Raw genomic sequence first — 72,089 nt, 5'->3', positions numbered from 1 at the left:
CCACTCCACTAAAAGGATGACTTTGCCACAGTCCATTCTTCAATCCATTCTCTCTCTGAGACAATAAAGTGCACATCAGAGTATTCTCTTTCAACAACGGCACTTTACTATTCTTCTTTTCAGTATCTGTCTTCACTCCCACTACACGGGCACCGCTTCTGGTCCCAATGGGGTTCCCTCAAGACTCCACTTCCACATATAATTTAATGGCCAACTGCTTTCCTTGAATCTGGGCTCCATTAGATACCACTAGGTCCCTTATTCTTGCGTCTGACGTCATGCTACACAAAACCACTGAAATAGTCCTTAAGCCTATCCGTTCCACCCACAGGGATTAGCTTACACTTCAGAAATGCTATGTGCAACAGCACTCATCCGTTCTTGCTTTAGGCCTGTGTGGCGCCCTGGACAAGCCAGGACGTCACAGGTACTGCAATAACACACCCCACACCCCGGTTAGGAATATCTAAGTCCGACACAAATCCTTGTTGCCTCCCTCCAGGGGCTGATGTCCACACCAGTTGGGGTGGAGCAAGGTGGTTGGCTCCTCCCACCGAGGAGTTCACAGTCCTGGAGGCGGGAAAGAAGGGGAGATAGTGAAAAGGAGTTCAGAGTGTGAGTTAGGGAAGTAGTAGTGGAGGAACTGACTGGCCGTGTCTGGGTACGTGGCCCGGGCACCTGACAGCAAGGTTGGCAGACGGTGGTGACCGTCTGCAGGAGAGGCCGTAAGGACCGGGGACGGGCGGTGGCCCGCCGGTACCTGATCGGGGAGCGAAGAAAAGCCAGCACCATCCGGCAGGGACTACGGACCCCGACCAGGCTAGGAGTCACCATTAAACCAGTCAAATCCGTCAGCGACGGGAACCTCCGGGGTTTCCCAGCAGTACAGACCCGACTGAAGGCAACCGTCCAAACCGTGAGGGAGAGAAAGCTACCGCCAGAGCTAGAGCTCCCAGGGGCTCCCTTAGCCAACATACCGCTGGGGAGCGGGTTACTAGTGGGAAGCCATCGGGGCCGAGAACATAACACCGGTGTAGGGAGAGACAGTTACCGCCAACCTACCGGGAGTGACCGTCGCAGCCGTCTGTGGGACTCGTCCATCCAGCCGTTTTTTTTACCATAGACTCCGTGTGCGTTACTGGCTGAGTAAGTACCACCATGCCATCTGGCACTGCGCTGCCCCGCGACCCTGCACCTGGCCAGGCCCCGCAATCCACCAAACAGATAACAACTCCGGGCCCCGGGACTACCAAAATCCCCCTACCCACGGAGGGGAGAGAAACATCTCAGCTGCTCCCTGTCATCGCTCCCGGGATCCCCGTACAGAGCAGCGGTGGTGCCCCAACCTCACCACACGCCGTGGGTGGCGTCACAAATCGACATCCCAAACACCAACAAAACACCCCTTTCACTCACGGGCGAGGAGCGCCGCTCGAGTCCCCGGATCTGGCCCACCGCTCGAGCCACCGAGCAGCAGCAGCAGCGCCGGACCCGAGTGTGGTGAGCGCAGCGCCCCGCCGCCCACGACACCTGGACCTACCCTTCTCAGACATGGACCCACTGACCTTCGGTCTCGCAAGGGATTTCTTAGGGTTTTCGTATCCAGGAAAGAATGGACGCGTTCCCGACCGACCAGACTAAACCCCACTTCTGGGGACGCAGTTCCACAGTCCTCTAAAGAACAGGACCCCGCATGTTTAGGATCAAAGGGGTGACCCTTAGGATCGCTACTCAGTACAATAAATTGCCTCTTATTTCTATTGCCTATTGGGGACTCTCCTAACCTCCTTCTATGTCCTGTCCTATATATACACTATGCTATCCTCGTCCTTTCCCTTAACCCACTGTTTGGTTAAGTGCCATCACAAACCCACACTGCCACCTGGTGGCCATTTATAAAATATACATACAATTTACTACAGCAGATAAACCCATTCAGTGTGCCGGTTACTTCTGCTGTGAGGGAGGCATAGCCTTAACCCCCCCTACACATTGACAGCTACTTCAGAATTTTTAGCATACATACAGTAATATTCTATTGCCACCGTCATAAAGTAAACTTTATCAATTTAACATGATAGAAATGCCACCACTGTGTAGTAAGGAAATCCAGCTAAACCCAAGCAGTTAATGGATTTGGAAAGTGGAAACAAAGCTCAAAGTAGATGGATTGGGACAATGTGCGCAACAGAAAGCTCAAATCAATTACTTATCATCATAACTAAACATCAATTACTGTGCCTTTAGCTACAGTAGTTTGCCCTAGCCTCTCAAGGTTGATATGAAAACCATTAAGGAATTGTGAAGTACCTTTAAAGGATGATTTTCAGAGAAGCCATTTTTAGAGATCAATACAAATTAAGGTTTACAGAACAGAGTATCAGTTGTACCACATCAAGTAAATGTATCAATATAAAACAAGATCATGAAGTGTGCTAAAAGCTATTATTATGTTTACCGACGTCCCATCTTTTATTAATATATTTCACAGTTACCGGTTAATCATAGATGAACTGTAATGTACTCTCAAAGCTGCGTTCTCTGTTTCATAGCCTCCTTAGTGCTTGACTTGAGATATATAAGCTATAATTATGAGGCTGTTCATATACAAGATCATTAGAACAATAGGAAAGGAATATTTGTTACGTCTACCAGGTTATGTATCAGCCATTTCTAGATGGAGGTAAAAGCTAAATCAGAAAGACAAAGAACAAATCATTACTGAGTCCATGAAAACAAGGCTGAAAAAAAACATCCCTGTGTAAAGTATTTCCTAAATAGGGCAACATATTAAAACTGTACCCCCAATGCAGGAGCCCCTCATAATTATATTTCTAAATCAAGACATTTTGTCCTCAGTAGAAGCACAGTCTGGCCATGCTCTGTGTTGCCTCTCAGATTGTGAATTATTTGAGAAAACAATAGCATATATAACACATTTTATATCTATTGTGTGTCTATGATATTATATTCCCAAAACCTATTCCTCCCTATACTGCCGCACACTCCGTTTCGCTGAATGTGCATGTGCTTTCAATACAGAGAATGGATAGGCCCCTGCTGGACAGTTTTAGCCCACACTAATCATCTGGGAGGACAAAATGATCACACATTGAAATATTCAATAATTTCCCAACATGATTTGTTGGGGAAGAGTCAAGAGAACATAATACACATTACATGGTTAGCTGGTATTGTTAAAATTAGGGTCTTCACATAGAATGCCTATTATGTCTTTATTATGTTATTATCTTTATCATAATACAATAAAAACAGTGGTTTTGTGCTTTTCCTATCTCTCAGATAATGCTTTTCTTAACCCTTTAGAATCAGGTTTCTCATGCTAAGGCTGTGTGCGCTGCACACGTTGCGTTTTTTCCTGCGTTTTGGCTCCGTTTAAAACTTCACCGTGTCATTGTCAAAATGCATGCGTTGTGCTTCCCCAGCAAAGTCTATGAGAAGTCTGCAAATTCCGTGCGCACGTTGCTTTTTTAAACACAGCATTTTGGATGCCAAATATTTGACAAAATCGATGCGTTTAAAAAAACAGCATGTCACTTCTTTTGTGCGTTTTGGTTGCATTTTCCACCTATTGAAATGAATGAGGTGTGTTAAAATGCAACCAAAATGTTTAACTGTGCGATTGCACTGTATTTTTGTTGCATTCTGCATGCTTTTTGACAAACAAAACGCAGGTCTTTCGGTCTCTTTCTCTGTCGGTGTCAATCTCTCTCTGCCAATGTCGGTGTTTCTCTCTCTGTCTGTCTGTTGGTCGGTCTTGGTCTGTCTCTGTCTGTTGGTCGGTCTCTCTCTGTCGGTGTTGTCTCTCTCTGTTGATGTCGGTGTCTCTCTCTCTGTCTGTCGGTCGGTCTCTCTCTCTCTGTTGGTTAGTCGGACGGTCTCTCTCTCTCTCTCTGTCAGTCTCTCCCTCTCTCTTTCATACTCACTGATCACCGGCGCTAAGCTGTCACAAAGCTCTTGCGGCTTCTCCTGCTTTTGAAAATGCCGGCTGCTCATTATTCCATCTCATATTCACTGCTTTCCCCTGCCCACTGGGGCCTATGATTAGTTGCATTCAGACGAGGCCCCACGCTGAGTGACAGCTGTCTCACTGCAACCAATCACAGTCACCGGTGGGCGGGTCTATATCGTGCAGTAAAATGAATAAATAATTTTTAAAAAAAATGACGTGCAGTCCACCCCAATTTTGATACCAGCCAGGGTAAAGCCACACAGCTGACAGCTGGTATTCTCAGGATGGGGAGCCACACGTTATGGGGAGCCCCCCAGCCTAAAAATATCAGCCAGCAGCTGCCCGGAATTGCCGCATCCATTAGATGCGACAGTCGCGGGACTTTACCCGGCTCACCTCAAATTGCCCTAGTCCAGTGGCAATCGGGGTAATAAGGAGTTAATGGCAGCCCATAGCTGCCACTAAGTCCTATGTCAATCAAGGCAGGCGTCTATAAGACACCCCCATGATTAATCTGTAAGTTAAAGAAAATAAACACATACACCCAAAAAATCCTTTATTTGGAATAAAAGAAAAAAACACCCTCTTTCACCAGTTTATTAATCCCCAAACAGCCCTCTAGGTCCGACGTAATCCACACGAGGTCCCACGATGCATCCAGCTCTGCTACTTCGGAAACTGACAGGAGCAGCTGTAGAACACAACAGCTCTCTGTCAGCTCCATACAGCAATTGAAGTGAGTCGTGCTATCAACGATAACGTCACTCAGGTTACCCGCAGCCACCGCTGAATCCTCCAACTGTGACAGCAAGTCGCCCAAGTGATTGAAGTGAGCCACGCGATCAGTGGTGCCCTCACTCAGATGATTTGCTGTCTCGGGTGGAGGACTCCAGCTGGCCGCGGGTAACCTGAGTGATAGCACTGCTGATCGTGCAGCTCACGTCAGTCACTCAGGGGATTTGCGGTCACCGTTGAGTCCTTCACTGATCACCGCAAATCATGCTGCAGCACACAGACAGAGCAGCACATTGACAATGAAGTCGGGTGAAGTTCATCCAAGTTCATTCTGATCGCGCAGCTCTGTCTCGTAGCCAGCCATACTCTATGGGGCCGTAGCAGAGCTGAGTGGGACTGCACTGTCAAAAATGCATCCAAAATTAATTCAAAACACATTCAAAATGCATCCAAAATCCATGCGTTTTGGATGCATTTTTTTGTCAAAGGCAGTGATAACAGTTGTCCAAACGCTTCAGTTTATTTGTCAAGCCAAAACGCAGCATGCGCACATACCCTAACACTTTGCTGAAACTGTCCTCAATAAAGTCTCTAATGATCTAGTAACAGCTAAATCTAATGCTGCTACTCTTCTGATTCTCCTGGATCTCTCTTCAACATTCAGCAATGTGGATCACCACTTCTTCCTCACAATGTTCTTTATTCTCCTCCTATCTTTGTGACTCCTTTTCCCTTTACTGTTGGATGTTCCTCAAGGTTCAAACCTAGGCCCCCTCCTCTTCTCTCTATACACTGCCCCTATTGGATAAATCATGAGTAGAATTGGTTTTCTGTACCATTTCTATGCTGATGACTCCCAATTATCCACATCGTCTCCTGACATCACCTCCATTACTGCAAAATATCAGTGATTGTCCAGTGTCGTTAACATCATTTCCTCCTTCTATATAACACTGAATATGTCAAGAACTGACCTTTTTGTGTTTCCCCCCTCTACTAACCTTTCTAAACCCAATATTATCATTTCTGTGTTTGGTGTTATGATAACTCCCAAGCAACATGCTGACTATCTTGGGGTTATATTTAACTCAGATCTTTATTCCACTCCCTACATCTGATCACTTCTTTGCTCAAGTCACCTAAACCTCAAAAAGATCTATAGAATTTGACTTTTTCTTACCTTTGACTGTGCAAAAACTCTTTGTCATGAGCTACGGTGCTCTGCTCTCCAGCGGAGCCAATGTTCTGTATTATGCTCCAGGTCTTGGGTTGGTGCGGGGAGGGGCCTGTGTTCAGGTGCCTTGTTCCGGGTGAGTGCTCAGCTTTATTAGAAAACAACTTCACCCAGAATGCTGCCAGTCGTAGTTCCTGCTCTGCAGTGAGTTCTCTGTCTCCCGTGAGTTTTGTTGTTCTGATCTTGCCTCCCTACCCAAGACCTTTGTTACTCTTTTCTGCCTGTGCCCCTGACTCTGACATTATCCCCCTGACTTCTGACCTCCAACTTGTACCCTGACCTTAGCTCTGCTCGCTCCCTGTGTACCTTAGCAGCCTTCCTGGCTTATGACCATCGGCGTGTTTCACTTCCCTGTCTTTAGTAGCTTCTAGTGGCACCTAGTGGCATATTATCACACTCATACTCTTTCATTCTTGTTTAGACTTAAATATTGCAGAAATTCATTTTGTTAAATAAATATAATGATTTTAAGACATTGCAACTCAATATTGAACCAATAAGAAAGAGAAACAACAGTCATAAAACTGTAATAAAATGACATTTTTTATTACATATAAAACAGGATTTTACAAGTAGCATTTTTTTTCGTTAATCCAAGTGAAAAGATAAGCCATTGTGTCAGTGTTATCTCAGAGTACCATTCCAAATATTCTAGGGAAAGAATTCTTGATTTTCCTTCTTAATGAATCATTTAGACTATTGCAACTCAAGATTATTTGGTCTCCCTCTTACTAAACTATACACCCTCAAATCTATCTTGAAGCAGCAGACAGGATCATATTCTTGTCTAACTGCTATACTGATGCTTCTACACTGTTCCAGTCATTGCACTGGTTGCCCATCTGCTGAGTCCAATATGAACTTATCATTCTCACCCACAAAGCTCTCTACAGTTCTGCATCCCCCAGCATCTCCTCCTTTATCTCTGTCTATCATCCTACCCATGCCCCCTGTTCTGCTAATGAAGTAAGGCTAAGATCCTAAATAATCCAAACCTCCCACTCCTGTCTTGAAGACTTCTTGCATGCTGCACCAATTTTCTGGAATACACTATCCAGGACAATTCAATTAATTACTAATAGTCATATTTTTAAGCGTGCCCTAAAAAAAGTAATTCTTTAGACTGGTCCATCACCTCACTTATCTAACTATTCACCGTTTTACCCTTACAAAATATTTCTCGAAATCTGGTCCCTCATAGCATCTCCATGCACCCTCCATACACTTATTAGTACTTTGTATCTGCACTTTTTGCCATTTACCTTTTGTGTCTCCCCTATTCCTTCATAGATTGTAAGTAAGCTTGCGAGCAGGGCCCTCACTCCTCTTAGTATCTGTTGAATTTTGTTACTCTGTAATGTCTTTATTCTCTGTTCTTGTCCCCTGTAAATTGTAAAGTGCTGCGGAATATGTTGGCGCTACTGAAATAAAAAATAATATTGTTATTTGTTGTTAAGGTATGTGCACACAGCAATTTTATTCATTTTTTTGGCGGTAGTCTGATAGTACCTGAAAAATCCCTTAAAGATCACTTGAAAGACTCTAAAGTGAAAATGAATCTCTCATGAATCACGGTTAGTGAGAAAATTTCCAACATCCACTTAGATCGAATTCCCCTGTTTGAAAAGAATTGTTCCTCTTGGATCCAAAATGAAAATTCAACTACTCTCTGTGCCATAGTCAATAGGTTAGTTGACATGAGTCTTCTCTTTGGAGGTTGGGTTTGAAGACTCTTTCCTTCTTAATTCTGATCACCCCCATCACAGTACTCATTGAGGAAGAAACCAGAGAACTTGGAGGCAACCAAATACAGGGAGAACATGCAAAGTCCTTGCTGATGTTGTCATTGGTGGGATCTGAACCCAGGACTCTTGGGCTGCAAGACTGCAGTGCTAATGACTGAGCCACGGTGCCACCTGATATAAATAAAAGTTTTTTTAATTAATGCTACCAATAGATTGCACACATTATATTTAATCTCACCTCTAGTTTGAAAGCTGTTATTGAAACAGAAAGACTCTTCCTCTTAATCTCTATTGGAAAACCACTTTGCAGTTCACATGTTCAGTGTTTTGAGCATTTTTTTCTTACACTTAAAATTTTGACAAATGCCTGGTGGACAGAAAGAAAGTGATGGATGTCACTTCTTTGAAGCAACTCCTGATGGAATCAGCTCAAAACTAGGCACTGTCCATTCAAAAGGCTGAAAAAAATACTTCAAGATATAAACTCTTCCAAAACGCTTGAAAAGCTCTTCAAACCTACTTCAGGAAATATAAGAAACTTCTTCAAAAGTTCACCCAAGAAAGAATGTTTCCTAAAGCTGTTTTCCAATAGAACTCTGATAGTTTTCATTGTCTGAAAAAATTGTGTGTACATAACACTTAAGGGGGCTTTACACACTGCAACATCGCTAGCAATTGCTAGCGATGTCACGTGCGATAGCACCTGCCCCCGTCGTTGTAACGATATGTGGTGCTCGCTGCCGAAGCAAACATTATCGCTATGGCAGCGTCACACGCACATACCTTGACAGCGACGTTGCTATGACTGCCGAACGAGGTGAGTTCGGCGTCATAGCGACGTCACTGAAGCGTCACTAAGCGGCCGGCCAATAGAAGCGGAGGGGCGGAGATGAGCCAGACGTAACATCCCGCCCACCTCCTTCCTTCCGCATTGCCGGTGGAGGCAGGTAAGGAGATATTCATCGTTCCTGCAGTGTCACACATAGCGATGTGTGATGTCGCAGGGACGATGAACAACATTGTACCGGTGGTTGCAGCAATATTAAGGAAATGAGCAACTTGTCAATGATCACCATTTTTGTACAATGTTGTGCTCGTTGATCGTCGCTCATTTGTGTCACACACTGCGATGTCGGTAACGGCGCCGGATGTGCATCACTAACGACTTGACCCCAACGATATATCGTTACCAATATCGCAGCGTGTAAAGTACCCTTTAGAGTTCAATTTGAACATTATGGTATCCCTTTACCAAGGGTGAGAAATCTCTATCAGCTATATGATATTTTCCTTTGTCTTACTAAATATCAATTGGCAGGTGCACGTGTCTCAGCTTTTCCAAGGCTGCATGAAAAAAGTTAATCAAAATATAACATTTGAGCTTCACTTTCACTTAAACTGTTCTGGAAAAGGTAAACTGCAGTGTGGTTAGCTGCTACATGCAATGCTTACCCCTTCATGACATATAACGCACATGTACGTCATTTGTCTGCCTCGGTTGTTAACCTGTTATATGCCACTTTCAATATCTGATAGCGGCATTTAACACACACCAGCAGGCTGGCATGTCATTCCACGTGCTCATCAGCGCCCGTGACGAGATCGCAGGGTGCCGATGGATTGCCAAGAGAGCCAACAGTCTGCTGATGACAATTGTGCCTGTCATTACATTCCTGTAACCTCCCATAATCCCCGCTTACCTATTAAAGGTAACCGGTCAGGTGCAATTTGCACCCAGAGCCATGAGTAGTTCTGGGTACATATTGCCAATCTCTGCCTCACTGTCCCTGTATACACTAGCATAGATAAAGAGATCTTTAGAAAAAGTATTTCTAAAGATCTTATGCTAATGAGCACGGGAACTAGACCCAAGGGCATTATATCCCTCGACTTGCCGTCCTCTTACACCCACAGGGACGTACTAACTTGCTATTCATTGCATCGTCACCAGCGGTGCTGCATGTACCTGTGTTCGCTGTGACCGCGCTTCTGAATGCAATTCCGGTCGTACGCAGTATGAAGCCTGGTGTACACGTCCCAGCTTGAGAGAGGCCTACTGTAAATGACTGGTAGTGTAGGGGACTCAGAAGTGCAGTCACAGCGAACACAGGTATGTCCGGACCAGCACCAATGGTGATGCTGAATTGAATAGCATGTACTACCATGCTAACAGGTGGGACTAGTCGATGGATATAATAACGCCCTCGGGACTAGTCCCCTCACTCATTAGCATAAGATAAAAGATCTTTAGACATACTTTTTTTAAAGATTCCTTTACCTATAATAGTGTATACAGGGTCGGTTAGGCAGGGATTAGTAATATGCACCCAGAACTGCTCATGGTTCTGGATGCTTATTGCATCTGACAGGTTCCCTTTAATAACTTGTATTTTGATGTCTCACAAGATATGAAATGAAGAAGCATCGCACACCGGTGAGTGCCTCCTGGATATTTTTTCTTCCATTCAACATTGCAACGTTGCATTAAGACGTGATCAAAATATAGCATCTACCCAAAAATTGATATCAATAAAAACGTCAGAAGAGGGTGCAAAATGTAACCCCTGAAGCAGCCCCATATCCCAAAAAATTAGAATGTTACGGGTCTTCGAATAAAGCCCAAAACAAATAACAAAATTTGTTTGCAAATTTCTGAATTTTTTTTTACCACTTAAAAAAAACTATACATGTTTGGTATTTTCGTACTCATACTAACATGAATAATCATATTGTCAAGTCAGTTTAATCATACAGTAAATCTGGTAAATAAAAAAAAAATCGATTGTCGAATTTCACTTTTTTTGCAATTTTAAAGCACTTTCAATTTCTTTCACAGTTTCAAATACAATATTGGCAGAATGAATTATGTCATTCAAAAGTACAACTCGTCCTGCAAAAAACAAGCCGTTGTAGGGCTATGGGGATGGAAAAATAAAAAGTTATGACCCTTGAAAGGAGGGGAGAAAAAAAATAAAGTGAATGAATGAAAAATCGCCCAGGGGTTAGAGTGATCCAAAACTAATATTGATATTAATCCTAAATTTCTATGTATGTATTGTAATAACGTAATCATTTTTCTAATACACTTTAATTATAAAGTCCCTACCATTTCCTCTCTAATCTATTTCACTGTTTATTAAATATTTTTACCTATTTCCGTTCTGATGACGTATCATTTGAGAATCCCCAGTGCATGCTAGAATACTCAAACAGGATGTCATCAGGAGACAGTCTTTGCCACAGTCTCTGACAAAGCCTCTGTCCCAACCTGAAACAAAGTGTCATCATTGACCTCTGTTTCAGGAGTTGGCTTAGTCCCCGCACTACTGAGCATGAGATTTTCATTTCCGACATATGCTCAGTGTGAGCTCCCTTGTCATTGTGCAGTATTCTCTTCAACGCACAGTGACAGTGCGATCACACACTGGCTTTATTTAGAAGTGATGAGCTGACAAGAGAGTGCACTGTCAATGCACATTGTACAGGAGAAAACGCAGCAAGCAAAGACCAGTGCCACCTCCGATAGGGATGTCATTGATAAGTCATCAATAGGTATGTCTTGAACAACCCCTTTAAAGCTGTATTTTGCTATTAACAAATAAGGCCTGTATTATTCTTTTCTAAAACTGGATTTATATGAGGTCTATGATACTCATAACTTGAGTTATTAGATCCTTTGACCAGTTTGGACAATTTTAGACTATTCTAACACAACAATTACCAACTCAAAATATACACAACTGAAATGACAGAATTATTTTTTGTTGCAGTTAGTGGCAGAGCTGATTTTCATGATAGGTTCACTTGAAAGGTAAAGTTAAAGGGACTCTATCAGCATAGGATGACAGTTCACACCAAGTACAGGTGTTTTTGCATCATGGCAGTCTAATCATTTAAATTCACCTTCCCACCGGCTTATTTTCCTTCAATCTCCACCCTCCCCTCTTCTGTGATTGACAGCTCTGGCCTCATAGAGCCAGAGAAGGAAGGAGATAGATGGAAAACCAGCAGATGGGAAGGTGTATTTAAATTATTAGTCCCGCCATGATGCACAACAACCCACACTTGGTGTGAACAGTCATCCTGTGCTGATAGAGTCCCTTTAAAACAAAGCAAAGGTTTACCTAAGGTTCCACAAAGAAATTCCATGTGTCAGCTTCCCAACTGTTCTTTATCCTGCGCCTTCTATCATTGGACGAGGGGACACAACAGCCTTTCACAGATTTCTATGATGATTAGACAGATTGATGTCACACACATGTTAGGGATGATCACATTTCAGACTCCCTTACTTTATACTATAGAATTTCTTGCCTTATCAAGAAGAATATTACAGAAATTGTCAATTTCCCCAAAATTCATTATATAAAATGACTTACATGCTTTAATTTTCAAAGATTTCCTACTTGTTCTTCACCTATCAGCCATGGTCCCATGTTCAGCAGCTTCACTTCTAGCCCTGTGCCAACATAAAAGACGCTTTCATGTGTCGCCACCTTCTCAGAGTTGAATATACAGGGGCTACCTTAGTGCTCATTTCAACAACTAAGCACGTCCTTTTTACGCAACAGCTGTGATAGTAAAGGATTCTATGTTACTTATGGAAAGGAGACAATCAGCCAGTTCCCTGCACAATTAACTGTGGATATGCCGACACACAACATGTTTTTCTTTGAAAAATAGCTCTAAGGCCCGTTTCACACGTCAGTGACAAACACTGACATTCTTCACTGACGTTCTTCACTGACGTGTAAAACACGCACATGTCCCTCCGTGTTCCGTGGGTTGTCCATGTGCAATCCATGATCCGTGATCCCGTGATTGCATATGGACATTACTCACCTGCCTTCACTGCTGCTGTCCATGGTGCTGATCTCCTCGGGTCTCCAGCGCCTGCCCACCGCTCTCAGCACCTACTTCCGGGTCAGCTGTTCCTGCTTTCATGAATATTAATGAGCCAGGCAGGAGCTGCCGAAAGCGGAGCAGGCACAGCAAATCGCAGGCAAGGTAAGTTGAACATTTTTAATATTTAATATGTCCGTGATTTTCTTGTACGTGTTTCACTGATCACACACGGATCACACCATAGTGTGGTCCGTGGGTCATCAGTGATGCCAGACAGAAACTGACATGTCTCCGTGCAGAATCACGGCCAAGGGTGTACGCTGCATGGAGACACGTTCAGTGAAAAAACACTGATATGTGAGCAGACCCATTGATTATAATGGGTCTGCGTATGTCAGTGATTCTGGTACGTATAAAAAAAAGCACAAACGTACCAGAATCACTGACGTGTGAAAGGGGCCTAACTCTGTGAAATGGAGATAATCTGTGAACAGTAATTTTCATGTAAGGCCAGAGATTTTCAATGGGATTAGGATGTAATGTGAAAAAATGTGGAAACATTGACAGGGTACGAATACTTTTTCAAGACACGGTGTATATATATATTCCATTGTTTCTAATGAGTAAACTACTATTTGTGAATGAAATGTTACTGCTGGATTCCCAAACAAAATATAGAATACATGAATCCATCAGTTACCTACACAGCAAAACACACCGCTAGCCAATCAGAGGCAAGTAGCTGACATCGGCAAGCCAGGCATTGGTGACACATACCAGGAAGAAGCCCAGGATGGGGTGACATATATACCAGTATAGAGGACATATATACAAAGAAGGGGATAATGATAAGTGACACATATACCTGGAAGAGGGACATATATACCAGGATGATGGACATATATACCAGGAAGGGGCCCTGGATGGGAAACATATATTCAAGGATGGGGGACATATAGTGGGTGAATTAAGTATTGAACATGTCACCAATTTTGTTAGTAAATATATTTTTTTTAATGGTGCTATTTCCATGCATTTCTCACCAAATGTTAGTAACAACCCATCCAATCCACACAGGCAAAGAAATTAAACTTTAGATTTCCATAAATTAAGTTATGTGCATGAATGAGAAATGACACAGGGAAAAAGTATTGAATACTTGAGGAAAGATAGATGTAAGAAGCCATAGAAAGTTTTGAGATCATTAATTAACCCCTTCACGACTGGCCGATTTTTCTCTTTCCGTTTTTTTTTCGCCATTCTTCTTCTGAGAGATGTAACTTTTTTATTTTTCAGTTAATATGGTCATGTGAGGGCTCATTTTTTGCGTAACGAGTTGTACTTTTAAATTAAACCATACGTTTTACCATAGAGTGTACTGGAAAATGGCAAAACAATTCCAAATGCAGAAAAATTACAAAAAAAGTCCGATAGCACTATTGTTTTTGAGATATTTTGTTCACTGTGTTCACTATATGGTAAAACTGATGTATAGGTGTGATGCCTCAGGCCAGTAGGTAGTTCGTAGATACCAAACATGTATAGGTTTACTTTTATATAAGGGGTTAAAAAAATATTGGAAGTTTGTCCGAAAAAAGTGGTGCACGTTTTACGCCATATTCTGTGACCCGTAGCGTTCTCATTTTTTGGGATCTATGGCTCAGTGATGGCTTATTTTTTGTGTCTCGAGCTGACCTTTTTAATGGTACAATTTTTGCGCAGATGCTACGATTTGATCGCCTGTTATTGCATTTTGCGCAAACATTGTGGCGACAAAAAAATTGTGGAATTTTGGAAAAAAAATGAATTTTTTTGCCGCTACGCTGTTTACTGATAAGATTAATTGATTTTATATTTTGATAGATCGGGCATTTCTGAACGCGGCTTTACCAAATTTGTGTATATTTTTTATTTTTTTAACCCTTTATTTTTCAATGGGGCGAAAGGGGGGTGATTTGAACTTAGGTTTTTTTGTTTTTTTTTAATTTTTTAAAACTTTTTTTGTACTTTTTTTTATTTTACTAGCCCCCCTAGGGGGCTATAGCAATCAGCAATCCAATTGCTCTGCACTATCTGCTGATCACAGCTATACAGCTGTAAACAGCAGATGCGCTCACTTTCTGATTCACTCGGCTCCCGGCCGAGTGAAACTGAAAGTAGTTCATGTCTAGCACAGGAGTCATCACATGACCCTGTGCTACCATGACAACCACCAAAAGTCACGTGATCACATCACATGACTTCCGGTATCGGGCTGTAAGTAAACGTTTACCGCGATCGCGATTATAATGGCGCTGTCACATATTGACAGCGCCATTTCAGGGATTAAACTGCACAATGAAGTTATTTTCAAAAGACGGTCAAATATATATACGGACACTCCCATACACATAGGTAATTAGCCCAAGAAAAAATAGAGATGTATTTTTTCAAAATAAGAGTACACAGTCCAATTGACATACAAATTGATTTTTTATTTAATGACAGCATAAACAAGAACACCACACTATTAAAAGAGATGCACACAGAATGAAATAAAACTGGGACCAGCGGCATATAAAAGTTGGCATCAAATTTCAATATCACCGTTCCAAACTGACAACTGTTTAAAATATCAAATCAAGTAATGCAGGACAAAATCACCTACTCCTAACAAAGTGCATATAGTGCCTAATTGCATATGCATCCCAATGAGGTAGATAGGTAAATGAAAACAGCATCACTATGAGAAAAAGTTGCCACGGTCCCATAGGCAACCCGACGCGCGTTTCGCACCCGGCTTCGACGGCGTCGAAGCCGGGTGCGAAACGCGCGTCGGGTTGCCTATGGGACCGTGGCACCTTCATATCCTCCGTACAGGTAATCTCTTGCTGTATTTCCATCTTACCACTAAGGGGCGTAGCATGTTGAGTGTCATTGGTTGAGAGTGCGTACATAGCCATGCACTTGGTCCGCATATGGGGTATGGTGATCTGCCTATAATCCAGAAAGTTGTTATGTATGGTTAGATGGCCCACGTGTTCATTTTGACATGTGTAGCATAGTGCATATAACTCCTTGTGGTTACTAGCTTACAGCACTAGTAGGAGGTGGCAGTTATTGATTGTCTAAAGTCCCTACATGACAAATAGTTTTTCTCATAGTGATGCTGTTTTCATTTACCTATCTACCTCATTGGGATGCATATGCAATTAGGCACTATATGCACTTTGTTAGGAGTAGGTGATTTTGTCCTGCATTACTTGATTTGATATTTTAAACAGTTGTCAGTTTGGAACGGTGATATTGAAATTTGATGCCAACTTTTATATGCCGCTGGTCCCAGTTTTATTTCATTCTGTGTGCATCTCTTTTAATAGTGTGGTGTTCTTGTTTATGCTGTCATTAAATAAAAAATCAATTTGTATGTGAATTGGACTGTGTACTCTTATTTTGAAAAAATACATCTCTATTTTTTCTTGGGCTAATTAAACTGCACAAGCAGATAACAATTCTGCTCATGCCTAGCAGGCACACATCTCAGCTGTGAAAATCAGCTGAGATGTGTGCCGATCGCGGCATGCTGCCGGCGGCAGACCGCGGGCAGTAATACTATGACCGCTAGGACGTAATATTACTGCTCACGGTCGTTAAGGGGTTAAAGAGAGATCCTGCCATTTAGTAACAAATAATATTATCTGGTTCAACTGATGGCCTATAAAAAGGTGTTTCGTTACCAAAGTGCGAAACAAGAAACATTTCATAATAGGTAAAATTAGTCGGCTCTCTCAAGACCTTTACAACATTATTGTTGCAAACCAAACTGATGACATTGGTTACAGAATTTCTAAACTATGGAAAGTTCCAGCGAGCACTGTTGGGGTCATAATCTGGAAGTGATAAGAACATTTCACCAAACACCGGTCACAACCAAAATGCTCCCCACAATATTTCAGACAGGGGAGTGAAAAGAATTATAACAAAAGTTGTCAAAGATACAAGGACCACCTGTGGAGAGGTACAAAAAGACCTGGAATCAACAAGTACAATTGTTTTAAAGAAAACAATAAGAAAACACTCAACCTCCATGACCTGTATGCATGATCACCATGCAAGACTCCATTATTGAACAAAAAACATGTTGAAGCACGTTTAAAGTTTGCTCAACAACATTTAGACAAGCCTATGAAATACTGCGAGACTATAGTCTGGTCAGATGAGACCAAAATTGAACATCATACCAACAGTGATGTTTGGAGGTGGGGACATCATGGGTTGGGGCTGTTTTTACAGCATATGGCACTAGCAAACTTCTTATAACTGATGGAAGAATGAATGGACAAATGTATCAAGACATTCTTGATAAAAATCTACAGCCATCTACCATGAGGATGAATATAAAATGAGAGTTGACATTTCAGCAAGACAATTATACCAAACACAAAGCCAAAAAAAATCTCAATTGGACTCAGAGAAAGAAAATAAACTTGTTAGAATGGCCCAGCCAATCACCTGACCTGATTCCAAGAGAACATTAATGGAAGGAACTAAAATTCAGAGTTTTTAGAAGGATTCCATGGAACCTTCAGGATTTGAAGAGTGTTTGTGTGGAAGAATGGACTAAATTCATATGCATGTGACTAGTTTCTACATACAGAAGGCATTTTTATGGTAAGGCATCACCAACAAAGGCCTTTGTTCAAAGTATTAAATACATTTCAGTAAACATGTTCAATATTTTTTCACAGTGTAATTTCTCATTATTACACATAACTTAATTTCTGGACATCTATGGTTTGATTTCTTTGCCAGTGTGGATTGAATGTGTATTAATTGCCTCTGGTGAGAAATTAATATCAATAGCACCTTTAGAATTATATTTACTTAGAAAATGTGTGACGTGTTCAATACTTCCTTCACCTGCTGTATACCTCTGGAAAGGGCCCAGGATGGGAGATTTTCATACCTGGAATAGGTCCATGATGAAGGACATTAGTATAGAATGGGATACATTACTACATAATAAAGGGGGGGGCAACACGTATGTCCTAACATTATTATTATTATTATTATTATTATTATTATTATTATTAATAGAGCATCACTGATTCCAGGGTGTTGTACATGAGAAGGGGTTACATACAAAATAAATACACAAGTTACAATAGAAAGACAGGTACAGAGCGAAGAGGACCCTGCCTTTCCGGACTTACATTCTATAGGATATTGGGGAGGGGACAGTAGGTGGAGCGGTGGTGAGGCAGCAGCTCCGGCGGTGGTGAAGTGGCAGCTCCGGCAGTGGTGAGGCGGTGGTGAGGCAGTGGGGGTCATTGGAGACTATAGGTGTTACTGAACAAATGAGTTTTCAAGTTCCATTTGAAGCTTGCCAGTGTAGCAAATTTAGAAGCCTACAATTGCCTATACATCTGACCAATATGCAAGGGAGCTCATGTCCAAATTTTGCACCTGGGCCCATCAAACTCTAGTTACGCCACTAACTGTAGAATAAGTTGTCATGCAGCCCATACACCTATAAATATGATTTATCTATTTAAATTGAGTTGATTATATTTGCAATAAATAGGTGAGGAGACCAATAATATAACATACACTAACTCAAATTATAAAGTATTCCATTCTAAAAATTATCCCTAGACTCACATACACAGTAGTTATGAAATTATTATTTACATTGAATGGCACAGTAAAAATAAAGAACTGCCCATGAGAATGATACAATTGGTAAAAGGCTAACATATACAATTTAATATTATGGCAGGTTTAAATGTCATATTTGTCATGGAGTGTGAAATATTGTTCATTTTCATTATTCTCAATCTAGCACATAAAGAGAACACGCAGGTTGAATTATGGAACTTACATTGTTGTAGCAGTAAATGTTTTATTCATCAGTCGGGATGAACAAGGATAAACGCTATTGAGCCAATGCTCTTTTACATCTGCTGTTCTCTAGAGGCATATACCAATTTTCCTTTAAAGGGCACCTAGGCTCTCTCTTGACATTCTTCAAAATCTTCACTAAAACAACATGTCAGGCAGGTGTCAAGACTGAGTATCTCATATAAATTACTAACCCTCCGACAGTATTTCTACTACTTTTTGCAACTTTTTCATCTGCAGTTTTCTTCTTAAACATAGCAAATATAATTGTGATTCAAAGATTTCTTGTGGCAGAAATTTGTTGTTCACGGAGAGACATGAGGATACACTGAGCACCCATTAGAGTAGACCTGTCATTTCTCCTGACATTTAGTCATTTAACAAATATATCTCCAGGAAACAACAATTCTGGTCCTTATTTCCTTAGAATTCAGCGTTTAACTTTTTGTCTAGTATTCCTCCTGAAGTGCATAAATAAATTGACAACTGGGTGTTACCATTCTCTTTATCAAAGAGGTATGTCCCTACACACTAATACTTGTTTTCGGGAGTGTGCTCTTAAACCAAGTTACTCTTATATCAAAACGAAGTTTCCCATAGGACAATTCGTTCCACAACCCAAAAATATTTCCTGTATTTATACAAATTTATTACAGTAATACAAAATAACGTACTGTATTCATATAAAATTATTACAGTACACTAATACAAAAAACTGTACAGTACAGTAAAAAACATAAAAATAAATTAACATACAATAAAATTATTGGTGTGCGGGAGGAACAGTATAAGCAATATGCTGTACTGGTTAGCAGAAAGAAAGTACCATACTGTATACATAAATGTAAATTGATAGACATGTTATATAGTATATACTGTACTGTACAATGGTATACTGTGTACAGTATACAGAACATATGTACAGAGAGTTACCTCCAGAGCGGGTCAGAGCGTGGTGAAAGGACAGAACCAGATGTGCACGGTGAGTATTTGCTCTTTGCAAAGCATTGCTCTTAAACCAAGTCACTAATTTGTAAAAAGCTTTGCTTGTCTTGCAAAACGCTCTCAAACCAAGTTACTCTTAAACCAAGGTTCCACTGTATTGTAAGTTATGATTATCGTTTGTTGGAAATAGATAAAAATCTTGTTTTATGAAGTGTTTCCAAAACTGACATTTAGTATAAGATACACCTAAATACCCACAAATATAGTTACACAGGGCCATAAACTCTTAGGGGTACTTTGCACGTTGCGACATCGCTACTGCAATATCGTCGGGTCAAATTGAAAGTGACGCACATCCGGCGCCAGTAACGACGTCGCAACGTGTAAAGCCTAGATGCACCGATAAACGATCGCAAAAGTGCAGAAAATCGGTGATCTGTGCGGTGTCGGACATTTCCATAATGTCGCACCAATAGGAGATACGATGTTGTTCCTCGTTCCTGCGGCAGCACACATCGCTGTGTGTGAAGCCGCAGGAGCGAGGAACATCTCCTTACCTGCCTCGACCGACTATGCAGAAAGAAGATGGGCGGGATGTTTACATCCCGCTCATCTCCGCCCCTCCGCTTCTATTGGCCGCCTGCTGTGTGACGTCGCTGTGACGCCACACGACCCGCCCCCTTAGGAACGAGGCGGGTCGCCGGCCAGAGCGCCATCGCAGGGTAGGTAAGTGCGTCTGAAGCTGCCATAGCGATAATATTCGCTACGGTAGCTATCACAAGATATCGCATGTGCAACCGGGGCAGGTACTATGGTGCTCGGCATCGCTATCATCGGCTAGCGATATCGTACCCCTAAGTTATGTAACACATCAAACTTAGAGAAAAGTATTGGGCCTAAAAACTCAATTTTTATTAACAAATAAGATTAAAACCAATATCGAATATAAATCGTAAAATACAGAAGAACTGCAATGTATACTGGACAGATGCTGGTTTATTATATATAAAGTATGTGTCTTATATAACCCAAGTGATCCGCTATCAGAAGTATATTGTATACAGTTTATTTGATACAATGTTCCCTTTAAGAAGTTTTAGACAAAGATCCAAAAGAGTTAAAACACAGAAAATGCATGCAGGGATAGTAGGGAGCCAAATGGAAGTGCTAAGCAGAGTTATCTAGACACTGTGTTACAAGAATATTACAAAGGTATGGATAGAGATGTGCAGCAGATCTGTCCCCACTGCCCTAATGCACGTTTTGTTAGTATTTCCTCAGGAGGCATGTGTTGGGGAGAGGGGAAAGATACAGTTAGGTCCAGAAATATTTGGACAGTGACACAAGTTTTGTTATTTTAGCTGTTTACAAAAACATGTTCAGAAATACAATTATATATATAATATGGGCTGAAAGTGCACACTCCCAGCTGCAATATGAGAGTTTTCACATCCAAATCGGAGAAAGGGTTTAGGAATCATAGCTCTGTAATGCATAGCCTCCTCTTTTTCAAGGGACCAAAAGTAATTGGACAAGGGACTCTAAGGGCTGCAATTAACTCTGAAGGCGTCTCCCTCGTTAACCTGTAATCAATGAAGTAGTTAAAAGGTCTGGGGTTGATTACAGGTGTGTGGTTTTGCATTTGGAAGCTGTTGCTGTGACCAGACAACATGCGGTCTAAGGAACTCTCAATTGAGGTGAAGCAGAACATCCTGAGGCTGAAAAAAAAGAAAAAATCCATAAGAGAGATAGCAGACATGCTTGGAGTAGCAAAATCAACAGTCGGGTACATTCTGAGAAAAAAGGAATTGACTGGTGAGCTTGGGAACTCAAAAAGGCCTGGGCGTCCACGGATGACAACAGTGGTGGATGATCGCCGCATACTTTCTTTGGTGAAGAAGAACCCGTTCACAACATCAACTGAAGTCCAGAACACTCTCAGTGAAGTAGGTGTATCTGTCTCTAAGTCAACAGTAAAGAGAAGACTCCATGAAAGTAAATACAAAGGGTTCACATCTAGATGCAAACCATTCATCAATTCCAAAAATAGACAGGCCAGAGTTAAATTTGCTGAAAAAAACCTCATGAAGCCAGCTCAGTTCTGGAAAAGTATTCTATGGACAGATGAGACAAAGATCAACCTGTACCAGAATGATGGGAAGAAAAAAGTTTGGAGAAGAAAGGGAACGGCACATGATCCAAGGCACACCACATCCTCTGTAAAACATGGTGGAGGCAACGTGATGGCATGGGCATGCATGGCTTTCAATGGCACTGGGTCACTTGTGTTTATTGATGACATAACAGCAGACAAGAGTAGCCGGATGAATTCTGAAGTGTACCGGGATATACGTTCAGCCCAGATTCAGCCAAATGTCGCAAAGTTGATCGGACGGCGCTTCATAGTACAGATGGACAATGACCCCAAGCATACAGCCAAAGCTACCCAGGAGTTCATGAGTGCAAAAAAGTGGAACATTCTGCAATGGCCAAGTCAATCACCAGATTTTAACCCAATTGAGCATGCATTTCACTTGCTCAAATCCAGACTTAAGACGGAAAGACCCACAAACAAGCAAGACCTGAAGGCTGCGGCTGTAAAGGCCTGGCAAAGCATTAAGAAGGAGGAAACCCAGCGTTTGGTGATGTCCATGGGTTCCAGACTTAAGGCAGTGATTGCCTCCAAAGGATTCGCAACAAAATATTGAAAATAAAATTTTTTTTTTGGGGTTTGGTTTATTTGTCCAATTACTTTTGACCTGCTAAAATGTGGAGTGTTTGTAAAGAAATGTGTACAATTCCTACAATTTCTATCAGATATTTTTGTTCAAACCTTCAAATTAAACGTTACAATCTGCACTTGAATTCTGTTGTAGAGGTTTCATTTCAAATCCAATGTGGTGGCATGCAGAGCCCAACTCGCGAAAATTGTGTCACTGTCCAAATATTTCTGGACCTAACTGTAGATTATAAAGCTCCGGTGTCCAGTTGAATGGGCAGTTTTCTGAGGTGTGTCCGGATTCAAACTGGCAATTAGTGCGTTCTTCTTGTCAAAGTTGGTGCATGCGCCAATGTTGTACTCCCATACATGGGGATATTCCGCGCAGTGGTCTGCTGGACCTCAAGTGCACAATCGCCGTCATGGAGTCAACGCGTGCGTGGACAACCCATGTTGCCGCAGCCTGAATAACCCATGGGGCGCATGTCAGCGCATGCACTCAAACAGGAAGCAGAGCGCATTGCCAGTGTGTAGATGATCAATGGGTTAGGCTAACATGAGAAGCATTATGGGGTCATTCCTTCTGACTATGCACCCCTCCCCAACTAGCCACAGGTGACTTTATTCTCTACAGCAGGTTCCTACTATCCCATACACACAGAGATTTTTTAACCCATAGAGAGGCTTCAGTTTAGTGTAGGTGCGCAATAATATGAGATTGCCTTGACATGGCTATTGGGCAGATATGGAAAAGGCCATTTTTGTATGATAACATCTAATTTTTTTCTTAGATTTCCTTTTGCAGTAATGCATGTCTATAGCCTTCCATTCATGGTTTGCATGCTTTAGCATTTCAAAGTGCAACTGTCTTTTTATGTCAAAAGAAGTTCCATCATCAGTGTCTAGAATACGAGGAGGATGTCATTTAAAGGGGCCATGAGAGGAAATCTGTGTAGCAAATCTTAGTAGAATGCTGTGATTAAAGTGACTGAATAAAATGCATGCAAGTTGCATGAAAAAAAGGATACATTTTAATGTAATAGGTAAAAAGTGATAACATAAATTACAAGTATCCAGAGGAGTATCGCTAAAAAACTTCACGTTAACTACTTTTGTAGCGATAAAAAAAAACATAGGTTAGAAACAAAAGTAGAGCTGGTCTATGCGTTTCGAGTTATAAAAGCTCTTATATGAGATTATATAACTCATCTTGATTAAGAGCCTATGTACTTCAAAATGTGTAGACCAGCTCTACTTTTGTTTTTAACCTATGTTTTTTTAAATATTTACAATAAATGTGATGTTTTAAAATCTATTTTTTTGCAAATTCCCTTTCTGAAAATGCTGGAAACACTTACTTGCTCTTAGAGAAGTGTGAAACCTACCACTTGTGCTCACGGTCAGGCAGATATCTGTAGTTGTGGCGTCACCATCCCTGCTTACCTTCCAATGCAGAACTGATCGGAGACGGATTACTCCTTTCCAAGAGAGAAACATGCATCACATCTAGATATGGGGGAATTATGTTTCTATGTTTTGTAATTATTAGCTCTGATAGCAGATTATATTCTAATTGATAAACCTCTGCTGACATATAAATCTACAAATGTATAAGAGGGTATAAAGTAAATCACTCCTGGGAAAATGTTCTCTGTAAACTTTAATTTTTACAATGTTTAAGTTCCACAAAAGATGATATTGACATTTCAACAGCTGTGGAGGCCGCCTGGTTCCCAAGATGTGACGTTTATTTAATGGCCCTTTTCTCATGCCATCAAACACATTACATTCATTGTGCCTCTGGCAGAAAGCACATAGAAAATATCAAAAAAAGAACCAGCCAGTCTACTGTCTGTTGACAGAACTCGCTGCTGTTCTAAGGCTCAAGTGTCAAGTGCGCCTTTTACAAAGAGACACCAATTTGCCAGGAGATATCTTGATGGAATGTGTACTCATTGTGGTCACAAAAAAACATTTCAGCTACTTCTATGGTAGGTATAATGAAGAAATGATACTTGTAAATCTGAGTCAAGTCAGTTTTTTGGTATGGCTTGTATAGATGTCTGCAAGACACAGTGAATGAGAGTCGATTACTCTATAAATCGGCAAAATAGTTTTTAGTTTGAAATTGTAAATTATCCTCGATTTTGGACTATTAACACAGTTGTATTAACACTATAAAAAGGCTGTCATCAATGCAGTACAGTGTGCATTGCTCTATGGTGCCTTGGATTTTATAAACAAAAAAACAAAAAAATATGGGGCCCTGACAGCTAAAGTTGCATAGAATAAGGTCACTAGATTGCATTTGTTGTGCAGAGTCGAGAGTCCACATTACAGAGTGGAGTAGTGCATCAAAAGAATGGAGCGAGGTGAGTAGTTTTTAATTTTTTTTTGCTCAGTCAGTACTTGTAGTGGGCTGTAGGGGCATCATACTGTGTGTGTGTGTGTGTGTGTGTGTGTGTGTGTGTGTGTGTGTATGTGTGTGTAAGTGGGGGCTAGAATACTGTGTGGGACAGTAGGAACCATGATACTGTGTGAGACTTTGGGTGGACACTGGACATCATACTGTGATGGGGCCAAACATTGTGTGGGGGATTGTGAGGGTATCATGCTATGTGGGGTCTGTGGGAGTAATCATTATTTATCCGGTGCTGTGGTAGCATCATACTGTATTAGTGTCAAATATTGTGTAGGGAGCTATGGGGAACCATGCTATGTGGGGGCTTACATATCGTGTAGGTGCCATTGAGCTGTGTGGTGGTCATCATGCTGTGTAGGGACTATAATACTGCGTGGGAGGTTAAGGTGGCAATCATTCTGTGTGGGTAATAATTCTGTGTTTGGGAACCATAGTGCTGTGTGGGGGAAATCATACTGTGTGGAAGTGGTAGGTGGTTGTCGGAACAGTGTGGCGCTAAATACTTTGTGTGGGAAGTTCAAGTATCATACTATATGTGGTGCTGTAAAGCATCATACTGTGTTTAAGCCAACATATTATGTGGGTGGGCTATGAGAGCATCATACTTTATGGTGGTCATCAACCTGTGTGGGGGCAGTAAGTGCATCATACTATGTAGGTGGTTGTGGTGACATCATACTGCAGGGGGATCATATTGTGTGGGGCAATCATATGGTGTCTGGGGCATTACACTGTGTGTGAGCCATCATATTGTGAAATGACCATGACACTGTGCGGGAGTTTGTGAAGAACAGTATTCCGTGTGGAGACTGGGGGTCCATCTGTCATGGTTCGCCTCCCTGTCCACATGGCTAGGGGGCGGAGCCTTCTCTCGAGCCTCACTTCCAGACCCTGGATGCCTTAAAAGCTGGCATTTCCAGTGAACCAGTGCCGGCTATAAGCTTAGCACTGCTTTGCTTGTGATTGCTGGTCCTGTGAGTGATATCCTGATCTGTCTGTTCCTGTGCACCCATGCCCTTGTCTGTGTTCCATCCCCTGGTCATCCCTCCTGTCCTCTGTCCCCTCTCCTATTTCCCCACTCGGTTGCTTCCTCCGATACTGACCTTGGTCTGACTTTGACTCCGCTTTTGCTCATTCCTCCGGTCCTGCTTCTGCCCGTACGGTGTTTGACCCAGCCTGCCTGACTATTCCTTGCATGCTCTGCAGCTCTGCTTCTCAGCTGTGCTTTGAGGTAATGCAAGAGAACGCTGGGAATTCACTTCCTGGTTCTCATTGCTCTGTGTAGTGTATTATGCTACAGAGCTCTGGCTCCCCTTGGTGGCAGCATTACAGTATAGCCGGCCTCTATAGGCTTTATCTCCCATAGGAAAAAAAAACCAAAACATTTATTTCTTGGTAGTGGGATCCAACTTTACAGCATAAAAGACTGTAATGGATCCACTCAGTACCTTGTGCGAGCAAGTAGCCAACCTTACGCAGCTGGTGCAGGATTTGGCTGCAGAGCATCGCACTTTGGTAGCTTCACACAATATGCTGCAGAGTGAGGTCTCTGCTTCTGCGAGGGCCACCTCAGTGGCAGCTACCTCACAAATTGTAGGACAGCATAGTCCCACGGATGTCAAACTGACCTCCCCCGAATCCACGGTGATGCTCCCCGATAAATTCTCGGGGGAGAAAAACCTATTTCGGACATTTAGGGATAGTTGCAGGCTCCTTTTCACTCTCCGGCCTCGGTCCTCGGGGAATGAGACCCAGCGGGTGGGGATCATCATGTCGTTACTTAGAGGGGGTCCCCAGACCTGGGCGTTTTCCCTACCCCCTTCAGCCCTGGAACGGCATTCGGTTGACCTCTTCTTTAACTCCCTCGGGGTGATATACGACGAACCAGACCGTGTACGAGTGGCTGAGGACAGAATCATGTGTCTCACTCAGGGAAATCACACTGCTGAGCTATATTGTTCTGAGTTTCGGCAGTGCTCCACTGAGGTACGGTGGAATGATTCTGCACTTAGGTGCCAATTCCGGAGAGGTCTTTCGGACTCACTGAAAGATGCTTTGGCTCTGCACCCACCTCCCAGCACCTTGGATGATGCGATGACGGAGGCAGTTCGTATGGACCGCAGATTACGGGAAAGAAGGGGCACCATGCGTGAGATTCCACCCCCTCTACCCAGGGCACCTTATTTGCCGGCTACGGAACACATGGAAGTTGGAGCCATCAGTCCGGATGAGAAGGAGAGGAGAAGACGCCGGGATCTCAAGCTGTGCTTCTATTGTGGACACCATGGACACTGGAGGAAAGACTGCCCGGCTTGCCCCTCCGCTAAACAGTCGTCGGGAAACTTCTAAGTCTGGGTAACGGTCGAGGAGGTTGCCCAGACTATCAGGTACCTTTCTTCTCCTCCAATAAGATACTTCTGAATGTTGACCTCCGGGTCAAGGAGTCGGTCTGGTCTGCTACTGCCTTTGTTGACTGTGGGTCCGCTATGAACTTCATTGACTCTGAGTTGGTCCAAAGATTAGAGTTAGGGACAGTGAGGTTAGAAGGACCCATTCAACTCCCTGCAATTGATAAAACACCGCTGCCTCAAAACCTCATTCGGTTTGCTACTGAAAAATTTACTCTTGTGATCGGGTCTCTGCATTCTGAAACTATTTCTTATTTTGTAATGGCCAATCTCCCTGCTGGATTAGTGTTGGGGTATCCATGGTTGATGTTACATAATCCCGTTATTGATTGGGAGTGCCGTACCACAGTCAAATGGAGTCCTGCTTGTCATAAAAGATGTTTACAATCTGTACCTGTGTTCTCCGTAAGTCCTGAAGGTCTTCCGGAATACCTGAGGGACTACGGAGATGTATTCTTGGAAACAGAGGCCGAGGTTTTGCCGCCTCATCGCCCATATGACTGTACCATCGATTTGCTTCCCAATACCAATTTGCCCAAGGCCCGTTTATATCACCTCTCGGGTCCAGAAAGGGCTGCTATGAAATCGTACATATCTGAGAGTATACGTAAAGGGCATATCCGTCCTTCTTCTTCCCCTGTGGCCGCTGGGTTCTTTTTTGTAAAGAAGAAGGATGGAGGATTAAGGCCATGTCTCGATTTCCGAGAATTGAACAAAATTACTGTGAAAAACACGTATCCGCTTCCACTCATCCCTGATCTCTACAACCAACTCTCTGAAGCCCGGTGGTTTACTAAACTAGATCTCAGGGGGGGCCTATAATCTTATCCGTATTAGAGAAGGGGATGAGTGGAAAACAGCCTTTCTGACGTCAGAGGGGTTATTCGAGAATTTGGTGATGCCTTTTGGTCTAACAAATGCCCCTGCGGTGTTTCAAAATTTCATCAATGATATCTTCTCTGATTTTCTTGGTCGTTTTGTGGTCATCTATCTCGATGACATTTTGATTTATTCTGCCAATAAGGATATGCATATTATGCATGTTCGCTCAGTATTACAGAGATTACGTGATAACCATCTGTTTGCTAAACTTGAAAAATGTGTTTTCTCTGTTCAGGAAATAGCCTTTCTTGGGTTACTCCTTTCTCGTGATGGGTTTAAAATGGACCCAGGAAAGGTGCAGGCTATCGTGGATTGGGTGCAACCCAGGGATATCAAGGCGCTCCAATGCTTTTTGGGTTTCGCAAATTATTATCGACGGTTCATTAAGGGGTTTTCTCTAATTGCCAAGCCATTGACTGACCTTACACGGAAAGGGGCAGATCTGCAGAACTGGTCGCAAATGGCTGTCCAGGCCTTTCTTGAGCTAAAGGACCGGTTCATGTCCACCCCGGTCCTGGTACAGCCTGACCTCGAGGCGCCATTTATTGTGGAGGTGGACGCCTCAGAGATGGGGGTGGGAGCTGTTCTCTCTCAGGGCCCTGCTACTCTGACTCATCTGCGACTATGTGCGTTCTTCTCCAAGAAATTCACTCCGGCTGAGAGGAATTATGATGTTGGTAACCGTGAATTATTGGTAGTAAAATTGGTATTTGAAGAATGGAGGCATTTTTTGGAGGGTGCTGTTCACCGTATTACTGTCATCACCGATCATAAAAATCTCGCGTATATCGAGTCCGCCAAGAGATTGATGCCTCGACAAGCGAGGTGGGCTCTTTTTTTTTTCTAGATTCCATTTTTGTATTACTTTTCGTCCGGGGTCTAAAAACGTGAGGGCAGATGCACTGTCCCGTAGTTTGGACCCGGTGTCACCTCCAGAGCCTCCTTCCTCCATTCTTCCGCGAGGGGTGGTGATCGCTGCCTTGTCATCCGAGTTGGAGGCGGAGGTCAGGGAGGCCCAGTCCTCAGCGCCATCTTCCGCTCCAGACACTAAACTGTTTGTCCCTTTGCACCTCCGGTTACGGGTACTTCAAGAGTTCCATGAGTCCGTACTCAGCGGCCATCCTGGAATTACAGCCACTCGCAGGGCTGTTGCTCGACTGTTTTGGTGGCCATCTCTTCACTCAGATGTTGCTCGGTTTGTGTCTGCCTGTGCTACATGTGCCCGTGCTAAGGTATGTCGTAACCGGCCGGCCGGGGAACTGGTTCCATTACCTGTTCCTGAAAGACCATGGACCCACTTGTCCATGGATTTCATTACGGACCTCCCTGTCTCAAATGGTATGACTGTGATCTAGGTGGTGGTGGATCGTTTTAGTAAACATGCACATTTTGTTCCCCTCTCCGGTCTACCTAATGCTGCGGCCCTTGCCAACCACTTTATTGACCAGGTGGTTCGGTTACATGGGTTGCCCCTGAATATTGTGTCTGACAGGGGGGTGCAATTCATTTCTCGGTTTTGGAGGGCCTTGTGCAGGCGGTTGGGAATTGAGTTGTCCTTCTCTTCCGCCTATCATCCCGAGCCCAATGGGCAAACGGAAAGGACGAATCAGACCCTAGAGTAAATCCTGCGGTGCTTGGTTTCTGCTCAGCAGGAGGATTGGTGTATGTTTTTGCCCCTTGCGGAGTTTTCATTCAATAGCAGTGTCCATCAGTCTACGGGAACTTCTCCCTTCTTCTGTAATTACGGGTTTCACCCTCACTTCGGGACCTTCTCTAGAGTGGATTCAGGGTGTCCAGGGGCCGAGTCCGTCGTTCAGCATCTGGGGGAGGTGTGGAAGGAGGTACAACGGTGCATCGAGACGGCTCAACAGTCCCAGAAACGCAAAGCGGACAAACGCCGTTCTCTGGGACCCCCCTTTCGGGTGGGGGACAAAGTGTGGCTGTCCACTCGGAATATTAGGCTTAGGGTTCCATCTGATAAGTTGGGTCCTAAGTTTATAGATCCCTATGAGATCATCGAAGTGATCAACCCGGTGGCTTTTCGGTTGCAACTGCCCCAGACCTTGCGTATTCCTAACGTATTTCATACCTCCTTGCTTAAGCCATTTGTTCCATCGGTGGTGGATTCTCAGACCCCTCCGGCGCCGATATTGGTGGACGGTGAGGAGGAGTACGAGATCCAGCGTATTATCGATTCTCGTTGGGTTCGTCGTTCCCTCCAGTATCTGATCCATTGTAATGGTTACAGTCCGGAGGACAGGTCATGGGTGCCAGCTTGATCCGTTCGGGCCGATCGGTTAATTGCGGCTTTTCACCGGAAGTATCCTTGGAAACCTGGGGGTCCGGTGGCCCCCCCTTGAGGAGGGGGTACTGTCATGGTTCGCCTCCCTGTCCACATGGCTAGGGGGCGGAGCCTTCTCTCGAGCCTCACTTCCAGACCCTGGATGCCTTAAAAGCTGGCATTTCCAGTGAACCAGTGCCGGCTATAAGCTTAGCACTGCTTTGCCTGTGATTGCTGGTCCTGTGAGTGATATCCTGATCTGTCTGTTCCTGTGCCCCCGTGCCCTTGTCTGTGTTCCATCCCCTGGTCGTCCCTCCTGTCCTCTGTCCCCTCTCCTATTTCCCCACTCGGTTGCTTCCTCCGGTACTGACCTTGGCCTGACTTTGACTCCGCTTTTGCTTGTTCCTCCGTCCTGCTTCTGCCCGTACGGTGTTTGGCCTGCCTGACTATTCCTTGCATGCTCTGCAGCTCTGCTTCTCAGCTGTGCTTTGAGGTAATGCATGAGAACGTTGTGAATTCACTTCCTGGTTCTCATTGCTCTGTATAGTGTATTATGCTACAGAGCTCTGGCTCCCCCTGGTGGCAGCATTACACCATCACTATGCTCCTGGTTTAATCTGTGCATATATATATATATATATATATATATATATATATATATATATATATATATGTATATATATATATATATATATATATATATATATATATATAGTACAGACCAAAAGTTTGGACACACCTTCTCATTCAAAGAGTTTTCTTTATTTTCAGGACTTTCAGGAGAAATGGTTTTCCAACAGTCTTGAAGGAGTTCCCAGAGATGCTTAGCACTTGTTGGCCCTTTTGCCTTCACTCTGTGGTCCAGCTCACCCCAAACCATCTCGATTGGGTTCAGGTCTGGTGAAGGTGAAGACCAGGTCATCTGGCGTAGCACCTAATCACTCTCCTTCTTAGTCAAATAGCTCTTACACAGCCTGGAGGTGTGTATGGGGTCATTGTCCTGTTGAAAAATAAATGATGGTCCAACTAAACGAAAACCGGATCGAATAGCACGCCGATGCAAGATGCTGTGGTAGGCATGCTGTTTCAGTATGCCTTCAATTTTGAATAAATCCCCAACAGTGTCACCAGCAAAGCACCCCCGCATCATCACACCTCCTCCTCCATGCTTCACGGTGGGAGCCAGTCATGTAGAGTCCATCTGTTCACCTTTTCTACAACGACACGGTGGTTTGATAGAGAGATCTCAAATTTGCACTCATCAGACCAAAGCACAGATTTCCATTGGTCTAATATCCATTCCTTGTGTTCTTTAGCCCAAACAAGCCTCTTCTGCATGTTGCCTGCCCTTAGCAGTGGTTTCCTAGCAGCTATTTTACCATGAAGGCCTGCTGCACAAAGTCTCCTCTTAACAGTTGTTCTAGAGATGAGATGGTGTGTCTAAACTTTTGGTCTGTACTGTATATATATATATATATATATATATATATATACACCTTAAAGAAATGTACTATACCCCTTACATTTTTGTAAATATTTTATATCTTTTCATGGGACAAGTCTGAAGATATGATACTTTGGTACAATGTAGAGTAGAGTAGTCAGTGTACAGCTTCTAAAATAATATAAATTTGGTGTCCCCTCGAAATAACCCAACTCACAGCCATTAATGTCTAAACTGCTGGCAAAAAAGTGAAAAGTCAAAGATGCTGTAGGATTTTTAGAAGATAAAAAGGGAGAATTGGTCAGAAATGATGTTGAGAACTCCGAACTTTTAAATTCCCATTTTGCCTCTGTGTTTTCTAAGAAATCAAATGTAACATAAACTGATCTTCACTATACTATTGAATGAATAACATAATCCCCACTACATGTCAATAGATAGGTGTGAGGGAACAGTGAGCTAATTTAAATTAAGTTAAATATCCTACTCAAGTTGAATTACATGCTAGGGTATTGAAAGTGATAGGAAATTGCAGAACCAATAGACAGAATTTTTGAAAATTCATGGAGAACAGGAAAAGTCCCAATAGATTGCAGAAGGGCAGATGTTGTCCCTATCTTCAAAAATAAAAGCAGATGAAGCCAGGAAATTACAGACCAGTTAACTTTACTTCTATATCAGGAAAGATGTTTGAACAAAATATTAAACAGCACACATGCACGTACTTAGATAAGAATACAATAATTAATCAGAGCCAGCATGGATTTGTAGCAAACAAGTCATGCCAGACCAAACTAATGTCTTTCTATGATAGAATCACTGACTGGGTGGATCAGGGAAATGCAATAGCTATAGTATATCTAGACTTCAAAGAAGCATTTGATAAAATATGTCATACTATCCTTATTGAAATAATGACCAAATATGGGATTGACAAGGCTACTTTTAGGTGGATCATAACTGACTCAATGATCGTACTCAAAGAATGGTAATAAATGGTTACACATCCAATTGGAAGAGTGTTTAAAGTGGGGTACTAGAAGGATCTGTGATCTATTAATATACCCAAGGCCCCAGTGTTGTTCAACATTTTAATAGATCTAGATAGGGGAACTGTACGTAAACTAATTAAATTTGTAGACAATGCAAAGATAGAGGGATAGTTAACACTAGAGAAGACAGAGAAAGGATTCAAAAGGATCTAAATAAGCTAGAACAAAGGGCAGCTACTAATAAAATGGAATTTAAGGTAGGGATGCAAAGTTCTACATCTGACAAGGTAAACAAAAATAATATCTACAGTATGGGAGGGACAGAACTAAGCAACAGCATGTGTGAAAAGACTTGGATATAATAATATATCACAAACTGCACATGAGTCAACAGTGTGAAAAAAGGCAAAAATAGTTGTGGGATGTACTAAGAGAAGCATAGAGTCTAGATCGCATGAAATAATTATCCCCCTCTACTCCTCTTTGGTCAGACCTCATCAGGAATACTGAGTCTAGTTATAGGCACCACATTTCAAGTTCAGAGAAGCGCTATCAGGATGGTGAGCGGACTTCAGTTATGTCCTACAAGGAAGGGTAAAGGATCTGGGAATGTTCAGCTTCAAAAAAGAAGACTGAGAGGAGACTTAATAGCTGTTTACAAATATCTGTTAGTGTCCATTTTAGGACATGATCATATATCAGTATCAAACATCAGAAATACCTTGTCTGATAACTGACAACTGACACCTGATCAATGACAACTGACACCTGATCACTGACAACTGATACCTGATCACTGACAACTGATACCTGATCACTCACAACTGTTACCTGATCACTCACAACTGATCACTGACAACTGATCATTGACAACTGATACCTGATCACTGACAACTGATACCTGAATACTGACAACTGATCACTGACAACTGATCATTGACAACTGATACCTGATCACTGACAACTGATACCTGATCACTGACAACTGATACCTGAACACTGACAACTGATACCTGATCACTGACAACTGATCACTGACAACTGATACCTGATCACTGACGACTGATCACTGACAACTGATACCTGAACACTGACAACTGATCATTGACAACTGATACCTGATCACTGACAACTGATCACTGACAACGGATCATTGACAACTGATACCTGATCACTGACAACTGATACGTGATCATTGACAACTGATACCTGATCACTGACAACTGATATCTGATTACTGGCAACTGATATCTGATCACTGACAACTGATACGTGATCGCTGATCGCTGACAACTGACACCTGATAACTGATCACTGATTTCTCATATCTGACTTTTTCCTTTTCCTAAGATATATTACTACCAAAATATGAAATCCTATAAAAAAATGAACCTATAGCTTAATGGTAAGGCATCTGTGTCACACATAGCATTATCCTTTCAAATTATAAAAGAAATACACCCATCCACTAGAACCCAGAGCTCTGGCCTTTCCCACTCTTCTCCTCCAAGCCAAATGCAAATGTTGTTTCAGTCTGATCAGTGAGTGGTGATGTGTGAGAAAGTCACTTTTCAGGTTTCACTTCTCAGACATCAGACATCAAACTGAGAATCAGGACTAGAGCAGAATATTTGCTTGGTAAATCTCATAATGTAAGAAAGACTATCTTCCCCCATGGCTCCAGTGAATGGCTGAGTGGTAAAGTTGCACCCTCTGGAGTGTGGTACATGGGTTTGATCCCAGGAGTGGAAAGCTAAATTTACCTTTTTTTAAATCCATCTGTTTGTGTGGAACTGCAGTAATGGCTGATATGTGACCTGTGAAGAAGTCAGAAGTCACATCTCACACACCAGACTGACTTATAGAGTGTTTGCATATTTAACCTCATAATTAGGGAAAATCACATTCCAGTATCACTTTGTCCTGTGGAGGTGTGTTTAAGGTTATAGGATGGAAAATCTCCAGAGAATCTTGTTTTCTGGGTTCAAATCCCAGAAGCAGAAGATTTTTATTTTTTATTTTTAAAATTCTGCTGGCTGGCACACAAAGTCCAGTAATGTTTCACATTTAATATCTGACATTCTGACTGTCATTCTGCCATTTTAAAGGGAACCTTTCAGGTCTCATATGCATTCTGAGCTATGAGCAGGGTGTCCTGTAGCCTAATACCTCCTTCCTACCCATCCCTTTCTTGTAATAATGTGGAATATGAAAGTAATGAAAACATTTTATTACTTACATACTCCCTATGTAAATGAGCAGGGGCTCTAGCCCCATGGTCGTCACATCACCCTGTAGGAGTTTGCATGTATTCCATGGTATCAAGTTCCAATTTTTGGTGAAAATCACAATATTGCTTTTGAGATCCATTTGTAGGTGCTAGATAGCTGAAACCCAGTATAAGACCTTTAGAAGTGCTTGATTTGGCAATGTGGTGAATTTGGGGTAAATTGATCTAGGTTTTTGACTGTAATTTAATGTTTGAATTGGTGTTCCATTTTTGGAGAATGTATTGAGAAGGGTAGGTCCTAGAGAGCTGGAATCTAGTGTAAAAGTGCCTGATTTACCTATGCATCAAATCTGGGATTAAGTGGTCCAGTTTTTTAGTAGTAAATTGATATTCTTACTTGAGTTCTGTTTTTTAGTGAATACCTCAGGAAAAGAGAGGGCTCTGTGGTAGTTCAGTTCGGCTGGTTCAACCGGGCTTTACATAAAGTTCGGTTTGGGACACAGACGTAACCGGAATCCAAATGTGAGTCACTATTTGGGCAGTTCAGGTCTCCATCTATAGGCTGCTAGCCTTAAACAGCACACGTCTGTGGGAGGATGGGAGGGGTTTTATCATTTTTTGGGGGGCTGCGCACTACTAACTCTGTTGTTAACCCCAATGCAAGCCATTCAAGCACTGCACTGAACTGAGCACCAAGCGTACCTGAGCACAGCGATGTTTGCTTAAATGGTCAGCATACACAAAGCACTGGAACTCCAAACCCTTACTAAATTTTTGATGTAAAGTCTGTGTTTGGCACGAAAACCAAACACTGAACTTCAGGTTCACTCATCTCTAAGGAGGAACTGTATATCCTAGAGAGCTGAACATATAGATTTGTGTTTTTGTGTTCCATTTTTGGTAAATTTATTTAGAACACTAGATGCTAGAGAGCTGAAACATGGGCAAAAACCTTCAGCAGTGCCCAATTTAACTATTATATTAAATTTGGGGTACATTGGTCAAGTTGTTTAGAATGCTCTGGTACTTCTTTCATAACATCTCAAGAATGGTAGGTCCTACAAAGCTGATATCTGAACTAAGCTACAGTGGATATAGAAAGCACAAAGAAGAAGAATTTCACAATTGTTTCCATATTTAATATTCTTACCGCTGCAATTTAAAGTAAAGTTTTTTTAATGAAACGTGCGTCAAGGGGCCCCAGGGACAACGAGCACTGTGGTAAATATTGTGGTACACTTTCTCCGCTGTTTAGATAGATTACTCAACTTTACAGGCAGGAGCCTCTGGTTTAAATAGACCTATGATTGAGTTCTATGCTAAATAGTATCTGTCATATCTGGATGAGTAATTTTAGTGATACAATATAATTGAATATTTAATAACTGAATATCATTTACCTCTATGGTGATATGCTAACAGCTGTAATAATTGACTAAAGAATGTATGTCTGGAACACCAATAGTGTGAACATGGTGCAAGACTTAAAAAACATAACTATACAATAGGATGAAGAGTTGCACACAAGTCACAATGTATATGGGAATGATGAAAAGCAAAACTGCTATAGGAATACTAGTCTGAAAAATACAACGAACTATCTGAAAAAATGAAAAAACATGAAAAATGGAATATGCATAACTGCTATTGTGATGCCCTGGGCAAGCCAGGGGTCACAGGTCATCACACCACCACACCCTACACCCCAGTTAGGAACATCTAAGCTAACCCAAAAATCCTTGTTGCCTTCCTCCAGGAGCTGGTGTCCACACCAGGGGGTGGGCCAGGCGGTTGGCTCCGCCCATGAAGGAGTTCACAGCTCTGGAGGCGGGAGGAACCAGAGAGTTCAAGCTAGGGGAGTAAAGTAGAAGGAAGTAGTAGTGGAGCTAAAGAGTGAAACTAAAGTGAAGAGTAGTAAAGCCTGAAGTTGGTCTGGCTGTGTGCCCGGACAGTGACAGCAAGGTCAGCAGATGGCGGTGATTGTCCGCAGGGGTGACTGCTCGGAGGTTGCTGGAAGGACCGCGGACGGGTATTGGCCCGGCGGTCTGGAGCAGTATACGAAGAACAGTCAGCACCAGGGCAGGGGCCTCTCGGACCCCGGCAAGGCTAGGAGTCGCCATAATTTGCCAAATCCGTCAGTGAAGGGGACATCTGTCTCCAAACAACCAAGTCCCGATTGAAGGCAACAGTCCGACCGTTACGGAGAGACACCGCCACCGCCAGGGCACCAGTTTCTCAGGGCCAGCGCCTGCGGGCAAAGTAGGGCTCCTCCGGCCCATATCCAAGCCGGGGAGCGGGTTACCGGTGGGAACCCATCGCAACCATCATCAACATAGGTGCAGGACAGAGGGACCGTCGCCGTCACCTACTGGGGAAAGCAAGTGCAGCCGTCCGTGGGAACCGTCTTTCCAGCCGTGTGTTTTACCGAGAACTGTGTCATCGTCTCAGGCTGAGTGAGTACCACAGTGCCGCAAGGCACAGCGCTGCCCCCGCGTCCCTGCGCCCACCAAGCCCTGCATCTCCCACCTCATCACTGGGCCCCGGGATCACCAACCCCTACCCACGGAGGGGCAACACAACAACTAGCTGCTTCATATCATCATTCCCGGGATCCTCATACAGAGCAGCGGTGGTGCCAACAAATCACCACAACCGTGGGTGGCGTCACGGACAATAAACTATATCCCAACACCCAATCCCCTTTCACTCACGGGCGAGGAGCGTCACTAGAGTCCCCGGGATCCGGCCCATCGCTCGAGCCACCGAGCAGCAGCAGGCCGCAGCAGCCGCGGCAGCCGGACCCGAGCAGCAGTGGGAGAGCGCGGCGTCCCCTCCTCCGCCCGCGACACTATGAATAATAGGACTATAAGAGATGTTAGCCATTGTATTGATCAATGCAAAAGAGCCCAAAATTAACGCCAAGGTAATCTCTATTTTTGGGGTCCGTAGCCCATATATAACCTCACCTGCAGTTAAAAAACTTGCTCTGTATGGGAAGCAAAGGACCAAGCTATATATGTGAAGTGAAACATTGACCAACACAATAGCTAAACATCTCTTATATTCCTATTATTCATATCAGTTATGCATATTCCATTTTTCATGTTTTTCCACTTTTTCAGATAGTTCATTGTATTTTTCAGTCTAGTATTCCCATAGCAGTTTTGCTTTTCATCATTCCCATTTGTTATCCTATTGTATAGTTATGTTTTTTGACCATGTTCATACTATTGGTGTTCCAGACATACACTCTTTAATTAGTACGCACTTTTTGTCTGAGAACCCTGCCCCACCCACACCCATTTGTTTCACTTCACATATATAGCTTGGTCCTTTGCTTCCCATACAGAGCAAGTGTCCTAACTGCAGGTGAGGTTACATATAGGCTAGATACCCCAAAAATAGAGATTACCTTGGGGTTGGTTTGGGCCTCTTTTGCATTGATGAATACAATTGCTAAACTTCTCTTATATTCCTGTTATTCATAGCAGTTATGCATATTGCATTTTTCATTTTCTTTACTTTTTCAGATCGTTCATTATATTTTTCACTCATATATGTACTAGCTGTAGTACCCGGGCGTTGCCCGTGATAGTAACTATCTCTCTTCGAGTTTCTGTCTGTCTCTGTCTGTTTCTGTGTGTCTGTCTCTGTCTGTATCAGTTTCTCTGTCTGTCTCTGTATCAGTCTCTCTGTCTGTCTCTCTCTCTATCTCTGTGTCTCTATCTCTGTGTCTCTTTCTTTCTCTGTGTCTGTCTGTATCTGTCTGTCTCTCTCTATCTGTCTGTCTCGTTCCCCGTCTGTCTCCTTCCAGGGCTGTCTCCTTCCAGGGCTGTCTCTTTCCCCGTCTGTCTCTTTCCAGGTCTGTCTCTTTGCCGTGTGTCTCATTCCAGGGCTGTCTCTTTGCCCTTCTATCTCTTTCCCCTTCTGTCTCTTTCCAGTCTGTCTCTTTGCTCGGTTGTCTCTTTGCCCGGCTGTCTCTTTCCAGGGCTGTCTCTTTCACCGTCTGTCTCTTTCCAGGGCTGTCTCTTTCACCGTCTGTCTCTTTCCAGGTCTGTCTCTTTGCCCGTCTGTCTCTTCCAGGTCTGTCTCTTTGCCCGGCTGTCTCTTTGCCCGGCTGTCTCTTCCAGGTCTGTCTCTTTCCAGGGCTGTCTCTTTGCCCATCTGTCTCTTCCAGGTCTGTCTCTTTGCCCGTCTGTCTCTTTGCCCGGCTGTCTCTTTGCCCGTCTGTCTCTTTGCCCGGCTGTCTCTTTGCCCATCTGTCTCTTCCACGTCTGTCTCTTTCCAGGGCTGTCTCTTTGCCCGTTTGTCTCTTTGCCTGGCTGTCTCCTTGCCTGGCTGTCCCTTTGCCCGGCTGTCTCTTTCTAGGGCTGTCTCTTTCCCCATCTGTCTCTTTCCCCGTCTGTCTCTTTCCCCATCTGTCTCTTTGCCTGGCTGTCTCTTTGTCCGGCTGTCTCTTTGCCCGGCTGTCTCCTTGCCTGGCTGTCTCTTTGCCCGTCTGTCTCTTTCCAGGGCTGTCTCTTTCCCCGTCGGTCTCTTTCCCCGTCTGTCACTTTCCCCTTCTGTCTTTCCCATGTTGTCTCTTTCCCAGACTGTCTCTTTGTCCGGCTGTCTCTTTGCCCGGCTGTCTCTTTGCCCGGCTGTCTCTTTGCCCGGCTGTCTCTTTGCCCGGCTGTCTCTTTCCAGGGCTGTCTCTTTCCAGGTCTGTCTCTTTCCAGGGCTGTTTCTTTCCAGGGTTGTCTCTTTGCCCGTTTGTCTCCTTGCCCGGCTGTCTCTTTGCCCGGCTGTCTCTTTCCAGGGTTGTCTCTTTCCAGGGTTGTCTCTTTCCAGGGCTGTCTCTTTCCCCGTCTGTCTCTTTCCCCGTCTGTCTCTTTGCCCGTCTGTCTCTTTGCCCGGCTGTCTCTTTCCAGGGCTGTCTTTTTCCCCGTCTGTCTTTTTCCCCGTCTGTCTTTTTCCCCGTCTGTCTTTTTACCCGTCTGTCTCTTTCCCCGTCTGTCTTTCCCAGGCTGTCTCTTTCCCAGGCTGTCTCTTTGCCCAGCTGTCTCTTTGCCCAGCTGTCTCTTTCAAGGGCTGTCTCTTTCCAGGGCTGTCTCTTTGCCCGTCTGTCTCATCAAGGGCTGTCTCTTTCAAGGTCTGTCTCTTCACCCATCTGTCTCTTTGCCCGTCTGTCTCTTTGCCCATGTGTCTCTTTGCCCGTCTGTCTCTTTCCAGGGCTGTCTCTTTGCCCAGCTGTCTCTTTGCCCGTCTGTCTCTTTGACCGTCTGTCTCTGTCTCTATCTCTCTGTTTCTTTCTCTGTCTGTCTGTGTCTCTGTCTGTCTATCTTTTTCTGTCTCTGTCTCCCTATCTGTCTCCCCATCTTATTACCTCACACCGGCTTTTATACTAGCAGTTTATTTTGTTTCTATAGCAACCACTGACAGTTGTTATTATTAGCCCATATCTCCCAGCTCCATTCAGATTAATGGAGGCAGGATTTTGGAGACTAACTGTAAAGTGCAGGGTTAAAGTTTCCCGTTCAAATATAGTCTATGACGTTCCCTGAGTCACATGAGGTGTTTGTGCAAAATTTCGTGATTGTAAATGCGACGGTGCGGATTCCTTTAGCGGACATACATACATACACATACATACACACATACACTCAGCTTTATATGTTTTATATATATATATATATATATATATATATATATATATATATATATATGGGGCTTTATAGTTGCTTGAACATGATGAATAGCTCTAAAATACACTATTTTTTGGAGATCCACAAATGGAATTATGTTATAATATGTATAGATGCATCTGCACTTTATATTTATTATTATATATTTTGTACATAATTTTGATATTTAAGATTTAAATGGTAATCTTGGTATCCAACATCCCAAATTAGTATGGTTTGGTAATTAAATATTGAAATTTCATGTCTAGATATACAATTCAGTTGATCATATGTATTAAATCTTAGTAAATTATTGAAAAGTTTCCAAAAATCAATCAATTTCGCTGTATGTGTACTTACATTGTTCCTTGGTCCTGGGCAGCGTACTCAATTCTCCTGAAAATACAATAATTGTGTTTTCACGTCTCAGTTTTGGAATAATAAAGGATTTTTATTGAATAAGATGTTGATTTGTGGTCACATTTTTGGGGGGGAAATGTAGTGTATAGTGACACAATTTAATAAGAGGTGCTTTTGGATTTAAATATTCAAGCAGAAGGTACATGAATAATGAATATACAAGTGTAATATACTCTAATGGAGAGAATATAGTAAATATAGTCAAGCAGTGAAGCAGTAAACAATATAGTGAGAGCCCATAGAGCGAACTGGCAAATTGCCTAATAACTGCGTCTTCGTCAGGGAATGGGGGGATGACCTGTAACAAAAGGTATATATGCATAAATAATCACAACAACATGTTAATCACCTGTGAAGTGAAACGCTGGCGCGGTCCGGACCGTATGGACTGCAAGCGTGGGCGCATGTGCAAACAACAGGGTACAGCATGCCGAGTGGCTCCTGCAGGTCATTTGTATACCTGTCCCCTCAAGTTTATTTTGGTTATTTTGCTCAGCTATTTTTCTGTAAGTCACGAAACTTTGCACAGTCTTCTCATTTGACTCAAGGAACAACATAGATAGAGATGAGTGGATTAGCAGATAACCCTGCTAAATTTTAAAAAAAAAATCTGGTTCTGGTCCAGAATCTGGTACCCATGTAAGTCTATGGGGAACAGAAATCGGTAATTAAAAATATTGGTTGAAGGTATAGGGGGAATGGTGCGGGCGCGGTGTACTCACCAAAGCTCCGTATCATGGCAGCAAGCTGCTTCCAGGTCACGCATTCACTTCTGGCGCTGCGTGCATCTAAATCGTCCACTAAGAATAAAGGTAGATGCTAGAATGTACGAGCTCCTTCCAGGTATGACGTAATTTGTCATCTGATGGGGGAGCGTGTTCAAAATGCAGCCCAATGTTTTCCAGATGGAATAAACATTCTTTTTCTAAGTCCACGGGGGCATGGAGTTGTTGTTAATAGAAGCTGGAGTCTGGGGGTAAGACCCCTAGATGGAGGGGGGATGAGCAGATCTCTGCGCCCGCGATGCTTCCTCCTTTTTTCATCCTGAGCCTCCTGATTCATGATTCATTAATCAGGAGGCTCAGGATGAACAGCTCTCTGCGCCCGCGATGTTTCCTCCTCTGCTGAGCAGATCTGTTCATCCTGAGCCTCCTGATTCATAAGACGTGCAGTACTCCTCTGTGAGAGGGCACAGTTATCTGCTCATCTGAGCCTTCAGGTTCACAAATAGATGTGCAGCACTTTAACAGTGCAAACTCCACTCCTCAATACCCGGCTGGCACTGTCAGTGTTAAAGGGCTGGCGGGATGCGGAGTACGGCCCCGTTCTTTAAGCCAGAGTACTTCAGATCACCATGGGTCATACCGTGGAACCCGGGTATGACCTAAGGTGAACTGAGTGATGTCACTACTGCCAGCCGGGTCCTTCTTGTCAGTGTTTCCTAGAGCATGGAGAGATTGGACATGTTTTTGGTCTCTCAGGTTCAGATGTAGCTGAGCCAGGACCTCGTGTGCATTAAGTAGGACCTCCAGGGGTGTTTTTGGGGGTTAATAAAGTGGTGAAAGAGTGTTTTTGTATTTTATTCCAAATAAAGGATTTTCTTGGTGTTTGTGTATTTTTTTTTACTTATAGGATTAGTGATGGGGGTCTCATAGACCCCTTCCCATCACTAATTTAGGACTTGATGACTGTTGTGTGCTGTTATTAACCCCTCATTACTCCGATTGCCACCGCATCAGGGCAATCGGAAAGAGCCGGGTAAAACATCAAGCTTGTACCATCTAATGAATGTGACAATCCCGGGCAGCTACAGGTTGCTATTTTTAGACTGGGGGCCTAATAACCATAGACCTCCACAGTGTGAGAATACCAGCCCCCAGTTTTTGGGCTTTATCATGGCTGGGTATCAAAATTGGGGGGGCATGTCGTTTTTTTAATTATTTATTTAAATAAAAAAAAGGCGTATGAAGTTTCCTTTATTTTGCTACACAGCCTTGATAAGCGCAGGGCTGGGGACTGCACCCTGTAGCTATATGCTTAATATGTGCTGGGTACCATAACACAGGGGGGCCCTATGCTAATTGTTTTATTTATTTATTTTTATCCCAATGTATGTAAAGCGCTATGGAATTAATAGCGCTATATAAAATGAATAAATTATTATTATTATTATTATTATTATTATTATTTTACTGACCCGCACACAGCGCCTGTGATTGGTTGCATGCAGACGCTGTCACACAGGCTGGAGGCGTGTTTGACTAAAACCAATTACAGATGCCAGGATAGCCGGTGGGTGGGGAAAGCAGTGCACATCGATGAGCAATGATGAGCAGCCTAGGAAGTGAAGGAGAGGCTGCGAGAGCAGTTTACAGTCGCAACAGAGCCTCGGTAAGTATGTAGCGCTTGCTTCATTCTTATTTTCTTTATTTTTCCTTTATTTTTTTTATTTCTCGAGTGCCAGATCCAGACCAAACATCTGGCACCCGGGTTTCTTCGAAACCGTGCGGATCCAGACTTTTAAAGTCCAGGTCCACTCATCACTATTCATAGACTATATTTTGAGGGGCAATTTTAACCCTGTGCTTTACAGGTATTCGTCAAAAAACCTGCTTACATTAAAGTCAATGGAGCTGGGAATGGATATGTTATTGTAGACGTCTATTATGGACAGAGAAAAAGATACATAGAAACACAAACACAAATACACACAGAAAGACACACATACACACAGAAAGAGACACATACACACAAAAAGTGACACAAACACAAAGAGACACATAATCGAAAAAGATACACAGAAAGAGACACTTACACAGAAAGAAAGAGACACAGACAGAAAGAGACATAAACACAGAAAGAGACACACACACTGAAAGACACAGATACCAAAAGAGACACTCACCGAAAGAGACACACACCGAAAAGAGACACACCGAAGAAGACACACACACTGAAAGAGACACACACAAAGAGACACACAGAAAGAGAAATACAAACAGAAATATACACATGGACAGAAAGAGACACACACAGATAAAGAGACACTCAGAGAAACACACACAGAAAGAGACAGATTCACAGCAACACACATAAAGAGACACATACAGAAAGACACAGACAGTGAAAGACACAGACATAAAATATGACACACACCAAAAGAGACACACACCAAAAGAGACACACACACCAAAAGAGACACACACACAAAGAGACACACACAGAAATACACACAGAATATACACACAGATAGAAAGATACACACAGAAAGAGACACAGAGAGAGACAGACACAGAATGAGTCACACACAGAGACACACAGAAAGATACACAGACAGAGACAGAAACAGAAAGAAACACACACAGAAAGAGACAAAGCAAAACAATCACAGAAAGAGACACATACTAAAAAAGATACATACACAGAAAGAGACACACACCAAAATACACACACAGAGAAAGAGACACACACACAAAAATGATTTGGATGTTTGAGGTAATATATATGAGGCTGTTTTGACAGTTACCCTGGATATAACAGGTGGCCTATAGCAACCAGTACCAGCTCTGCTTCTTTTTTTCTACAGGTCATTAATATGAGCTCTGATTGGTTGCAATGAAGACCATTCTTAGTATAAGACAGCTTACTGTATGTGTCAGTTAATATGATTTAAGTAGAGATGGACAGAGACAGACAGAGAGTTAAAGAGTAAGTGGGAGATAAAAAGACAAAGAGTGAAAAAAAGAGACAGAGAAAGAGACAGACAGAGAAACAGACAAAGAGACAGCGAGACACAGAGAGAGAGAGATAGAGAGGGAATGAGGGAGAGCGGGAGAGAGGGAGAGCGGGAGAATGAGAAAGTGGAAGAGAGACAGAGAGACACTTAGTTACTATCCTGGGCAATGCCGGGTCCTACAGCTAGTCTAATATATAAAGCTCAGTGTATGCATGTGTGTATGTCCGCTAAAGGACTCCACATTGTCGCATTTCCAATTCCAAAATTTTGCACAGCCAACTCATACTGTCTGCTATATCATGGATGGGTATTAAAATTGGGGGGAACTGCATGGCGTTTTTTTTTAAACTATTTATTTAAATATTAAAAAAAAAAGCTGTATGCAGTTCCTCTTATTTTGATACACAGCTAAGATAATGCACACGGGTGGGGACTGCAGCCTGTATCAGTATGCATAATCATGACTGGGTATCCTAATATGGGGGGCCCTATGCCAATTTTTTTAAATATATATATATATATATATATATATATATATATATATATATATATATATTTACACCAATCTAGACGCAGACAGCTTCTCTGATTGAAAGCAGTTAGAAATGCTGTCACACAGGGTGGTCCAATCAGTCCAATCAGAGACACGTGGACTGCCGGTGAGCGGGGGAAGCAGTGCATATGCATAAAGACAATGCGTGGCCCCGGAAGCAAAGTGAGCAGCCACGGAAACAGTGTATAGTCACACAGAGACCGGTACGCATGAAGCGCTTGCTTTATTCTTATTGTCTTTCTTTTTTCTTTTTTTTTTTTTTTACCCTGGTGGCCAGACCCAGATCGTTACCTAGAGTTCCTGAGAACTCCGGGTCCGAGGTCAGTGTTTGGGTTCTTTAGAATCCTCATGGATCCAGAATTTTACAGTCCTGGTCCGCCCATCACTAGTTCTGATGCCTTTTCTACCAAGTGATGCAGAATTGGTGCAAGAGTTTGGTGTATAAATTCCAGCACCAAATCTGCATCTCTTGGGGAAAACATGATTTTCTGCCAAGAGATGCAGGTTTCATTGAACTCAAAGAGTTTATCTGCAGTCAAAGGTGAGGTATCGTGGGAACCTCCAGTTGTGACCACAGGTAAACTCAGTGATGTTACCACTCACAGCTGCGGCTCAGTCACTGTCTGCCTGAAGCCGCAGCAGGCGGTCATGTTTTCCAATGTGCCCACATGCTGCAACTTCAATATGTGGCAGACCTGGGATTGTTGTGGGATGCTGTGGCGTTGATTACATCAGACCTGAGTGTTCTGTGGATTAATAAATTGGAGAAAGGGTGTTTTTTGTTTTTGTCTTTTAAATAAATGATTTTTATGTCTTTGTGTTTTTTCTTTTTTATTTCCCCCAGGATCAGTAATGAGGGGGTTTCATAGATCCATGCCCATTACTAATCCAGGGTTTAGTAGCAGCCGTGATTTTTGATAAATCACAGCTGTCATTAACTCCTTATATAACCCCAATTGCTACCACACCAGGGCAATAGGGATGAGCCTGGTACAGCACCAAAATGATTGCATCTAATAGATGCAGGCTGCTATTGTTAAACTGGGTGGGCAATAAACATGGGTCTTCTCAGCCTAAGATTACCAACCCCCAGCTATCAGCTTTACCTTGGCTGAGTATCAAAATTGAGGGAGACTGCATGCTTTTTTCAAAATTATTTATTGAAATAATTTTAAAAACGCTGCATGGGGTCCCTTGTATTTTGATACACAGCCAAGACAACGCACACCGCTAGGGACTGCAGCCTGTAACCTTCTGCTTTATCTGCACTGGGTATCAATATAAGAGGGACCTGTCTTTACTTTTTTACTTATTTATTTTTACACTCCATTAGGGGAACCAAAGAGCCTCTGTGAGGTCAAGCAATCAGAGACACCAGTGGTCTGACTGCAGCCATTCAGAGCCGCTGTCACAGACAGTGGGTTGGGGAATCAGTGAATATGCATGAGATGTAATGAGCTAACCTGGAAGCAATGTGACAGACGATTGCGGAGACTGGTAAAAATGTCGTGCTTTAACTATTTTGCTTCCTTTTTTTTATTTTATTATCTGTATGACCGGAGCTGAACAGGAATTGGACATACAGGTAAAAGTCTGTGTTTGGATCTGGAACCTGGACATCTTTCGTTATGTGCAAACCCCAAAATTTACAGTTCGGGTTCACTCCTCCCTAGCAGTAATATGATCCTTGACTCAAGGGTGGTAAGGGTACCTTCCAATACCTGGCACACTGAAAAGGTTACAGGCTTGAAGATAGAGAGTGGCAGCTAATAACATCAATGCAACAATCTTATCAGGATGTTTCAACAGTATTTCCTTAATAAGCATGGCCCTAAATGTCTGAAGACGACTAGTAAGAAAGACTTTACAATTATATCAATGTTAGTGCCTGCCTCCTCTTCTTCTATCACAGGGCAACACTCTACCTTCATTATGAGCAAGGTAGGACAACATTACTGTGATCCTTTGTAAGTCTATGAGACTTCTGATGAATTTGATGCTGGGAGTCTTCATTCCACTAACAGCTCAGCGTTATATTGATTTGTTGGTGGATCCCGTGGTATTCTGCAAAGTTGTCCCAGGAGCCAATTTCCATCACAAAAATGCAAGGTCACATAATTTGTAGAATGTGCTCCTATTGCACACGTGCCAACTTATACGAGGGGCTGCTGATACAGTTAGGTCCAGAAATATTTGGACAGTGACACAATTTTCGCGAGTTGGGCTCTGCATGCCACCACATTGGATTTGAAATGAAACCTCTACAACAGAATTCAAGTGCAGATTGTAACGTTTAATTTGAAGGTTTGAACAAAAATATCTGATAGAAATTGTAGGAATTGTACACATTTCTTTACAAACACTCCACATTTTAGGAGGTCAAAAGTAATTGGACAAATAAACCAAACCCAAAAAAAATATTTTTATTTTCAATATTTTGTTGCGAATCCTTTGGAGGCAATCACTGCCTTAAGTCTGGAACCCATGGACATCACCAAACGCTGGGTTTCCTCCTTCTTAATGCTTTGCCAGGCCTTTACAGCCGCAGCCTTCAGGTCTTGCTTGTTTGTGGGTCTTTCCGTCTTAAGTCTGGATTTGAGCAAGTGAAATGCATGCTCAATTGGGTTAAGATCTGGTGATTGACTTGGTCATTGCAGAAGGTTCCACTTTTTTGCACTCATGAACTCCTGGGTAGCTTTGGCTGTATGCTTGGGGTCATTGTCCATCTGTACTATGAAGCGCCGTCCCATCAACTTTGCGGCATTTGGCTGAATCTAGGCTGAAAGTATATCCCGGTACACTTCAGAATTCATCCGGCTACTCTTGTCTGCTGTTATGTCATCAATAAACACAAGTGACCCAGTACCATTGAAAGCCAAGCATGCCCATGCCATCACGTTGCCTCCACCATGTTTTACAGAGGATGTGGTGTGCCTTGGATCATGTGCCGTTCCCTTTCTTCTCCAAACTTTTTTCTTCCCATCATTCTGTTACAGGTTGATCTTTGTCTCATCTGGCCATAGAATACTTTTCCAGAACTGAGCTGGCTTCATGAGGTGTTTTTCAGCAAATTTAACTCTGGCCTGTCTATTTTTGGAATTGATGAATGGTTTGCATCTAGATGTGAACCCTTTGTATTTACTTTCATGGAGTCTTCTCTTTACTGTTGACTTAGAGACAGATACACCTACTTCACTGAGAGTGTTCTGGACTTCAGTTGATGTTGTGAACGGGTTCTTCTTCACCAAAGAAAGTATGCGGCGATCATCCACCACTGTTGTCATCCGTGGACGCCCAGGCCTTTTTGAGTTCCCAAGCTCACCAGTCAATTCCTTTTTTCTCAGAATGTACCCGACTGTTGATTTTGCTACTCCAAGCATTTCTGCTATCTCTCTGATGGATTTTTTCTTTTTTTTCAGCCTCAGGATGTTCTGCTTCACCTCAATTGAGAGTTCCTTAGACCGCATGTTGTCTGGTCACAGCAACAACTTCCAAATGCAAAACCACACACCTGTAATCAACCCGAGACCTTTTAACTACTTCATTGATTACAGGTTAACGAGGGAGACGCCTTCAGAGTTAATTGCAGCCCTTAGAGTCCCTTGTCCAATTACTTTTGGTCCCTTGAAAAAGAGGAGGCTATGCATTACAGAGCTATGATTCCTAAACCCTTACTCCGATTTGGATGTGAAAACTCTCATATTGCAGCTGGGAGTGTGCACTTTCAGCCCATATTATATATATAATTGTATTTCTGAACATGTTTTTGTAAACAGCTAAAATAACAAAACTTGTGTCACTGTCCAAATATTTATGGACCTAACTGTAAGTATTTGGCTCTGTGATCTTTTTTTGCAACGAATGTTACATCACATGAAAGCCTTATGTGTCTAATATGTTTTTAAAATGTTGTGTCTGTTGCTTATGGCAACACTGTTCTACGCACGCAGGAAAACAAAATGGTGGAGTCTAATGTGATATTCACAGCAACTGAGAGCAGAGGAGTGATAAAATTCTTGTTTCTGCAAGAAAAGTCAGCGAAGGATATTCATGGTGATATGTCGCAGACATTGGGGGATCAATGCCCTTCATATTCCACAGTTAAGAACAGAGTTACCAAACTTAAAACGGGCCACTTCAGCACCAATGATGACTACCTTCAAAAGGGTTCCACCATCAATGCAAGGTATTACATTGAACGTTTGGACCAATTGAAGGCAGCTCTGAAGGCCAAAAGGCTGTCCAAAGAAATCTTGTTCCTGCAAGACAATGACTCCGCTCACACTGCACAAGTGACCATGGCAAAACTGGCAGAGCTTCCAGCTGGTTACCATCCACCTTAGGGTACTTTCACACTTGCATTGTTTTCTTTCCTCACAATCCACCCTTTTGGAAAACAGCGGATTCCGTTAACGGATTCCGCTGTTTCCCATAGACTTGTATGGAAGACGGATTGTGCCAAAAGGACCTGCATTGCTTCCGCTGGGCGACGCTCCGTTGCCTCCGCCCAGCGGGAGGAACACTGCATGTAACGTTTTTTTGAGCAGCGGAATCCTTAGGATTTCACTGCGCATGCTCTCTCTGGCTCCCTGCACCCGTAACTAAGATAAATATCGGGTAACCAAGCAAAGTGCTTTACCCGATATTTACCCTGGCTACGTGTGCAGGGAGCCCGACACTTCCCCGCTCGGCTCCGCCCCCTCCCGCACTCCACTCCGCAGGTTTATATATATATATACACACACACACACACACTCACACTCACCTGTCCTCAGCGCCATGGCCCCGCTCGGCTCCACTCACTCCGCACTCCACCCCCCCGCACACATTCTTGGCGGCCGAGCAATCAGCTGATCACCCGGCGCTGGGAGCGATCAGCTGATCACCCGGCGCTGGGAGCGATCAGCTGACCACTCGGCGACCGGCTGCTGGGAGTGATCAGCTGATCGTTCACAATAGTCTGCCGCCGGTGAAACTGTGTAAAAAAAAAAGTCTGATTCCATTGTTTTGTACGATCCGTTGCATCCGTTGTGCCACTATATGCAACACATCCGTTGCATCCGTCACACAATGCAATGCAACGGATACCGTTCAACGCAAGTGTGAAACTAGCCTTATTCACCAGATCTAGCTCCCTCAGACTATCATCTGTTTCCAAACCTAAAGAAACACCCCAAGGGTACTAAATTTCCCACCATTTCTAATGCCATGGCTGCTACAGATGCCTGGTTTGAGACACAACCGAAATCTTTCTTTTTCTAGGCTTACAGAACTTGGAATTTCAATGTAAGAAGTGTGCTGACATCAGTGGAGAGTATGTGGAATAAACGTAAAGTTTCATCATCCTATCTCGTTTCTTTCTGGGTAAAGCCAAAGACTTATCAACAGCCCCTCATACTCCGGCTCATTCTTTCATTTTTTTTCTGTTGTTTTTTGTAGTCTGCATTAATGGTTGTGTTGTCCATCCCTCTGAGATACACATTGCATCTATGTAGCTTCCCAGGTTAGGTGGTTTCAAGTTGAGCATTGTCCTTCTCTGACCTTATTTACACTGATGTTACTGAGGCAAGGTAAGGTTTTAATACCAGAGAATGACCATTCCAACTGGGCACACCTTGTCATGGTGGGATGGCTTTTAAGCTCCTAGATCAAACAGTGTTAACCAAGTGCCATATGTTATTTAAATGTAGTGTTACTATTTACTTATTTACCTTATTATAGGATATATTCTCACTTTGTGTTTTTTTCTTTTTTTCAATTGTTTGAATGTGCTCCTATTGCACATATACCAGCTTATTCTTTTCTTTTTTTTCTGCGTTTTATTGAACTCTGTACAAATGGTAGTGTGGTCCCTCCCTCTGAGTTTAACATTGCATCTATATAGATTCCCAGAACCAGTAACAGCAGGTCTGCCCTTCTTCTCACTGATGCCACTGACTCAAGGTAAGGTTTCAATACTAGAATAGGACCATTCAGATTGGGCACAACATTTGTGCTGGTTTGGCTTTTAGGCTCTCTGATCAAACAGTTTTAACCAAATGCCCTATGGTTTTTTAACCCCTTCACGACCATGGACGGAAAGATCCGTCCTTGTGCCCTGGGTCTTAACGACCAAGGACGGATCTTTCCGTCATGGCGGAATCGCGGCACCGGAGCCTCCGGTGACTGCAATATGTTAACAAAAACCACAGATTCGGGGAGGAGGGGACCTGTTCCTGACCTTAGGAGGGGTGGTGCCTCCTCCCCGGACCTACGGAGGCTGTGATTGGCTGACGAACGCCGCTCAACCAATCACAGCCACTGTAATGTTCCAGCCATTTAAAATGACTGAAACATTGAAACCAAGCCCTGGCCAGTGCAGCTGTAGCACTGGCCATTGGCTGGAGCTGGGTGACCTCACTGGATCACCCTCCCCCAGCTCCACTGCTCTGATTGGAGAGATCGGCCTTGTGACCGATTTCTCCAATCACAGTGGACCTGTTGCCGGTGACCGCCCCCATCAGCTTCACTTGTCCCTGCAGCACGCCAGCACACTGAGCACAGTGAGTGTACACAGTGCAATGGCAGGGCGACAAGCTCCGGTCCCATGCTGTTATGAGACCGGAGCATGGGACCCGGAAGTTGCCGCGCTGCCATTGCACTGTATGAAAAGCGTCCCGATCCGCCGCCGCCGCTGCCCTCCGCGATCTGCCACCTGTCTCCCCGATCTCCTGCCCGCACCCTCACCCCCACACCTCCCGATCCGCTGCCGCCGCAGCCCTCCATCTGCCACAGTGCCAGCGCTCCCCCCAATCTGCTGCCCGGCCCCTCACCTCCGTGCAGCAGATCGGAGGGAGCGGTGACACTATGACAGATGGAGGAGGACAGGGATCGTGCACCCTGTCCTCCTCCATCTGTCATAGTGCCACCGCTCCCTCCGATCTGCTGCCCGGCCCCTCCCCCTCGTGATCGATGCTCGCCCCCTCCCCTCCCCTCTGTGATGTGCTGCACGCCCCCTCCCCTCCGTGATGTGCTGCTCGCCCCCTCCCCTCCGTGATGTGCTGCTCGCCCCCTCCCCTACGTGATGTGCTGCACGCTCCCCCCACCTCTCACCCCCGTGGTCAGCCACCCACCCCCTCCCCTGTCACCGCCGTGATGTGCGCTCCCTCCCCTGTCACCGCCGTGATGTGCGCTCCCTCCCCTGTCACCGCCGTGATGTGCGCTCCCTCCCCTGTCACCGCCGTGATGTGCGCTCCCTCCCCTGTCACCGCCGTGATGTGCGCTCCCTCCCCTGTCACCGCCGTGATGTGCGCTCCCTCCCCTGTCACCGCCGTGATGTGCGCTCCCTCCCCTGTCACCGCCGTGATGTGCGCTCCCTCCCCTGTCACCCCCGTGATCTGCTGTCCACTCTCCCTCCACCTCTCACCCCCGTGATCTGCTGTCCACTCTCCCTCCACCTCTCACCCCCGTGATCTGCGCTCTGCTCACCTGTCTCCCCCGTGATCTGCGCTCTCTCACCTCTCACCCCCGTGATCTGTGCTCCCTCACCTGTCACCCCGTGATCTGTGCTCCCTCACCTGTCACCCCCGTGATCTGCTGTCCGCTCTCCCTCACCTCTCACCCCCGTGATCTGTGCTCTGCTCACCTGTCTCCTCCGTGATCTGTGCTCTGCTCACCTGTCTCCTCCGTGATCTGCGCTGCGCTCCCTCCCCCACCTCTCACCCTCCCCGATCTGCTGCCTCCTTCATCTCCTGTGATCCAGCTGCCTAGATCCATCCTGTAGGGTAACTATCCCCAATCTCACCTCCCACTCCCCTTCCCACCCATCCCCCCCACCCGCCCCCTCCCCCCATCCTCTGCCGCTCCTGCATCCACTGCGCCCTCTCCCATCCGCCCCCACCCTATCCCAGCCGCCGTCTCACAATCACAGATGCTCCCTTTATATGCCGCTGCCCCCCCATCTGCTGCCGCCCCATCTGCCGCCCCCCCCCCATCTTCCGCTGTTTTTTTTTTTCTATGCCATGGGGGTCTAGTTTCCAAAATGGGGTCACATGTGGGGGAGCTCCACTGTTTCGGCACCTCAGGGGGTCTCCAAACAGCATGGAATACGCTAATTATCCCAGACAATTTTGCGTTTGAAACGTCAAATGACGCTCCTTCCGAGCCCTGCTGTGCGCCCAAACATTTGAGTTCCACCACATATGAGGTATCTGCGTACTCAGGAGAAATTGCACAATACATTTTATGGTGCAATTTTTCCTGATACCCTTGTGAAAAAAAAGCTACCTGGTTGAAGTAACAATTTTGTGGTAAAAAAGTTTTTTTTTATTTTCACGGCTCAACTCTATTAACTTTTGTGAAGCCCCCAGAGGCTCAAAGTGCTCAATAAACATCTAGATAAATTCCATGAGCGGTCTAGTTTCCAAAATGGGGTCACATGTGGGGGAGCTCTACTGTTTCGGCACCTCAGGGGGTCTCCAAACGCAACATGGAATACGCTAATTATCCCAGACAATTTTGCGTTTGAAACGTCAAATGACGCTCCTTGCCTTCCGAGCCCTGCTGTGCGCCCAAACATTTTATTTCCACCACATATGAGGTGTCTGTGTACTCAGGAGAAATTGCACAATACATTTTATGGTGCAATTTTTCCTGATACCCTTGTGAAAAAAAAGCTACCTGGTTGAAGTAACAATTTTGTGGTAAAAAAAAATTTTTTTATTTTCACAGCTCAACTCTATTAACTTTTGTGAAGCCCCCAGAGGCTCAAAGTGCTCAATAAACATCTAGATAAATTCCATAAGGGGTCTAGTTTCCAAAATGGGGTCACATGTGGGGGAGCTCCACTGTTTCGGCACCTCAGGGGCTCTCCAAACGCAACATGGTGCGGCTAACGATTCCAGCTAATTTTCTGTTCAAAAAAGTCAAATAGCGCTCCTTCCCTTCCGAGTCCTGCCGTGCGCCCAAACAGTGGTTTTTCGCCACATATGAGGTATCTGCGTGTTCAGTAGAAATTGCCCAACAAATTTTGGGGGTTCATTTAATCCTGCTACCCTTGTGAATATGCAATATTTGAGGCTAAATTAACATTTTTGTTGCAAAAAGTAAAATGTTCATTTTTTCCTTCCACATTGCTTTAGTTACTGTGAAGCACCTGAAGAGTTAATAACCTTCTTGAATGTGGTTTTGAGTAGCCTGAGGGGTGCAGTTTTTGGAATGGTGTCACTTTTGGGTGTTCTGTGTCATGTAGACCTTTCAAAATTGCTTCAAATGTGATGTGGTCCCTAAAAAAAGTGGCTTTGTAAATTTTGTTGTAAAAATGAGAAATTGCTCATAAACTTTGAACCCCTATAACTTCCTTAAATTTTTTTTTTTTTTCCCAAAATTGTTCTGATGTAAAATAGACATGTGGGAAATGTTATTTATTAATTATTTTGTGTCATATGTCTCGTTGGTTTTTGAGCATAAAAATTCAAATTTTGAAAATTAAAAAATTTTCAAAATTTTCGCGAAATTTCCGTTTTTTTCACAGAGAAATGCAAAAAATATCGGCCTAAATTTACCACTAACATGAAGCCCAATATGTCACGAAAAAACAATCTCAGAATCACCGGGATCCGCTGAAGCGTTCCAGTTATAACCTCATAAAGTGACACTGGTCAGAATTGCAAAAAATGGCCTGGTCTTTAGGGTCAAACTAGGCTTGGGGCTGAAGGGGTTAAATGTACTACTATTTACTTATATACTTTATTACAGAGTATATGCTCATTTTGTGTTTTTCTCTTGTGTTGTCACATTATTTGTGCTACTGTTAGCAGCCTATGTGACTGAACCGTGCTACCATTGGCTGTAGCATCTGCATCCTTGTCTCCCAGTAAAGCCAGCATCACACGCGCCGATATGTCGTGCGATTGCATGAGCGATCGCACCCACCCCCGTTGTTTGTGCGTCACGGGCAATTAGTTGCCTGTGGCGCACAAAGTCGTTAACCCCCCCGTCACATTACTAACCTCCCGGACAACATCGCTGTGGGCGGCGAACATCCACTTCCTGAAGGGGAGGGACGTTCGGCGTCACAGTGACGTCACACAGCGGCCGGCCAATAGAAGCGGAGGGGCCCACCTTCTTCCTTCCGCATTGCCGGCCAGACGCAGGTAAGCTGTGTTCGTCGTTCCCGGGGTGTCACACGGAGCGATGTGTGCTGCCCCGGGTACGATGAACAACTGGCGCAGAGAAGAAGAAACGACTTTTTGAAAATGAGCGACGTGTCAGCGAGCAACGAAAAGGTGAGTATTTTTGCTCGTTCACCATCGCTCATAGCTGTAACACGTTACGATATATCAAACGATGCCGGATGTGCGTAACTTACGACGTGACCCCGCCGACATATCGCCCGATATGTCGTACCGTGTGACGCCGGCTTAAGTCTTGATGATTTGCCTGCCTGAGATCATTTAGTATTGTAACACATTCTTCAAACAACCATTAATCTCTTCACAACCTAAAGCCTGCTTTACACGTTGCAATTTGTTGTGCAATCACGTTTGTGATGTGACACGCCCAGATCGCATATGTGATCTAATGAGATCGCACGTAGGTTGTTTATTTGCTGTCACACGTGCGTTAGTAGTCTATGTTAAATTGATCAATTTTGTGTGCGATCCTTTAGATCATGTGTTCTGTGACGTATGCATTGGGCACCCTTTTTTTTTTTTTATTTATTGACTTGCCAAGCGTGTGTAATCTGTAGGGATACGTTTTTGCTATGTCATCTGCCATTCAGCTCTGCTACATGGCCGCTGACAGCAGACACAGACAGCCATGTAGCAGAGCTGAATGGCAGATGACAGCAGACACAGAAAGAGCCGCACTGTCAGAATGAACTCGGGTGAACTTCACCCGACTTCATTGTCTTGCTGCGGCTCTGTCTGTGTCGCGTCCTGATTAGCGGTCACCAGTGAAGGACTCACCGGTGACCGCTAAACTCCTGAGTAACTGAATTGAGCAGCCCTCTCTCATATACTCACCGATCCCCGATCTCCGGCGCGGCGCTGCATGGCATTCACACTGCTACGGCGGCTTTTACTATTTTGAAAAAGCCGGCCGCTCATTAAACAATCTCGTATTCCCTGCTTTCCCCGCCCACCGGCGCCGATGATTGGTTGCAGTGAGACACGCCCCCACGCTGAGTGACAGGTGTCTCACTGCACCCAATCACAGCAGCCGGTGGGCGTGTCTATACTGTGCAGTGTAATAAATAATTAAATAATTAAAAAAATGGCGTGCGGTCCCCCCCAATTTTAAAACCAGCCAGATAAAGCCATACGGCTGAAGGCTGGTATTCTCAGGATGGGGAGCTCCACGTTATGGGGAGCCCCCCAGCCTAACAATATCAGCCAGCAGCCGCCCAGAATTGCCGCATACATTAGATGCGACAGTTCTGGGACTGTACCCGGCTCTTCCCGATTTGCCCTGGTGCGTTGGCAATCGGGGTAATAAGGAGTTATTGGCTGCCCATAGCTGCCAATAACTCCTAGATTAATCATGTCAGGCGTCTCCCCGAGATACCTTTCATGATTAATCTGTAAGTGACAGTAAATAAACACACACACCCGAAAAAATCCTTTATTAGAAATAAAAAACACAAACATATACCCTCGTTCACCACTTTAATAAGCCCGGAAAAGCCCTCCATGTCCGGCGTAATCCAGGATGGTCCAGCGTCGCTTCCAGCTCTGCTGCATGAAGGTGACTGGAGCTGCAGTATACACCGCTGCTCCTGTCAGCTCCACGCAGCTAATGAAGGGAATAGCGCGATCAGCTGAGCTGTCACTGAGGTTACCCGCTGTCACTGGATCCAGCGGTGGCCGCAATCAAAACATCGCATGTACCCAAAATAGTATAATTAAAAACGCCAGCTCAAGACTTAAAAAAAGCTATCAAACAGCCTCGGATCCTGAAAACATAAGTATGCTACAGGTCTCGGAAAATGGCGACAAAAGCGCAAATTGTTTTTTGACACATTTCAGAATTTTTTTTCACCACTTAAAATAAAACTATACATGTTTGCTATCTACAAATTCATACTGACCTGAGGAATCATATTGCCAGTTCAGTTTTACCATATATTGAACAGTGTAAATAAAAAGCCCAAAAAAATCATAGTATTACACTTTTTGCAATTTCACCACCACTGTAATTTGTTTCCCATTTTCCATTACAATATATGGTAGAATGAATGGTTTTATTCAACAACTCGTCCCGCAAAAAATATGCCCTAATATGGAAAAATAAAAAAATTATGGCTCTTGGAAAGACATTAAAATGAAAAGCGAATAGTAGCTTGGTGGTGAAGGGGTTAATAACCTCATTGATAGCAGCCAAGGCGTATAAGTGTGTGTATTCCTGCATGTTCCACTCACACTTAATTCTGAATAAATATTGAGATATATTGAAAATCCAGTTCCCATTTGATTATCACTGGTCAACACAAAAAATCACCAGCAAAGGTAATACAGTGGAACCTCGGTTTACGGGTAACTTGGTGTGCGAGTATTTTGCTATACAAGGAAAGCTTGCTGTAAATTTTTAACTCAATTTACGAGCAAGCTTTGCTGTACAAGCAAATACTCACCGCACACACTTTCGGTTCGGTACTTTCACCGCGCTCTGACCCGCTCTTGCTGTCCGCACAAACACGCACAAACACACACAAACACACACAAACACGCACGCACACACACATACTATGCTCACCTTACCTTCTGTTCCATCGCCGGCCCCCCAGTTCTTGTAGTTCGCCGGTACAGGATGTGTATCGGGTAACCATCGCGACGATGGAGGGAATTTCCGCTGTCAGCCGCTTCTCAAAGGCAGTGCGCTGACCGATCAGAGGCAAGTGGCTCATGCCTTTGACGTCAGCGCTCTAGCAGCGGGAGCTCCTGCATCGGTCGCAATGGTTACCCGATACACATCCTGAACTACAAGAACCGGGAGGCGGGCAATGGAACGGAAGGTAAGGTGAGCATAATATGTGTGTGTGTGTGTGTGTGTGTGTGCGTGCGTGTTTGTGTGTGTTTGTGCGTGTTTGTGTGTGTTTGTGCATGTGTGGAATGGCAGAATAGGGGACGAGGATGGGACATTGAACAAGTTGTGGAACGAATTGTCTGAGCTTGCATTATTTCTTATGGGAAATTTTGCTTTAGTAGATGACTAACTTGGTTTACACAGAGAGTAAAGGAGAGAGGTGTTCATTTGCTGCGCCAAAGAGATCACTTCAGTGGATGTTCAGATTAATGCCACTTTATTAATCATATAGGTCAACGCGTTTCTGGAGCTTCTGCCCCCTTCATCAGGACCATCAAGAACAAGAAAACATCAAATCTCTCCAGTAAGCCGGAAGAGGATCTCTAGGGTGAGGTGTAATATCCTCTCCACCATATTGTCCCTGTCCATATCCATCCTTCACGGGGCAATCAGGAGAATTCTCTTCTATAGAAGATCTCCACTGACAGGATCCGATATTGTAGGGACCTCCACCTGCAGAGCCGCACACTAGATATATGGCTGCCTTCTTCTTTTTTAATTGGGTAGGCTAGCTGAAGTACGTCACGTGGTCCTGATGAAGGGGGCAGAAGCTCCAGAAACGCGTTGACCTATATGATTAATAAAGTGGCATTAATCTGAACATCCACTGAAGTGATCTCTTTGGCGCAGCAAATGAACACCTCTCTCCTTTACTCTCTGTGATCTGCTGTCTGCTGGTGGCTGCTGCCTGGGATCTACATCACATGCGTTCATAGTAGTTGTGACTCTCACAACTAAATTCGGTGAGTAGTCTGACTCCCCCCTCCTTACCCCGTACATATTGGAGTAAAACCCTATTTGCGCTTGGTTTTTCCACAGTTCTTTCCACGTAACTTGGTTTACAAGCACACTCCCAGAACGGATTGTTCTCATAAACCAAGGTTCCACTGTATGTCTGTTTTATGGAGTTTGATGTGCTCATTCCAAAAATATGCTTAGTTTTGCTCTATCACATAAAGTTTCTGAGATAGAAGTATTTTTATTATTACATTATTTCTGCATTTTCAATATATGCTGGGCCCCTCATGTGACATGCTCAAGTTGTTCAAATGGTCTTCGTGACTGGTTGAACATGAGGAAAGTGCCTATGCCATTTGCTGTTCCCATGATTTGGAAGAGAACCCAAAAATCATTGTGAGGACTGCTACTTTTGTTTTGTCAAACTGAAGGGCTTTTCTACAAAGAACAAACATAAGATTAATTACCGTGAATTTGAATCTGCGATTAGGCCAGTTCCACATGATGGTACCTTGCCAGTTCCTGTACCACCGTTGTCAGGATTAGATGAAAATAAAGTAGAATATGAAGACTATGGAGCTGAACCTACTGGCAAAGATATGGAGACCTCAAGTCAAGATGTGTATGTACCTTATGGAACAGCCGAGCAGCCAGAACGCTTTACTCAACATGAATTAAATGATCTCATCGGAGACCTTTCATTGTGAAAAGATAAAGCTGAACTTCTTGCATCTAGGTTGAAACAGAAAAATCTTCTTCATGATGATGTTAAAGTGTGTAATTACCGAAACAGAAGTAACACTTTAACACAATTTTTCACAGTTGATGGACCAATGGTTTACTGTAACAATGTGAATGGCCTCTTTGAAAAACTGAATCAAGAGTATTTTGTTGCAGATTGGCGATTGTTTATTGACTCATCCCAGAGAAGTTTGAAAGCAATGTTGCTTCACAATGGAAATATGAAACCATAAATCCCTATTGCTCACTCATGTCATTTAAAGGAAAGTTGTGAAAATCTGTCAGTTGTTTTGGATGCTATACAATATAAGCATCATCAATGGAATATCTGTGAAGACTTGAAAGTGATTGGTCTGCTATTGGGAATGCAAGGAGGTTTCACAAAATATTGTTGCGTCTTGTGTTTATAGGACAGAAGAAATACAGTAGAGCGTTATGTTCATCGTGATTGGGGAGAGAGAAACATCTATGCTCCAGGTAGAGACAATGTTCAGCATAATCCATTAGTTGATCCAATAAAAATCATTCTTCCTTCACTACATATAAATTTGGGATTGATTAAAAACTTTGTGAAAGTCTTGGCAAAGACAAATTCGTGCTACATAAAAACTATATATATTTTTTAAATCAGGACAAAAAGATGATTCAGAAAAGTAGAAAGTCACCTGCGATGATTACAAAAAAATATTAACATGTCTATCGATTCTGTGATTTCGATACCTCCATGATTTTTTCTTCTGATGTTGGTAACTTCCATCTTGAGGATATAATAAAATGACAGTATATTTTTTTATTTCTTAACAAGGACAACCTTAATATAACATAACACAAGTCACTGTCTATTAAACAAATATAAAAGAATCTTAGTGACAGCTGGCAAAGTATGATTTAATGGTATTAAGCACTACACAGAAATCTGATTACTTTAACATGACATATTTTCCAAGTTTTCTTTTTCTTCCCTTTTTCCAATCATTGTAGCAAGCAAAGCTTCCAGTATATTAATTTACAGTTAACTGATGACATGGCTACATCACTCAATAAAAAGCCTGAACCTTTAGAGCATTCCTAATCAATAATGACAAAGAAAAAGTTCGGAGTAGCTTTACTCCGTTATTAACACATTAATTATATCCACCGCTGAATGTGAGAGATCCTTTATCACCATAACATTATTACTTTTTTTGCTCATTTTAAAACTTTATGCAGCTTAGAAGCCGCTGTGACTAGAATGGACTTTTCTTTATTTGCTCCTTTTGTTATATTGTTGACGCTGGAAAAAAAGCAACTGGTGTCAAGTCCAAGTGCTGCAGAGAAATCAATACCGCGAGATGGAAATATTAATGAATGTAGTCTATGAGTAAGGGATTTACTTACCTCCTGAGGTTCCTGAGCACAAGGAAGTACAATGTATTATAGCAAAGTTATAAATTGGCTCTTTTAAAATAATGAACTCCTCCTTGTCGACTGTGCGCCTTGAAGTCATTGCATGTCCTAAAGCAGCTGCGGCCAGGATGTTTAGGTAAGAAAATAACATATTTTCTATATTCGATATAGCTCAGATCTATCTTATATGTCTTGTTTTATTATTGCGCTTATATGCAGGGATTGACAATTGCACAGTTTGGACAACATTGTTATAAATTTAGCATTGCAGGGGCACAGCATTTATCTAAATCCCAGATTCTGTTTGTTGAAATAAATATGGGGTGGACTAAGGTGTGAAAGCTTTCAGATTTCCAAAAAATATAGTTTACAGGTAATCCTATTTATCAACCGTAAATTTGTTTTATTAAACATAAGAAATAAACATAACAAAATTCTAATATATAAAGATGCGTGTATGTGTATGTGTGTGTGTGTGTGTGTGTGTGTGTGTGTGTGTGTGTGTATGTCCACTAAAGGAATCCACCGTCGGATTTACAATCACCTCATTTGACTCAGAGAACATCATAGACCATGTTTTAAGGCGAAAATGTAACCCCGCGCTTTACAGTTATTCGCCAAAAAACCTGCCTATATTAAAGTGAATGGAGCTGGGAGCTACAGGTCATTAATAGGAGCTCTGATTGGTTGCTATAGGCAATAAAGGAAATTTATAGCATAAGACAGCTTATGTGTGAGGTAATATGATTTCGGTAGAGATAGACACATAGAGACAGACAGAGACACACAGAGACATAGAGACTGACACACACAGAGACACAGACACACAGCGAAAGACATACACAGAGACAGGGATACACAGAGGCAGACACAGACTGACAGACACAGACACAGAGACACACAAAGACAGACACACAGAGACACACAGAGACACAGACAGAAACAGAGACACAGAGATACAGACACAGAGACACACATAGACAGACACACAGAGACACACACACAGAGACACACACAAAGTCAGAGACAGACACAGAGTCAGAGACACACAGAAACAGACACACACAGAGACAGACACACACAGAGACACACAGAAAGCAACACACACCGAGACAGAGACAAACAAATACAGACACACAGAGACAGAGAGATACACAAAGAGACAGAGAAACACAGACACACACACACAAACACACACAAACACACACAGACCAACAAAGACACAGAGACACATAGAGACAGACACACAGAGACCGATATACACAGAGGTAGACACACAGAGACACACAGAGACAGACACACACAGGGACAGACAGACACAGTCACACACAGAGACCGACAGACAGAGACAGACAAAGAGACAGACACACACACAGAGACACACAGAGATAGACACACACAGAGACACACACAGAGACACAGAGACAGCCACACATAAGGAATAAGCTAGGCTCAACTGCAAAGACCTGGTGATCAGAAGAAAAAAGTCATCTCAATATGAAAGAAATTCCAGCAGACAGTCGAGAAAAAAGGTATACCAGTCAATGGATTGCTTGTGTATGCTTGTGATTTTATTCAAAAGTAAAAGAGTGACAACGAAAATGTGTAACAGTTCTCATAAGGAAATTCCGTCTGACGCTTCAGCTCTATAGAGAGCCTTCATCTGGGACACAGTTTTTACCGGTGAAGGGGTATACAAATTTGTTGTTGAGGTCCAGTATATACCATGCCGTAATAAATGGACAAAATTTATTCTCCAATATTATGGAAGGAAATTACACTGGTATTAACAGACAGTAAAATTGGCAGGAGGACTTTACTGAATAAAGGGTCTAACCTCAATAGTAGCATTAATGTATCCAGGTACCTGCAGGAAGTGGATACCCAGATTGATATGAGAGGTATATTTGGATGACGAACTAATGGCTGAGGATAAGGTAGGGAGAATCCCAAGGGGAAGCCTATCGCCTGGGGGATTGTGGATAAAGAAGCCAGCCTCTTCACACAAGCAATCGATTGACTGGTATACCTTTTTTCTTGACTGTGTGCTGGAATTTCTTTCATACAAAGACAGACAAACACAAACAAACACACAGGGACAGACACATAGAGACAGAAACACAGAGACAGACACACACAGACACAAAAAAAGACACACACAGAGACAGACACACACACAGACACACAGAGACAAACACACACAAAGACACAGAGACAGACACACACAGAGACACAGAGACAGAGACACACAGAGACAGACATACTGAGACAGAGACACACAAAGCAGAGATGACTCGCCCACCCCAGGGCTTTGGGACACCCGGTGTCGGGCCAGACTAGTCCGGGGGTAGTCAGTGGTGGCGGGGGCCGACCCCGTGACCCTGGCAGGGTCAACTAATATGGCAGTTGTGGGGGTGGTAATACTAATTACATTTTGTTGAAATAGTCGTGACGCCACCTGTGGATTGCAGCTATGGAGCCGCCGCTGCTGCATGGGACCTCCGGGGCTGATGGATTAGCAGCTGGAATGGTTCTGCTCCCCACAGGTAGAGCGGTACCCCGGGGCAGCCGTTGGTGCTTATTAAAGTCTATGGGGCTCTGGAAATGGTGCAGGGCTAAGCAGGTAGTGCAAAGAACCGACACAACACAACAGTCTCTTTACCTTCTTTTCTTTTTACTGTGTAACAGTTCAGTCCTGGGAGACCGTCACAGGTGGTGAAGGGGATCCGGTTGGCCTGGAAGTACCTGGGGGGAATTTCCTTGGCCAGTCGAGTATTGAGGCCTACTCCCTGTTCTTCCTTTGCTTCTACAGGACCCTGCACTCTGAGTTTAGAAATGGCCCTCTTGTTGCTGGGACCGGTGGTACGTCCCTTTCTTGAAGGATAGGCTGCGCAGGCCCTCTTTGATGCTTCCCTGCTGGGGTCCACTCCGAGCCCTGGTGATGCAGCTGTACCTTCGGGTTGTTTTGGGGGCCAGGAGACCTACAGTCCTCCTGCCCTTTGGATTTGGTTACTGGGGGATCTAACACCCTGGCAACCACAGACTCCGACGTCTAATTTTTACTGTGTTCTTCTGAGGCGAACAGGTTCTGACCAGTTCTCCCCTAGAATCTTCTCTCTGTGCCTCGCTACGGCTCCTGCTTCTTCTGGGTTGAGCTAGCCTAGCTCCAAACCCCAGCTCACAAGACCATCTACTCAGCTCCTCTCTCCTTGAACTTCCCTAACAGACTAACTCCTCCCTCAGGTCAGACTTAAGGAAGTGCTCCCTGGAACCTGCTGGCCTGAGAGAGGAACAGTGTTGGATGTTCGTACTTTCTGGCCAATAGACTTCCCCAATTACCTCCAGGCTCAGCATTAACCCTTTGGAGGGGCAACACTGTTGTGGCAACCAGATCCTGGGGCGCCACACTCCCCCTTAGTTAAAACCAGTACTCCCGGACTGAGGAAACAAAAACAAGCATGTTAGAACATTTCATCCCTTTTTGGGAGGTACATTTCTTAAACGTTACAAACTTAAAGAATAACTACTATGATTCTAGTGTGGCTCCATGCCGGGTGTCCATTACACTGCTCCATGGGGGACCCGCCGCGATAAAACCCCCAACGTAGGCTCTGGGCGTGCTTCAGAGCATCGATGACCACATTGTATGCACGCCGGACGGGTTTTTCTTCTGGGGTGGTGAGCACACTGGCGCTAACTATATACATTTAAAGTTTTGGCCACCCATAGTCCAGTGACCCAGTTGTCCATATACTCAATCACTTAAAATAAAACATTACAGACATTTTATACAAGACATTTTCACATAACTATTTACACTCTGATGGGTATTCTATATTCTATACTTTGGATGGGGCTGTCCACGGGTGCTACGTTTGGACCTGCGTAGTAGGGGTTGTAATTCTTCGCTATCTGGTGTATCTAATACCTCGATGTTGCAGGTTGGCCTAGCTGGTAAGGTTGGCAATCTCCTACGGGTTCTTAGATTCACCATAGGTATGACAGATTCACCACTGGCAGGGGGTCGATTCTCCTGTTCCACTGCTGGCGTGACATCTTGTGTTGGGACTGATAGTTCTTCAGGTGGATCTGAAACTCTTCTGTTGCTGGAATGACTACTTGCGGGAATGTCAATACTGGTACCACTATAGCCTTATTTATTTGGGTCCATGTTTTGGGGAATTTTCCAAGTATTGTTTGGATCATATCTTCCTCTTTTTCTTGAAGTTGGGGACTTTCTTGAACTTTTTCTTGGATTTTACACCGTTTAGGGCATACCTTCAGACGATCTCTTGAAACTGCTTGATAAGTACTGCCTCCGTCTTTACTTATGAGACACACTTTGCTATTGTCAAAATTTGAGGGAATAATTGTGTAGGGCTCGCTCTCCCACTGGTCATCTAATTTGTGCATTCTCCGCTTTTTCTTGAGGACCTGTTCTCCAGGTGCTAAGGGAGTTGCTGGGGCTGTTTGATTGTAGTTCTTTTCTTGTCTTGTTCTTGCTTGGGACAGGCTTTTTTCTACACATTCTTGAACTTGGTGGTATTGCTGTTGTCGCTCTGTATTCCAATCTTCTATCTGTTGAACCGCTTCAGGTGACACAGTTCCCATTTCAAAGTCTACAGGTAACTTGCCAGGTCTTGCTCGCATCAAGTAAGCGGGGCTGCAGTTGGTGGAGTTTACTGGAATATGATTGTACAAGTCCACTAGATCTGCCAACTTTTCTGGCCATTGGTTTCTTTCTTCTAGAGGTAGAGTCTTGAGCAAATCAATAATCCACATGGTTCATCCTCTTGCACAATCCATTGGTTTGAGGGTGGTACGGCGTTGTTCGTATTTTCTTACAGCCATACATGTTACAGGACTCTTGGAGCACTTCCGCCTCGAATGCAGGGCCTTGATCAGTCAGTACTCTTTCAGGATAACCGTGGGGTCGACAAAAGTATGCTTGAAATGTCCTAGCTGCTGTTCTAGCTGTTTGGTCTTTCACAGGCACTACTACCAGTAAACGAGAGTAATGGTCCACTATGGTAATGGCATAGACATAGCCGGACCGGCTTGGTGTTAGTTTCACGTGGTCCATGGCACTAATTCAAGGGGCTGCTTCGTGATAATTGGCTGCAGGGGCGACCTCTGGCTAGTATCATCTTTTCGCCTCAGGTTACACGGACCACAGTCTCGGGACATCACTATACAATGGAGATATTACAGTAGGGGACATTACTATACAATGGAGACATTACAGCATTGGACATTAGTATACAATGGAGACATTACAGCAGTGGACATTACCATACAATGGAGACATTACGGCAGGGGACATTAGTATACAATGGAGATGAGTCACCTGCGGGACACTGAGGGGACTTCTCTGTAGGGACCCTTCTGGAAACAGGTATGTCAGGTTCACTTTGATAGGAGTCATGACGCCACTCTCGGTCTTGCGGTCAGGGTGAGGGGTGACCGCCACTGCAGTTTAGCGAGCATCTGGGGCTGATGGTAATTGAAGTTAGATGGTGTGGCCTCCCGAGAGTGAGGCTGGCCCCAGGGGCTCGGGTATATATGGGTGGAACCACAGGTCACAGAAGAACTCACACACAGTCCAGAATGTCTTTCACGTTTTTTTTTTTACTCACGTTCAGTTGTTCACTGTGAGGTAACCCGGGCGATGCTGAGACAAACTGCAGGGAGAACCAGGTATCCTTCAGGCTGGACCAAGAGTGACTGTCAACTCGCCTTCCTAGCCCTTCTTGTTTCGGACAAGCCCTAACTTGAAGTATTGCGGGATTCACCCAGGGAAGTCGCAACTGCCTTTCTCCCCTTTCTTGCACGTTTGCTGGCAGCATGGACCAAGTAAAGATGGCTTTTTGCCCTATCTCACTTATGGGCCCCCTCATTGCTGCTGATTTCCTCGGACTCTGTAATGGTTGGTGAGGCACATCCAGCACCCTCACCAGCAGGTTTAGCAGACCGAATAATTGGCTTGCTGCTCTAGGGACCTGTTTGGTCTACCATGAGTCCCCTTACTCAGTCACCTTGCTTCTTCCTGAGGTGCCTTTCAGGCTGACTGTCTGGCAACCGAACTCCCCCCCAACAGCCACTACACGTGCAGGGTCTGACTAGTGACACCGCGCACGTCCTCCTTCTGCGACTGCACACTGCGCTTCCTCACTTCAGACTGGTTCACTACTGCCTCCCCTCTGTGCCTGCCACTGCAACCTAGCAACCAGCTTCTCCACCACACCACTAGCTAAGATATGGAGGCCACGCCCCCTCCTGGGTCTGCCCAGGGGTCCCCTCTAAGGTATGTGTGAGAACTAGCCACTATGTGTCTGTGTGTCCACACCCTATTCAGCCATCAGGATTACCTGTTTGTACCCACCCAGCTTGGGTGCAGTACTCAGTGGTGCCTAACCGAATCAGTGGTGCCACATTCCCCCTTAGTTATCAACAGCACGTCCTCGGGCTGTAAAGACAAGAAAATTTTGCTTTTTAATACAACAGTTCCCACACAGGGAAGGCATTCACATAAAAACATCATAAAACATTTAAAACACTATACCAGGTACCATTTTCCACCACCCTCCAGCCACAAGTCCATAACCCACCCACAAAAACGCTCAGGAGGCAGGTCACCGGTCCTTTTGGTAACCAGGTCTGGACCAGCTCTATCCCAGCCTTTCCTCCAATCTTCCTCTCTTGGGGTTGGTAGTTACAGGTTCTTCCTGAGGTGTCTTTCAGGCTGACTGTGTGGCAACTGAACTCCCTCGCCGACAGTCACCACACGTGCAGGGTCTGACTAATGACACCACGCACGTCCTCCTTCTGCGACTGCTTCTCTACCGCACCCCATGAATGGATGTGGAGGCCACGCCCCCTCCTGGGTCTGCCCAGGGGTCCCTTCAAGGTATGTGTGAGACCTGGTCACTATGTGTCTGTGTGTCCACACCCTATTCCAGCCATCAGGATTACCTGTTTGCACTCACCCAGCGTGGGTGCAGTACTCAGTGGCGCCTGACCAGGTCAGGGGCGCCACAGAGACATTACAGCTGGGGACATCACTATACAATGGAGACATTACAGCAGGGGACATTAGGATACAATGCAGACATTACAGCAGGGGACATTACTATAAAATGAAGACATTACAGCAGGGGACATTAGGATACAATGGAGACATTACAGCATTGGACATTAGTATACAATGTAGATATTACAGCAGGGGACATCACTATACAATGGAGACATTACAGCAGGGACCATCACTATACAATGGAGAAATTACAGCAGGGGACATTACCATACAATGGAGACATTATAGCACGGGACATTAGTATACAATGGAGACATTACAGCAGGGGACATTACTATGCAATGGAGACATTACAGCAGGGGACATTACTATACAATGGAGATATTACAGCAGGGGACATTACTATGCGCTGGAGATTTTACAGCAGGGGACATTACTTTGCAATGGAGACATTACACCATTGGACATTAGTATACAATGTAGACATTACAGCAGGGGACATCACTATACAATGGAGACATTACAGCAGGGGACAGTACTATACAATGGAGACATTACAGCAGGGGACATCACTATACAATGGAGACATTACAGCAGGGGACATTACTATACAATGGAGATATTACAGCATTGGACATTAGTATACAATGTAGACATTACAGCAGGGGACATCACTATACAATGGAGACATTACAGCAGGGGACATTACTATACAATGGAGATATTACAGCAGGGGACATTACTATACAATGGAGATATTACAGCATTGGACATTAGTATACAATGTAGACATTACAGCAGGGGACATTAGTATACAATGGAGACATTACAGCAGGGGACAGTACTATACAATGGACACATTACAGCAGGGGACATTACCATACAATGGAGACATTACAGCAGGGAACATAAGTATACAATGGAGACATTACAGCAGAGGACATCACCATACAATTTAGACATTACAGCAGGGGACATTACTATACAATGGAGATATTACAGCAGAGGACATTACTATACAATGGAGACATTACAGCAGGGGACATTACTATACAATGGAGACATTACAGCATTGTACATTAGTATACAATGTAGACATTGCGGCAAAGCTGTGGAGAGATAAGGCGCAATAGGGTCTTACCCGGTATGACAAAGGGTGGTGAATGTCAAAAGGAACACTCACCTGGTGAGGTTGTGTCAGTCACAACCCCTTTGCAAGCATGTAGAAAACGTGGACGGCAGCGGTCCCGCAGCAAGGAGTAGTTTCAATCAGCAGGAGAAAAGCAGGTTTAGAATACCGCGCCAAACCACAAGAGTCAAGGTGAAGATAGTAAAACTCTTTTCTTTATTTTCACAGGTCTACACATTTCAAGGACATATCCGTCCTCTTCCTCAGGACAAATGTACAGAGAATACTATAGCCTATATATAGGGCTATAGTATTCTCTGTACATTTGTCCTGAGGAAGAGGACGGATATGTCCTTGAAACGCGTAGACCTGTGAAAATAAAGAAAAGAGTTTTACTATCTTCACCTGGACTCTTGTGGTTTGGCGCGGTATTCTAAACCTGCTTTTCTCCTGCTGATTGAATGTAGCAGGGGACATTACCATACAATGGAGACATTACAGCAGGGGACATTACTATACAATGGAGACATTACAGTAGGGGACATCACTATACAATGGGGACATTACAGCAGGGGACATTATTAATTAAACAATGGGCTCATTACAGTAAGGGACATTACAGCAGGGGACATTACTATACAATGGAGACATTACAGCATTGTACATTAGTATACAATGTAGACATTACAGCAGGGGACATTACCATACAGTGTAGACATTACAGCAGGGGACATTACCATACAATGGAGACATTACAGCAGGGGACATTACTATACAATGGAGACATTACAGCAGGGGACATCACTATACAATGGGGACATTACAGCAGGGGACATTATTAATTAAACAATGGGCTCATTAGGGGTACTTCACACACAGCGAGATCGCTACTGAGATCGCTGCTGAGTCACGTTTTTTGTGACCTCATTAGCGATCTCGCTGTGTGTGACACTGAGCAGCGATCTGGCCTCTGCTGTGAGATCGCTGCTCGTTACACACAGCCCTGGTTCGTTTTTTTATTGTCGCTCTCCCGCTGATAAGCACACATCGCTGTGTGTGACAGCGAGAGAGCAACAATCCTGAATGTCCAGGGAGCAGGAGCCAGCATATGACAGCCTGCGGTAAGCTGTAACCAAGGTAAACATCGGGTAACCAAGGTGGTTACCCGATATTTACCTTCGTTACCAGCCTCCGCAGCTCTCACGCTGCCAGTGCCGGCTCCTGCTCCCTGCACACGCTAAGCGAAGCGGTGTGCGCTGGCAACTAAGGTAAACATCAGGTAACCATACCCGATGTTTACCTTAGTTACCAGTGTCCGCAGCTTCCAGACGCCGGCTCCGTGCAAGCGCAGCGTCGCTTGCACATCGCTGCTGGCTGGGGGCTGGTCACTGGTCGCTGGTGAGATCTGCCTGTTTGACAGCTCACCAGCAACCATGTAGCGATGCAGCAGCGATCCTGACCAGGTCAGATCGCTGGTGGGATCGCTGCTGCGTCGCTAAAGTGTGAAGGTACCCTTACAGTAAGGGACATTACAGCAGTGGACAATGGGCACATTACTCAGGTCGGCTTACACTCGAGTATATACGATATATCCCAAACCCTATATTTTAACTGGAAAAGTTGGGGGTCGTCTTATACGCCCAGTCATCTTATACATGGGAAAATATGGTAATCTATTTTGAAAGCTTTCTTATTCTGTAGCGCTTTTTTCATCACATGTCTAAAACTTTTGCACAGAACGGTACATCAATGATTGAAGCTAGTTACGCTCATGTAAACCACTTTTTATGTGCTGTCTACATTGCACATTTATTTACAAACATTCTTCAATACATACTGTATATTTAATTTTTTTTATTTCTTAGATAATTTATATATTTTGAATTAATTATTGCCTTATATTTATTTTTTTTAAAAAAACAGCAACATATCATGTAAATCCAAGCCAGACAAGAGAGAAGGAAGATACCGTCACTGCATCTTCTGCATGTTTGAATCTGACAGTCTATTAATCCCTTACGAAGTGAGCTTAAGTCTAAATAGATTGTTCTAGAAACAATTTTTTATTTTTTATATATATATTTTTTCTTAATTTGTGCTACTGCAAGGAAATGCATTACTTTTAACGCTTCACTCTGGATTTTTTTTTAACTCCCATAACAATTATTTCTTTCTTTAGATAGGGCTGTAATGGTTATTGTTCTGCCACACTTATAAACAGCATGTACTCTGTAATTCAGTTCCATTTTTATTGTGATTGTTCAATTTAAGGCAATCTCGAATGAATTCTGTAGACAATGGCGGAGATGTCATTCTACATAATGATCAGTTGTTATAGAATGGTCACTGGTAAAATCTTCAAGGGTTTGATATTATATAAAGTCTGTACATTACGTGATGTTTAGCTCCGGCTAAATAAGACATATCTGTCAATAATAGTAAATGAAAGACAATTACAATGTCCCCGTTCCGGAAGCTTCAGAACATTATCTTACGGACGGTAGCAAACAAATGATAACACAATTATAACAATGTTGCACTTTAGGCAAAAATAAAAGGACCTGTCTAAATGAAGGAATGCTAGCGCAGATACAGTATATAAACATGGTGATCACAGATGATAAAAAAGATAAATTATTATTTTCATTACAAATACAAGCAACTTTACTTAACTAAATAACTTCCGTAATCCAAAAGTGAGAACAAAGGGTTATATTTAATTAACGTGACGGGCGGGGGTGCAGGCCACGGCCAGTGGGGAGCTACTCGAGGCGCTCGGATCCGGGATCGTGGCTGTGGCTCGTGCAGCAGCCCCTCACCCACAACAATGTAAAGGGGGTATTTACAGGGGAAGAGTTTGTCAGTGACGCCACCCGTGGGTTGCGGTGAT

The sequence above is a fragment of the Anomaloglossus baeobatrachus genome, chromosome 1 (assembly GCF_048569485.1).
Source record: "Anomaloglossus baeobatrachus isolate aAnoBae1 chromosome 1, aAnoBae1.hap1, whole genome shotgun sequence".
Lineage (NCBI taxonomy): Eukaryota > Metazoa > Chordata > Amphibia > Anura > Aromobatidae > Anomaloglossus > Anomaloglossus baeobatrachus.
Note: the sequence above shows the minus strand (reverse complement) of the source record.